The sequence below is a fragment of the Brachypodium distachyon genome, chromosome 3, assembly GCF_000005505.3.
Source record: "Brachypodium distachyon strain Bd21 chromosome 3, Brachypodium_distachyon_v3.0, whole genome shotgun sequence".
NCBI lineage: Eukaryota > Viridiplantae > Streptophyta > Magnoliopsida > Poales > Poaceae > Brachypodium > Brachypodium distachyon.
Window position 1 is genome coordinate 33,872,760 of NC_016133.3, and position 60,948 is coordinate 33,933,707.

Below are 60,948 nucleotides of genomic sequence, written 5' to 3' on the forward strand. Positions count from 1 at the left end.
TATCAATGCCTTGATGAAAGGATGAAGAAGTATATTGAAGAAGTTCGCAAGATGGAACGGTACTACCTAGGCATGGAGGCGCGACGCATCCCACGAGGAGAAAATCACCTCGCCGACAGATTGGCTTGAACGGCCGATTCCAAGGAACTGCTGCCACCCGGCACATTCTTCGAGGTGATCCGTGCCCCATCCATAGAAGAAGAAGCCGATGCCTCTTACAAAACTTCAAAGAACAGCATGGTCATCGACAATCCACTCTCTGGGATGACGCCGATTATCCGCGCCTTGAAAGGAGAGGTGGATGAGGAGGCGGAAGGCCCAAGCGCCAAAACTTTTCTTGCAAAAGCAAAGATGTACGTCCTTCTCGACGGCATCCTTTGCAAGAAGGGTGCGGCCGCGCTACTCAAGTGCATAACCCCCGACAAGGGGGCTGAGCTCCTCCTAGAGATCCACTCCGGAGTGTGCGGCCATCATCTTGCGCCAAGAGCCACCACGGTGAAGGCTTTACGACAGGGATTCTATTGGCCCATCATGGTGCAAGACGCAGTCACCATATTGCGAAGATGCGAAGCTTGCCAAAAAATGGCTAAGTCAATTCACGCGCCGGTGACAGCCCTGAAAAATATCCCAATAACTTGGCCATTTGCACGTTGAGGAATGGACCTTCTCGGGCCTTTCCCCGCATGCATTGGGGGCTGCAAGTACCTCGTGGTGACGATTGATTACTTCTCCAAATGGATAGAAGCTACGCCACCCGGCAAGATCACGTCACAGGCCATCCGGAATTTTTTCTGGGAAAACATCATATGTCGATATGGTGTCCCACGAGAGCTAACCGTGGACAACGGCAAACAGTTCGACTATGCGGAAATTATCAAATTCTGTGAATGCCTCAAGATCAAGCTGAGCTTCGCATTCATGGCCAGCCCCAAGAGCAACGGCGCATGCGAAAGAGCCAATGAACTAATCCTCCAAGGACTCCGCCGAAGGGTAGAACACACGGCCAGCAAGGCAAGGGGAGCATGGGGGACGAACTCGCCAGCGTGGTTTGGGGGCATACGCAGCTCCGTAAGCCGTTCCACGGGCCAAACATGATTCTCTTTGGTGTATGGCGCCAAAACAGTTCTTCTCGCTGAGGTAGAGTTCCGCTCACCTCGGGTCGAAAGACTCCAAGAAGCTACTCCACTCGCCTTCATCGAAAATGAAGAGCATCACAGGACGGCCGTCGATCTTGTGGAAGAAGCTCGTGACAAAGCCCTCACGAGGCACACCGTCTACGAGCAGAGCACCGCACAATTCTACAACACGAGGGTGCGGGAACGAGCTTTCTCCCAAGGAGATCTCGTGCTGAAAAAGAACGTCGACCCAAAACTCCGGCGCAAGCTCGACCCTAAATGGGAAGGACCATACCGCATCGCCGCGGTATTGGGCAATGGTGTGCATACCACCTCGAGAACATGGAAGGCAAAAACCTCATCCATGCTTGGAACGGCGACAAACTCCGGCGTTTCTACGCTTAAGGGGGAACCTCAAGGACGACCCTCGCCGCTCCCAAAAGAAGACTATCAGCGCCCAACTGGCCACTTTCCTACGAAACTTCGGGGGATCGTAAACGCCAACGAGGCCACGTCTGCATAAGGCTTGTAAGTGCCCATCGGGCCATACCTTAAGACAAGCAAGCGAGGGATCAATAAAACGAGTCGTTGATAAGAGTGGCGCAACACGAGACACTCATACGACCCACCATCGTAAAGAGGAGAACCCTGTCGAGCGGCAATGTCGCGAAGGGACGATCCCCAAAACCGAGTCGCTCCCCAGTGCCGCTCACTGAGGGACGCCGAAAGGCCTACGTTCGCCCAAGCGTCACCTAAAAATGTTTTCGGACATAAGTCGCTGCCAGCGACCTGTTCCTTGGTGGATCCTAGCGTCCCTCGAGGCCATCCGCCAAGTAGAACCAAGTCTCCTGAGGGCCGGAAGCTCCTTAAAACACATTTAAGGAAAACCACAAATAAGCGAGTTATGCATGAGCTTACTTACCTCGGAGAACCATGCTACCCGCATGCGAGACGTCGCGCACGGGCCCTGCATGATAATAACCGAGTTAAGGCTCCATAATAATCGCGGGAAAGCATAGCTTCCTGGAGTCCGAAGAGGCTAGAACATGCAAGTCATGAGGCTATGTCATAAGTGGATATGCAACATCGCATAAGTAAGCAGCTGTGGTACCTTGTCGCCTCGAAGGGCCACAAGACTCAAGCCCCACCGTCGCTCTCCTGAAGAGCGGGCTCAAGGCAACGCACGAAGCGTCGAGCCAGAGCGCGAAGAGGAGCTCCCTGGTCCGCTAGAAAAATCTTTGTCCCGTGAGTCATCTCACCCTCAAGTCCACTCGTCCCGGCACCGCCGTCCAGGACAGCCGCGACGGCTGACGAAACAAGTCGAGCACCCGTACTCAGAAGGCACCTCTTCACGGCGGGCTCAAGGAGCTCCAGCTGTGAAGTAAGCACCCTACTCGCTTCGTCCGTCGTACGACACGGGGGAAGATCCGGCTGAGGAGAGCCCTTCAAACAGAGTACCATCTCTCGCATCTCCGAAGCCTGGGCAAGCAGGAGCGAGACCACCTCCGGACGGCTATCCGAGGGGGCGCGAGCACGAGGGGCGAACACCGGTCCGAACCCGGCATCCTCCGACTCCGCCTTGAGGGAGGCGACCTCCGCTCGAACGTGCTCCACGTTGAGGCTGGCCACCACCAAGTCCTCCTCGGCATGACGGGTCTTCGTGATCGCATCGTTCTGTCCCTCCTCGGCAAGGTGATCCCTCGCCTCCATGGCTGCAAGCTCCGCCGACATCCGAGAAAGCTCAGTCTCAACGGCCTCCCGTCGCGCCTTCTCTGAAGCCAACTCACTCAGGGCAAGGGTAGCCTTCGAGGTCTCGGCGTCCAAGGCCGCCGAAAGCACCCCAACCTGAGCCTTGAGAGCAGGAAGAGTGCCCACGGCCTCGACAAGGCCTCTCACCTGGCAAAGGAAAAGAAATCATAAGCGCTGACCGACAAAATGGATCTAGCAAGAAGGGAGACGAGGAAAGCGGACTCACAAGCTCCAACGCCTCGAGCGGATCTCTCACTCTGGAATCGGGGGCTCGGCCTCGGGAGCATCAGGCGTCGTAGGCCCCGTACCTGAAACAAGACAAGAAAACCCCGTGAGAACATTCCCGAAAGGGAATTAAAGCGCTTAGCACACACGCACTCACCGGTGGCAGGAAGCTCCTCCTCGACAGGCCCACGAGCCAAAGAGAACACAGGAACACCCGCGCCGCTGGCTTCCGAGGAGGTATCCACCATAAGCTGAAGCCCGGTCCTCTGGGCAAAAACCGCACGCTCGTGAGGCGACGGATGTAGGATCTTCTCAATGTCGGTCTTCCCGGCTAGGTGCATGTCCATGGACTCTCTCAAGGGAGACCTCGACTCAGCCACGTCGGCAAGGTCAGGAGAAGGAGCCTTCCTCTTGCGTGAACTCGAAGGACGAGGGATCTTGGGCATTGGGGCCACCGGCACACCCAACCCAAGTACGACATGAGGTTTCACCTTCCCACAAGTATCTCTAAGGTGAGAACCAACGGCGATCATCGACGGAGTCGCAAGACGAGAGTACCGCTCTCCGGCCTTGATGAGCTTCCCGTGAAGGGGAACGTAGGCAGAAATTTAAAATTTTCCTACGAACGAACCAACCAAGATCAATATGGGGATGCGATAGATTGATCACGTACCAACAACCGTAGCGGAAGTACATTGTCGTTGAAGCTTGTAGCAGATTCCCGCAGCTCGGTTATACCTCCCAGCCGCGAGAATATTCCTCGCACGATCTGCTGCACCTGAAAGCTTGAAGTAGACGAACAGCGATCCGCCCGCAATATCGAAGTGGTCGATCTCTCCACACGTATCCACACGTCCCGAAGGAATAGTTCAGCAGCACTTCGACGTCCAGTACGAAGAACCGCCGGAAGAAACTAGATCGGAAAGTAGACGATCTACTAATTAGACGTCTAAACTCTAAAGTTTTGAGGAGAGAGCTCGGACTTGACGGGCAAAGGACAACTAGCGAGAGTGCTCCTATAGCCGGCCACCCCTCCCCTCTTTATTAGAGGTAGGACTCCTACCTCTAATAATAGGAATAAATATGGACTCCTAATAGGGGTCTTATATCCCCTTCTCCAAACCAAGTTGGCCGGCCCCCATGGTCAACCTTTGACCAGGGTTTGACTCACCTTTGACTTTTGACCTTTTGTCATGCGACCTTCCGGAATTTCCATCGGATCCTTCTAGAGGCTTCTAAAACCTTCCGAAAGCACTCGTGATTACTCCGAACATTTATGTAACTCCTAAATCACATTTAGGACCTCCAGAAAATATGTCTCGTCATTCTGAACAACTTCGGTATTCAACTCTCGACCAAATTCCAAACTCTAGACCTTCAAACAACCATTCGTCGTTAAGCGTGTGACCGCGTAGGTTCGGAAATGTGTAGCTATGACCCAGTCAATAATTATTTAAAGAGCCTGGACACTCTCAATAATTACTACACATCCACGAAGACTTTCGAGTGAACCATTTGTTACTAAAAACCATTTCCCTTTGCTTCGCGATACGTTTACAAAACCCAGGGTGAGACTTCCGGTACGCCCGTGAACCAACCCTTGTTCCACTTGTACCTAGTTATCCCCGTTACCGGTTTTGTACTTTTAACTCGTTCCGTACTCCGATATCTCAATAATCATACCATTCTTGTGTCTGGCCAGACGGTGATAGATATCGTCGTACCGAGTGGGCCCTAAGTGTATCTCTCCACCGATAGAGGAGCAAATCCCAATCTTGAACTATCGAGTCAATTCATACTTTCCGGAGTACCCGGAAATCACCGTCATGATAACCCTATTATGGGAAACAATAGGTAACACCAAAGTATCCTTTCGATATAAATATCATACGATATTCTCATTATTTAAGGATAATGATAATTACAACAATAACAATAACATCGATAACAAGTAATCGATGTGATCTCTCCGTATATTATTAGTTGGGTCAATCCAACACCATTGTTCAACCAACAATGTGCTCTCATATATAACTAGCATCATATGCTCATGATCAGGAAAATAGAATCATCAATTATATATAAGCTAGTCAAAGAGGCGTGACTAGGGACCTTTAAATTAGGGTTTATGTTTCCACACATGCAAATGAGTTTTCCTCCGAATCTCACATTCAAGAACCATTGCAATTATAGCATAGAAATATAAACATCAATTACAAACTTGGAAATATAATAATACAATATTATTGCCTCTAGAGCATATTCCCTTCATCCCGTACTTTGGATCCGGTCGCATTGGTACCGAGTCGTCGAAACACGCAGCAACGACGTTGTGACACCCTCCCTCGTTGATGGTATCAACGTAGGCCCGATGCACCACCGAGTTGTACGGCCCGACTATCTGGGAAGCCCACTCGGCCGCCTGCTCTCGAGAGAAAGCCGCTGAAAAACAAGCACAAGCACTAGCCAGGGTTAGTGTTAAGCAAACAAGAATACTTGAAGAAACGACTCAAGTGTCATGAAAACTCACGCCTAGCCGCGCGGCGTGGGTGACAAAAAGCCAAGGGGGTCCCCAGCTCCGCCTGTGGTCGTGCCCTCATCATGAAGCGGCCCGCCATCACCATCTCCTCCAGAAGGTCGCGGAAGCTACGCTCCGAGCGAGCCGACTTGATCCCGGCAAGCTCCCACTCCTCGACCACGGACGTGCCCCTGGGACGGACAACATCCCGAAGCCCCCTAGGCCCAGAGTGTTGAGGGAGCCTACTGGAGTGACGCAAGCTCGTCTCCGAAACATCAAGGAAGAACCACTGCGAGTCCCACCCGTTGAACGGACGCACCGCGCTCTTGGCCGGCATCAGGGGGAACTCGTCATGGAAGCCGGGACGAAGTCTCACGGCGACCGACCCAAAGGCACTCCAAGTACTCTCGTCGGGGGTGCGGCGCTCCTCCACGTGAACGGTGAACAGCAACAAGAACAACCTCATAGTCGGAGGCTCCCGCAAGGCAGTCTCACAAAGCCATCTGAACACGTTCAGACGCAGGATCGCCGAAGGAAGCAACTGCGCCAACTCGATACCATAGGTATCCAGGAACTCCAGCAGGAACGGGTGTACGGGTAGGCACAGTGCGGCGTGAAACCAGCTGGTGAACACGACGATGTGCCCTCGACGCCTCTGCGGCTCCAATCGAAGGTCACCCTCGTCAGGAAGCGAGGCAAGGCCCTTGCGGAAGTAGCCCGCCTCCACAAGGTCCGACAAGTCCTTCTCGGTCGTCACGGACGCTGGAAGAATGTCGGGAACCCGTCCCGGCAAGGCCGGATACGGCTCAGGCCGAGGTCCTCTCTCCGGGCGTGTGACCTTTTTCGATCTCCGTGGCTTGCCCCCCGACGTCCGCGCCTCGGCCCCGCTCCTATGGGAGGCCTCCCACTCGACGTTCCCGCTGGCGCCATCGTGACGCTCCACGTCGGATCCCGCCATCTCACCTACAAGAAGACAAGAAGGAGATTAGTACAAGTTGCAAGAAATTTCCAAGGGAATCAACTATGGAAAATCCACAACCGGCAAACGTCGCCTGCTGCAACCAAGTTTCAAAAAGAAAAAGAAAAAAGAGAGGCAGGGCGCCACGCCCTCCCACGGCCTGGCTCCTCTTCGGCCCGCTCGTACAAAGGAAAGCGGGCCCGTGGCCGCGCTCTCAACCGCCGGCCCACGAGGGAAAGGAAGGAACAGGGGAAGCCCAGTCCCCTGCCTACTCGCACCCCGTTGGCCCAAGGATGAGACCCAAGGCCCTTGACTCTACCGACAGCGCACCTTACAGGTAAAAAAAAAAGGAGGAAGCCAGGCAGCGGCACACGGGGTGCTCGACCAAATGACCGGCATCCCGAGCTTGCCCTGGCTGCGCTCCGCGGACGTCGACGCCCTAGCTGTGCCCGACGTATCCCGAGCTCTATCACCCCGCGCCTCGCGCGTCCTCGCCGAGCCCGCCCGACGCCCTGTGCGATGTGCGCATCGCGCCCTTGCCGCGCCCACGACAGTCCCCGCACCATTGCATCCTGCACTCGTCACGACCGCGGGCGCGCGCGTCGCGTCTTCACCCTCGCCGTTCCGGGAACGTGCCCCCGGGACGGCGCTCGCGGTGCCCTGGCCACGTGCTCATGCCGCTCGGGTCGCACCCGCCAGGTGTTCGACGGAATGACCGAGGCCATTGGCTCCCTACTACTCAACCCGCGACGCGGCAAGCCTCGCTCTAACGGCATCCCCCGACAACAAGAAGGGACACTCGGCTGCGGCTCACCTCGACAGGGACACGGGAACACTTGAGCACCACCACGATTGGGCTCAAACCGCAAGCAACGCCAGCAACGCTCGAAGCCCGGCGCCCGGCGGAATCTTGACCCCCACGAAGCTTTAACAATCTTCAGTACCCGCGGCAAGCTAGGCGACCTCTTGGACGAGCTACGCGCTCCCAAGGAGCTCCTAGTCGCCACCGGTCTCGTCCCGTCCTTCGGGTGCCGCCGAGCTCGTCTTCGGCACCGGAAGGGGAGGAAACGAGAGTGCGCGTGGTCTCCCGAGCCTCCCACGGCTCCGTTTTATAGGCCAATGGCCCCCCTCGGCGTCCGGGTCCCACCACCCGAAAATCGACACGTCGCCGGCTTGGGGACAGGCACTGTGCCAAGCCAAGACAAAAGCAAGGGAGAAAAGGGGAAAAGAAGCAAAAGGGAAGGACGGGAGATGGCCGTTTGGCCGACCGGGACCGGTCCGCGCTGTCCTGGCCGAGCCCCATGGCCGCTGGCGTCATCCCTGGCACCGGTGCCCCCTACGAAAGAAGAAGGGAGGACGGCCTCCTTTTTCGTCCCGTACGAAGGAAGAAGAAGGCCACAGGCTGTTGGATCTAGGGCGCCGGCGCAACCACGACCGTTCGATCGCTTCACTTAAATCAGCGAACCGTTAGGCGGGCCAAGTGGCAAAGTGGGCCTCGGCCCAATAACTAGCGCAAAAAAAAGAAAAAAAAAGAAGAGGAAGCCTCCCCGGCCCGGTCGGGCGCAACCTGCACGCCCGGGAGGCCCATGAGGCCAAGCACGGCGCAGGAGCGCGCCCGGGCGCAATGGGCGGCCCAGAGTGAGGGCTTTTCTCAGCGTTGAAGTTGACCCGAAGGCATTCCCAATGCCTCCGACTCAAGGAGTCAACGAGTCAAGCCTCTCATGCCATGGTCAAAGAAGAAGAAGAGCTTGAGTAGTGGCCAAGAAAGGTGTAGGGATGAGTTTATGACTTTGCTCTCAATTTCCCTCCCCCTCAAGGTAGCCATGGTCTTTTGTTATGGATTCCTAGGCTATAAATACCCCTCATGGGGGCATGTATCATTCACTCTCCATTGGAATAAGATCAAACAGGAGAGGGCTAGAGCAACCTAAGGAGCCCGCTCTCGAGTGCTTGGGTCGAGCCTAATCTCGACTCGACCTCGGGGACGCGACTTAGGAAGCCTAGTTTCGAGGTTCCGGGCCGTCTAATACGACCTTGACTCGAAGTAGAGGGATCGGGTTAGAGTCTCGAGGGTATTCCAACCTCGCTACTTGGGAAGACAAATTCGACCAAAGTCCGAGACGGCCCCGAGAGATCTCTCGCCATAGGTGATTTAGAAAGACGAGTTCGGTCCAAACACCCGGCTAATGACTCCCTCGAAACCTGTCCTAACATAGGACCAAGTCGTGCCCGCAGGGTCGACTGAACCTGTTCAAAAAATATCGACGTGTCAACTTGTCCAAATGTACAGCGACCTTCGCTATAAAGCCAGCGTACACACCATACGTACAATTCTCGCACTTGTGTCATCGAGCATTTTCTAAAACAACAAGAAGTTTCGTTATTTTTTGGCATAGCTACTTTGAACATTAGCCAAGCATATTTTTTTGTTTGTTTGCTCGTGGTGAAATAAAGGCCTGACCATTCATTAACGGTATTTAAATACGTTTAGAAACATTTCCTCGCAATTACGTTGTATATCGTCTTGCATCTCAAAAAGTTAACGTTGATAGCTAACCATAAAATATTGCACTTACAGAAGAATCCTTATTATAAATTCCTATAAGATCGTCTTGCATCTAAAAAGTTAACGGAAATTTGAAATTTAGGAATTCTGTTTCGGAAACAAAATTTGGTACTGTACTACTAGTACACTATTTCTCTCAAATTATTGATTTTTTTCTTGAATTAAAGCCCTTACAATTTTCGTTTCGTCGAGGTCCACGCAGCCGCGAACAGACCCGACCCGACTGCCATCTCGCCGGGCCGCCGCTTACGGCTCACGTCCTCTGCCTCTATCGCGACTTGGAGAGCGTCCGACCGGCAGTCCGGCACCCTCGCCTCCTCCCCACCACCAAACCACCGCCGCCTCTCTCGCCCCCGCGGGGCTCTCTTCCTACCTCACCGAAGCAAGTCTGGCCAGATCCCTGCGTCCGGATCGCCGGGACGGCGTCCCCCCCCCCCCCCCTCCCCCACCCCCCAAGCTCGTCACCAGCGGGCTCTCGCTCCCCAGCTGATCACTCTAGGAATCGGTAGCGGTAAGACCGAAGGATTCCGTTTAATCCCTCCCTCCCCCCTTCTATCCAGCTTGGTACCAAGTCCTAAATTGTTTTTCTCGATTGTTCTAAGAGTCTCGTGTTCGTTGCTGCGAGCAACCACCATAACCTCATTACTCCTGAGATGTGTAAATGCATCCAGTTAGTTGTGGATTCGATCCGATTTGGTCTAATATCAGCTTGTTTTCCCAATACTATGGGGGTTCAACTGAGTTAGGGTTTAGGTTACTTGCGCGATATTCTTCTCGACTTTTGGTTTGTGCCTGGCGTTTGCAGGTTGCATTCGCGTCTCTCTGTGCTGTATGCGTACGAGGGGCGTGTCTGCCTGGGGCTAGCGGGGAGCTGGGAACTTGAGTTCTCATATTTATGTGTTCTTTTGTTTTTTGCATTTTAACGTTTGAAGTGCTGGATTCTGATGCCCTGGTGATGGTTGTATGCTAGTGTCCAGATGAGTTCAAAGAAAGTCCCATTCAACCGCCATAAGGAGAATGAGGAAGCGAGGAAGAAGGTAAGGCCGTAAGGGGTTTCCCTTTAACGTCTTTCTTAAACACACATTTTTTTGTTGCACTAAAATTTCGTTCATACCTTATTTTAACTACTTTTGGTATCTTAAGAGGGAAGAAGATGAAGCGGCACGCGTGTATGCTGAGTTTGTTGAATCATTCAAGGGTGAAAGCACGTCTGGGTCAAAGTTTGTCCGGGGAGGTGTGATTGATCCTAATGCCAAGATGAGAACTGATTCTGAAGGTTAGTGGCATGGGTTTCATTTCCCTTTACTTTGTCATAGGCCTTCACAGTTTGCTGTTTCAGTATCAATCATGATGGATATATGCACTATTTCTTTTATTGCTCAAATTATTCAAGAGGCCGTCCTTTTTATTCATTCGGCAATGACAGGTGGAAAGTCCAAAGATGGGGGGTCTGTTCCAAAGAAGGGCAGTAGGTAAACTGAAAAAAATACTTGAGTTCTAGAAGATGGTTTCCTGTGGCACCACAGCTACATCTTTAGACAGTCATGTGCCAGTATAACCAGAATTGCGAATCCGGAGACCAAGCATGAGCAATTTTTTAACACTTGATGCTATGTAAATGGCACATAATTTACTATACGTTACAATTATGATTCATGCGTTATACATTCATCTATCTTTTATTGCCAAGTGTTGAATGCATTTACAATATGAATTGTCTGTAGGCCTTATGAAAATTGCAAAGCCATGCAATCTCGTTTCATCACACTTGCACATATGCTGTAGCGCTGACTATAGTTGTGCCTTGATCATGAAAATTGCAAAGCCATGCAATCTCGTTTCATCAGACTTGCACATATGCTGTAGCGCTGACTATAGTTGTGCCTTGATCATGAGAATGCTACAGAACTTATGAATACCATTTCTGTAGTACACTTGTACTGTGACCATGACATTGTAGAGTCGCGGACCAAGAAAAGAATGGATATGTTGCTCCTTGTAAAGTGTAATGAATCACAGGATGGCTGTAATTTACAGAACATATTTGAATAATAATACAATGATGGCTCATGTCAATTTTCGTGGATTGCTGTCACTACTATCAACAGCATTAGACTTGTGTGGAAGTAGTTTCCACTTTCCAATGTCAACGACGCTGATTGTCTTTTGCTCCAACTACAAAATCCTATGATTAACATCTGTTGCTGTCGAGAACAACTAGTGTATGAGCAGGGTTTTATTTTTTGATCGTAATAATGATTTGGGAGTACTGCTACTATCCTAATATGACCATGTAACTTCTGTTATTAGGTTTAGCTAACCAGAAATCAAATGATTCTAAGTTTCTAACACTGTTCTCACTTCCAGTAAAATTAATGTTTTGCATACGTCATGATCAAGGCATCTATGACAATATACCATGTTGTGAGGTCGTATCTCGTTTCTCACGATGCAGAACCATTTTCAGCTTACATGAACTTTTGGATGTAGGCATCATTGAGAACAAACTCCCATAATTTTTCAAAAACAAGCCAATTAGGTTAGCAACGATAGTCTAGATTTAGGGCCAGTTTGTGGCTGCTGCACCATTTTGGTTACGGTAAATGTGACTAATTCTGATATGATTTTACTATCATGGCTCCAAATATGATGGTGTCAACGATATATTATTTTGTCCAAAAGCGCAAGCATGTAGGTGTTTGTGATTTTTGTAAAGTCACTGTAATGCCAGATGGAGCTTTACTCATTTGATTTATGATAGTCCACTGTTTACACTAAATTATTGAAGAGTAGCCTGAAAGTGTAAGCTTTAGGATTAACTATACCTCTTAGTTCTTGTGTAAACTAGAACGATTTCAAACTTGTGGGGAAATTAACACATTATCAGTATATGTTGTATTGACATGATTTTAATAGAGAACATACGTGCCAAATTCTCCTTATTTCAATGATAATATACAAGATATCCCTGCAGTAGGTACCTTTTCTTGTTGCATTGCTCCTATCCATTTGTTGGATCCATAGCCCCATGACATTAGTTGTATAAATGATATGTTGCACAATCTAACTTACAAGCTTAATATGTACCTTATACATAGCATATTTTTATCCAGGTACGTTCCGTCCTTTTTGCCGCCATCATTTGGGAGAGAGCCAGAGAAAAAGGTAGAAGCACTTTTTTATATTCTTATGGTTGCCTCTGTGGTTAGTATGGTTCTTTGGTTGAGCATTATCTGTACTTGCAGAAGGAAGATGAGCGGCCAAAGGAAAAGGAAAAAGGAAAGCCGCGAGCAATAGATAAGTTCATGGAGGAACTCAAGCTTGAGCAAGAGCTTCGAGAAAGACGTAATCAAGAACGTGACGGTCGACACGGTGACACTTCCGCGGTAGGTATTAGTATGTGTTAGGGTGGACCTTTTGGTTCTTTCTAGTAGAATTTAGAAACGAATCTTGTCTGTCAACTCTGAAACTGTTTCATAATAGGTTTCCAGATGATAGGATAGATTTGCAATTGTTCCCATTTTTCTCTCTCAGAGTTTTGCAGTTTGTCCTTGTATTTGGTATACTGACGCTTAAAGCCTTTTCCTGCAGCCCTCTAGCCGTTTTGATGAACTACCAGATGAATTTGATCCTGGTAGATTACCAGGATCATTTGATGACGGGGATCCGCAGACCACAAACTTATATGTTGGCAATCTCTCTCCGAAGGTTGATTTCGCCCACCATACATGTTCTGTCTAGTAACAATTCCAAGTACATAGGCATCACGGTTAGCTTAACTTCCATTATATACCCTATGATGTTAGGTGGATGAGAATTTTCTTTTGAGGACATTTGGTCGGTTTGGACCTATTGCTAGCGTCAAGATTATGTGGCCCCGAACAGAAGAAGAACGGAGAAGGCAAAGGAACTGTGGTTTTGTCGCATTCATGAATAGAGCAGAAGGACAGGCAGCTAAGGATGAAATGCAAGGTTACACTACACTTCCATTTAGTGGGGATCATGTTATATAGGACCTTGAAATAGTCATGTATTCGTACTTTCAAAATCCCACTTCTTTTGCTGCTTTCGGTTCAACTAAACTATTTATCTCAGGTGTTGTTGTGTACGACTATGAGCTCAAGATAGGGTGGGGTAAATCTGTTGCACTTCCATCCCAAGCACTGCCTGCTCCTCCTCCAGGACATATGGCCATCAGAAATAAGGAGGTTGCTTCTTTCATCCCAAAGTTTGTTTGTGCAGCTAACTCTTATAATTTGTTTTGAAGCTTTAAGTATATGAAATGTTTTTGGTGTTTTCCTGTGTCTTTTTTTCTTTTGCAGGGAGTTAATTATCGTTCATGACCTCTTTTTTTCTATGTTATATATATACAGGGTGGCACTGTCATCATATCTGGTCCTGGAGGTCCACCTGTTGCATCTGTTACACCACAAACCTCAGAGCTGGTTGGTGACTTATTACATGTGTATCTGTTATTCTGTCCTTGTGTGCGTGGTGGTCTTGATATCCATGTTATCATAACCACAAAAGCATGCTAGTTTTGCCTCGATGAGGATGATTGCACGTTAGCTTTTGTGCTAAATTTTCCTCTAATTTTACTTTGTGGATTCATTTAACAGGTCCTTACTCCAAACGTTCCTGATATAGTCGTTGCTCCCCCAGATGATTCACATCTTAGGCATGTGATTGACACAATGGCTCTGCATGTGCTTGATGGTGGATGTGCTTTTGAACAAGCTATTATGGAGAGAGGACGAGGAAATGCTTTGTTTACCTTCTTGTTTGATCTTAAATCAAAAGAGCACACATACTATGTTTGGAGGTTGTACTCCTTTGCTCAGGTATCTACTGTTGTCCGTGTCTACATTTTCTATGCTATCTCTGATCTAGCAATAGGAGATTGTTTGTATATGCTTATCTGGTCAAATTTCTGTTCTTCTTGCATGTGGTGATAGTAAAGCTGTGTGTGTATGCTATCTTTGATTGCAAAACAAACACACATTTTTAGTGACCTCTATGCCATTTGTCCAGTGTATATGTTTTGCAAAGTGAGAGCCCTGTAATCGGTGGAACTGAATACTTTTTAGTTTAGTGAAATAGATATCATTTGACTTTCTGTGTTCTGTTCAGCTGTTCCTGTTCTCTATAATTTGGTAGTCTACTAATGCGTAGTTGGAAAAGAAGTTACTTTTGGTAACCAGACACTTATGTTCTTACATACACAAACCACATGTATGAGCTAGTTACATGTGAATTACTGTACTGATATGATCCTAATATTTGACTCCTTATGGTATTGGAACGCAGGGCGATACTTTACAACGATGGAGAACAGAACCATTTATCATGATTACAGGAAGTGGAAGGTAATAGGGGTACACAATGATTTTCTATTATGTGTTGGTCCTGTGCTGTTTGACTATTTGGTGACAATGTTGTATTAATTATGCTATTTTAGATGGGTTCCACCTGCTTTGCCATCCAGCAGAAGCCCAGATCATGAAAAAGAATCCACCTTTGCAGCTGGTAGAAGCAGGGTAAGGTTTCGTTGGACCTTGGCAGAGTCCTTTTTTTTTACCTTCCCTCTTAGATGGTGCAAATGCTTTTGTCCAATCACAAGATTAATTTGGGTTTCATTCTGCAGCGTGTTGAAGTGGAGCGTACATTGACTGATTCACAGCGTGATGAATTTGAGGACATGCTACGTGCATTGACATTAGAGCGGAGTCAGATAAAGGAGGCTATGGGATTTGCGCTGGATAATGCTGATGCTGCTGGAGAGGTAATGCGTACCAAGTACATTTCACCTTGTCAGCTATATTCTCTGTATTTTTTTCCTTGAACGTAAGGTTATGAACTTGTTCTGGTTTAGAATCATTGTAGGTTGATTCTGTTTCATGTGTCCGGCCATTTCCCCTTTTTTCTCAATTAGTAACGCGGAAAAGTGACTTATAACCATTCTGAGATCAGCTAATAGTTTGATCATGGAGTCAAACCTTGTGGTCATGGGATTCATGCGGTTTTACTTCGCATGAACTATCTGCTTAAAGCATGTGCTGATGCTGTCTTTTGATGAGATCTGTTGTGTGTGTATGAAGAGTAAAAAATGAAACTTTTGTCAAATTTATATCATGTTGAGTAGTACATTTGACTATCGGGACCATCAGGTCGTAGACTAGTATAACTACACATGTCATTCGTTTGTCATACTTCAATTATATTTTATAGTTCACATTTGAGGAAACTCATTGATTCTTGCCTTGTATAGATTGTCGAAGTTCTTGCAGAATCATTGACACTCAAGGAGACACCCATCCCAACCAAGGTTGCAAGACTTATGCTAGTATCAGACATCCTTCACAATAGTAGTGCTCCTGTGAAGAATGCTTCTGCATTTCGAACCAAGTTCGAGGCTGCTATACCAGATGTCATGGAAAGTTTCAATGACTTGTACCGCAGTATCACAGGAAGGATTACTGCTGAAGCTCTGAAGGTGAGCTCTATGTGCTGAGTAGTAGAGTTCTTTTTTCTCCGTGTGATTTTACATGATACATTCATCTATTACTTTTTTGCAGGAGAGGGTTTTGAAAGTTCTACAAGTATGGGCAGACTGGTTCTTGTTTTCTGATGCATATCTGAATGGGCTAAAAGCTACCTTTCTTAGATCAGGCAACTCTGGGGTCACCCAGTTCCACTCTTTATGTGGTGATGCACCTGAAATTGAAAAGAAAACTAGCTCTGAGGATGGTAATAATGGATTTAGGCTTGATGAAGATGGCGCCCTGGCCACAGGAAAGGCAGCAGCAACGAAGGAGCTGTTAGGGCTTCCGCTTGCTGAACTTGAACGCCGTTGTAGACATAATGGCCTGTCACTATGCGGTGGTAAAGAGACGATGGTTGCCAGGTTGCTCAGCTTGGAGGAGGCTGAGAAGGAGCGAGTATATCAGAAAGATGTTGACGTAAAATATGGACAAGGCGAACCTCATAGGACTGGAAGAGATGATATTGGTTTGAACACTCGTAGTGCTTCAAGATTTGGAGAAGGTACTGTTGCTGATGAATTGGATATGCCGGGGCTCTCTCGTTATACAAGTCAAAGACACTCTGGGGAGCCTGCATCTGCTGAACCTGAACAAGTTCCAAGCAAGAAGCAGAAAGCTGATCCCATCTTGCCAGATTCTAAATGGAATCGAGATGATGATGTCAGTGATGATGAAAATAGGAAAGGCGGTCAAGGATTGGGATTAAGTTATTCATCTGGAAGTGATATTGCTGGCGAACCTGGGAAAGGTGACACATCAGAAATTAGATCTGATCACACAAGTCACCATCAAGACACAATTGTTGATGAAGAGCATAGGTACCCCCCCTCCATTTCAAATGTTTGATCCTGTCGCTATTTCATTGTTGTTTCACATTCTTTTGTACTTAGTCACAGCACCTTCTGATCTGCAGGCAGAAGCTGAGGCAGATTGAGATTGCTGTTATGCAGTATCGTGAATCTCTCGAGGAGAATGGTTTGCGCAACACGGAGGAGATTGAGAGGAAGATTGCCAGCCACCGTAGGCATCTTCAGTCTGAATATGGTTTGACTTCTCAAATGGATGGTGCAAACAACATCCGATCTTCTGGTATGTAAGAAGGCAGGAAGGAAATACCCTGTTTATTTGATAATGGTGTTCCTGTTTCTTTGGCACCTCTCCACCTTCGATATTTGTTGTTATTTCACAATAACATGGGCCATGCTGTAGCCCTCAACTTAATTTTTGTGTGTGTGTATTTTACATCATCTTCTATCTTGCAGAAAGAACACCATTGGAGCGGAAAGAAAGGTACGGTAATGTGCATGATTCTTCCAGGAAGCGGCCTCGCAGTCCGAATAGGAGTCGTAGTCCTTCAAGGAAGTCATCATCACTAGATAGAGATCGAGAGCACAGTCGCAGCAGAGACAAGTTGCATGGTAATGATGTTGGAAGAGATAGGGTTCGCGAGAAAAGTGCAAACCGAGGGAAGGATGATCACTATGATAGGAGCCGAGACAGGGAAAAGGACAGGAGAAAGGGAAGGTGATTGGTACTTGAAAATCTTCTATTGTGAGCTTACCTTGCCTTAACAGGGGTCTTGGAGCAAGGTTAAATTTTAGCTTGTTTGCATCAGTTGATACATGCCTCATCTCAATGTGTATGCATGTCCTGCTCCATGCCTTGAAGAACCTGTTCGTAGTGGCCAGTGCTGAGAATGGAGTTGGTTCTCCTCATAGAGGACCCATTTTGTAGTTTCAAAGAAGAAGTAGCGTTGTGGCAAAATCAAATATTTAGTAAGCACATTTTTTAAGTAGCAACACTGAATGAAATGCTGCCTGCCCATTCTGGTCATGGACTGCTGCTAATGAACTTGGATGGCAGGCTGCAGTATGGATTTCTCTGTTATGATTCCTTAATGCTGTAGGATTCAGATTAGAACTAGCACTGATCATTTTGAGCTCGCAATAGAATTTGTTGCCTCAATTGGACTCAACAGTTTTTAATCTTGATGTGGAGGTTAAAGTTGCTTTGTCGTTCAACTTGCTGGTGCATTCTTCCGCCATGGATAATCTGAGGCCGGGCTGTATCATCTGTTGATTGATGGTGTAAATTCAGGTGCTTGTAATTTTCTGTGCGCCAGTATCTTTTACTTGGTCCAACTGGAGGAAAAAAATTCCTCAACATATTAAGCCAAATGGAACCTGTTCAGTTTGACAATGTGAAGCGTACCATGGTTGACCGGATGTTGATCCGATAGATTACAACTATGCACTGGATGATGAGGATTCAGAAACAAGTTTGTTTGCAAAATAGGTTTTTGTCTGTGATTTTCCACGCCATACGACGACCTTCTACCATGTATCTGATGCACAAGGACCAAGGACCATTCTTTCTTGCATAACCTCACTCCTGTAGTCACAAGACATCCGCTGGGTGATTGATCATACTCAAAGCCAGTACTTGTATCTCGTCAGGCCAGTGGTCTACTCACTTTTTTCGTCCCGCATGTTGATGTCAACCTTTTCATGCAGGATTCTTTACTACACTGCCGTGGTAGTTCCTGTCTTCAGACATTGCTTCCTCCTTGCTGTAAATGGTAATCTCTCAACGTTGAATTAACCATCCAGAAATGAATTCAACTCCTAACAGTTCCCTTCCCATGCAGACACGGCTGTGCCATTCCGTCCATGGGTCGGGTACCCCCGCTGGTGCAGCGGTGCTGCTGCTGCTCACCAGTCTCCCCGTGCCTCCTTCCTACGGTGGCCGGAAGCCCGCAAGTGGCCTACGTAGGGGGGGTCCAAATTGTAATTCCTGGCTGGCTGCTCGCTTCCGTGCGTGTTCTTGTGCAGGTTCTTTGCGACTTGCTCCGGGGTCCGATTCGTGGGGATGGGTAGCGGGGTACTTGCATTAAATTACGAGGTTTCATCAGGGCCCATGTTACTCCCTCACTCCGTATTGAATTTCCGTCGGCCATCTGAACATTAGAGACTTCTTTCGTTCCACAAAATATGTCTCAAATTTGTCAAAATTTAAATGTATCTAGACATGACTTAGTGTATAGATTCATTCAAATTTAGTTAAAGTTGAGACATTCTTTGTTGGACAGAGGGAGTATATTTTTTAAGTGTGGTGGGGAGTACATTTTTTACGTGTGGTGGAAGAGAACATCTTCTAACACCACCCGCGCACAACCTAAGCTAGTCGCTGAAACTGGCACGTGAGTTCAGAAGTCTAAGAGTAAGATCCATTCTTACTGAACCAAAATAGTTTCAGTTGTGATTTCTCCGTTTCTAAATACTTATCGATGTTTTAGTGCAAGTTTGTTTATCAAGATGGGAAACAATAAAAAACACAAGAGAAGATTACTGAGTAACTCGAGCACTATTCTTCGGTTTGATTCATTCTGTTCTTCAGTCAACTGCGGAAGTTCATCTAGCCGGGGGCAGTGCAATCTTTATTGCCATGAAGAACCGATCGAGTCGAATGCCACTAGTTGAACGTTGCTACTAGTAGACCAAGGTAGTACAAGGGCAGGGAATGGCTTTATTATGCCGCGAGTGCTTGTCGGGGCCCATGCATGCAATGCAAGGTCATGAGGACGTGACGCGGACGCGCCATTTATTGGCGCCATTGTGATAGCTGTCTGGCTGCAGACCAGTATGTGTGTGACATCGTGGCTATGCTTCCTCTGAATATTTTGCAGGCGCCGTTGAATTTTTGTACTCTCGTGGAGTCCAAATTGGGCTCAACCAGTCCGATCGCTTCATGGGAATGGAGCGAGACTGCATGGAATTGAATATTTTCACTGTATATTTCGGTCTGAAACTTTGGACCCCCTGTCTTTGTGTCTGAACATGCATGGTATGCATTCTCGGTCTGAAACTTGGGAGTTGGCACTCCTTATCTTCGTACCTGAGCGTGGTATGCATTTTAGAGAAGGAGAATGAGACGTCAATACGGAAGAACCGAAATTGTGCCAGAAAGGATAGGAGCACACTGGCTACGAACTTAACGGATATGATCATGTCAAGCTCTGTTTCAACAAGATTACAACCGGAATGACCCATGACTTATCACGTAATTATACACAGTACCAGCAGGCAAGATTTTTTCTCAGCCTTCAATGTGAAAACTCGAGAAGAAGAAAAAATAGGTTAAATAAACCAAGATTCAAGGTAATCTTCTTCACATTTCTCAAGACCTTGCTTGCTTGCCCCCCTTGTGCTTTCTGCCGCATTCGCAAATGTGGTTGTTCGCCGCAAACATGCATGCAGCCTTGAGCCTTCTTCCTCGACCAAAGACACAGATTTTGCTTGTTAATCCGAGGTGCCATTCCCACACCCCTGATCCTGCTCTTCACCCTAAGAATTGCACACCGATGATCTGATTTGATCTGAAAGTGTCTCAGGGCCGTTTGGTGTCCCAGATCTCCTCCAGCTCCCTGGCGAGCTCCTTCTGGCGTCGGACAACGATGGTGACGTGGTCCCTGCCGTCGACGACCTTAACGACGGCGCGCGGGATCCTGGACTGCACCGCGTAGCTGCAGGACACGGGAAGGAGCTCGTCGTCCCCGCCGTGGTAGATGGTGACGCCGCAGGTGAGCTGGTCCCGGACAACCTCCAGGCACTGGTCGATCTTGCTGGCGCTGCCGCAGATGATGTTGTGGAGGGTGTGCCAGGAGGCGATGTGGGTGTGGCAGAAGAAGCCGTCCATCAGGTATGTCCTGACCCTGCAAATGAAAAATTATATAGATGTCAATGGACCTTTTTTTTAGTTAACTAGCAAGGTGGGAATCGTCTTTATAACTTTTTTATGTTTTTGTCGCATATACATATTGCTTTATTATTTTAAAAACACTCATCAATGATACTCCCTCCGTCCCGAAATAAGTGACGTGGATTTGTATCCACCTCACTTATTTTGGGACGGAGGTAATAGATGTTAGTCAGTCATATGTGAAATCACATGCATATCATGCATGCAGTTCGTCGAACTCTTCACCATATGTTGTTGACATGACGTCTTGTCTGAGGTTTTCATAACTCATCAAAATAAAAAAAGGTACCTATCTCCTGAAACCCTAGCCGCTTCCATTCCAAAAAAGCATTTTCGCTCTACCGCTTCTTGCAGGCGCTGCGAAGGTCCCCTCTTACCCCGTTTGCCGCTATGGCATGATGGGTGGGACACCGACCTGCGTTGAAGGGTGGTAGTTTGGTTTCTTAAAGTTAGGTTAGGTTCCTCGACTACGAGGCTATGATGGATATGGCGGAGCCGTGCGGTTTAGGAATATGGTTTCTCGACTAATGATCCACCTCATTGGTGACGTTCTCGTTGGCGGTGACTCTTTTGAAATAGTTGATTTGGTTATGTGTATTCGTGTTTTCAACATACTCGTGCATGTGTGCATTTTCTCTAATCGGCGAGGTTTGGCCAACTTCGACTTCGCCTCGAAGCTAGCAAGGTTAGGTCTCGAAAGATCAGTCTGGCCGAATCTACGATGGTCATCCAATCCTTGCCCTCGCCTTTTGGGACGATAGTCTTCTTAGATCAATATCACGCATGCATCTTCTGGCTCAGACCGGTTACTTCCTGGCCGATTCATTCAAGAAATCCCTCCGACATGGTTTGGAAGTCCAAAGTTTTTCCTTAAGGAGTTGTATAATTTTATTTTTGTTTAATTGAATATAGTACTATAAGAGTTGTTTGCTTTAAATATGCCTTTCGCAAACAAAAAAACGGTTGCCAGAACTCACGTAGAATGAATTTGTATCAATGATTCGTTATCTGTTACACCAAAAAGTTGTTTTCGCTACTGCGAAACTTTGTTTCTGTTAGTGTCAAGAAAATATGCTTTTATTGATCAAGCAGAACATTTCCTTTTATCAGTCAAGCAGAATGTTTCCGTGGCACAAATCATTGTCCCATCATGAAAAAAATGCACGCGTCTTTAAAACACAAATTGTTATTGATTTGGTATAACTTTTTTTTCAGAAACGTATTTATCAAAATTGTTTTCAAAAATGTTATCTTGGAAATCATGTCAGACGTGATTCACGTTAGCATATAGCTCCAATTACAAATTTGTTCGGCAACTACCTTGCACCCGTTTCTTAATTCGTAATGGCCATATGCAAAGTTTATTTCTAGCCCATGAATGAAATCAAATATGTCATCGCGTGAGGTTTATTTCTAGCACATCCATCAAATCAAATATGCCATCCTCATTAAATCTTGACCAGGATTCCATCTTCGTCAGTTCCTCTCGTCTCCGATAGTCTATTGGACGTCTGAAGGTGAGGGAAACCACGTATCAACGTCTGACCATTGTATTAGTGCCTTCTTGGTAAGGTTTCGTGTGTCCTTCACGGCGGCGGCCTGACGGTGGAGCAACGATGCATGGATTAAGGGTCTTTTGACTCCATCGCCGTGATATGGATATCATGGTCTACTCCATGGAGTTTGTGGATCTCACAGCTTGTTATTTTGGCCATCTTCCTCATCAGTCCGACGATGATTCAACAGTTTGACAATCTTTCTTGCGAGGGATGGTGTCGGCCACCGCGTGCTCAACGATTTCAAGTTCTCACCCCACTGGGGTGGGCGGCTCAAGCGGCTTAGTAAAACCTAAAAGGGTAGTCCAGCTTATACATGTTTTGTCTATATTTCGTTACCAGGTATTTGAAGAAATATCAAGATTGAAATGGCGCAGATAGAGAAGTTGCCTTCAAATATTTTTGATGTAATTTTCGGTTTTTCCGAAACCATTGTTGTCATTTTAGTTGTTTGGATCAATTTTGTTTGTTGATTAAATGAGATAAAGCTTTTAAATAAAAACATTGCTTGTTAGTTAGTGGCAGCGAGGAAAAGATTATACCCCATCTACTGATTTGTGAGACGCATGGTCGTTCTGATCTTGAAACCCATATAAAGGATTCAACGATCTCAACGATCTTTTTTGCGAGGGATGGTCTCGGCCACCGCGCGCTCAACGATTTCTAGTTCTCACACGCTGGGGTGGGCGGCTCATGCGGCTTAGTAAAACCTAAAAGGGTAGTCCAGCTTATAAAGATTTGGTCTTCTAATATTTCGTTACCAGGTATTTGGAGAAATATAAAGATTGAAATGGCGCAGATAGAAAAGTTGGCTTCAAATATTTTTGATGTAATTTTCGGTTTATCCGAAATCATTGTTGTCATTTTAGTTGTTTTGATATTTTTTTATTATTAAATGAGATAAAGCTTTTAAAGAAAAAACATAGCTTGTTAGTTAGTGGCAGCGAGAAAAACATTATATCCCATCTACTGATTTGTGAGACGCGGGTCGTTCTGATATTGAAACCCATATAAAGAACATGATGTCACATGTTTCTTTACATAAAGCCAAAAGCTATATAAAGGACCTAATGTCACATGTTTCTTTACGTAAAGCCAAAAGCTAAGGTATTCGGTTCCTGGACGTACGTAATTTGGTTTCGGTTCTACTATCTCGCAGCTAACGGTCCGTTTCTTTCTAGGATCAAATCTTGTTTTTACCAACAAAAGCTAACGTAGCATGCTTGGACTCTTGGGTTCGGTTCCCTTTTTAGCAACCACGTGACATTACCGAGCAGCGTAACAGTTCGGTTCCGTTTTAGAGTTTTTTTTTGCCAACGTGATAATGATAACATGTTTGGACGTAAACAGCGTAACATATGTAAGGTTCTCTACCCTCAGATCTCATATCCAATGGTCAAAATAATAAGGGTGATGTTGATCAACGCGGAGCCTCCTCTCGATATCTCTCATATTGCTTTTAGTATATAATAGATTGCACCACTGGACCAACAATTTGAGAGATGAGAGCAGTTTAGTCCAACAAATTGCAAAATGAGCAAAACTAATTAAGTTGAGATTCGGATTACTTAGAGGTCCAAACCAATCAGGCGTTGACACGTGTCCTTCTTATTTATTTTTGCTGAAAACCCCTGCGGTTATTGCGCATCCCACTCCCATCCTGAGAGTTGGCAACAGGTCCAGAGAAGGCGGGCCAGTGAGGTGGACGACGTTGGGTGACTTCTGGGCAAAGTAGGCCCGTGCGGCAGATCCAGTAGAGGAAGAGGCCGACGATTCCCGGCCAAAAATCAGGGAGATCGATTCCTCATCGGCGCGCTCCCCTCCTCCGCCCCCTACAACGCCATGCTCCAGGAGCTCTCCCTCGCCGCCAAATCCTTCACCGGCGCCCTCACTGCCACACTCTTCAGCCTCGCGGGCCTCCAAAAGCTCTCCTTCATCTCCAATGGCCTCACCAGGCGGCGGGTGTACAAATTGTTCCTGTCCGAGTTTTTTTTTGCAAAATTTCCACGGCCCGACGGGACACCATCTAGCTGCCATGTGTCCAATTCGGACTAATTGAACTAAAATGCTCCCGGACCTAAATTTCTGGGACTAGTTTTGCTCATTTTGCAACTTGTTGACTAAACTGCTCCCACATCTCAAGTTGGTTGGGCAGTGGTGCAATTGCCTCTCTTTTTTTGTACTAAGTATCAATGGATGAAACTTTTTTCAAGGAACAAATCAATGTGAGTTTCAACTTTCCTAATTCCCAATCGACTGAGAACTGGTTAGATCTTAGTGGACTCATTTGAGCATTTGTTAAGCCTAAAGTATGCATAATTTGTGAGCAGAAAGAATAAAGTATGCATAATTCTGTCCAACTTTAGGCTTTGAGTTTTGCAATTTGAGTAGACTGGAGATACAGTGCTACAACATCCGTGTGATGGTGTGAGGAGTTTCCTGAGATCAAGAGCCAAGGGCTTCTGCGGCTGCAAGCTCCTTAGTGTTTTTTCTTGTTGGTTGGATTAAAATTTTACTCTTCCTTTTTTGTACGGATTTGTTGAGATGTGTGCATCTTGTTATGCAGAGGCCGGGTGCGAACTTGTTTGATGTATCTCCTTGATGCGACTTTTAAGTTCAATAGAAGCTCCCTTTATCGAAAAAAAAGAGCCAAGGGCCAGCCTCGTCCGTTGAGATTAATTCCTCGTTTTTTAGCAACCGGATCGAGGTCCAATCCACCCTATACCTGCCCTACTTTGACACACCCACACCAACGGTTTCAAATTAAGTTAAACATATGTTCTAGACACCATTGAAATTTCTGAATATAATGGCTGAAACTTTCACTTGAACTTTTAATAATTCTAACCAAAGTTTTAGGTTTCTTTTTACAAAAGTTTGAACTTGTCTTGAATTTATGGGTCATCAAAATGTTTGGACCGAGAAGCCAATGTTTAGGTGCCTATTGGAAATTTAAATTTTCATTTCAGTTGAAACTTGAAAGAAATAATCATGCCCATAACAGCCAAATATGCCCTCCTGAGACCACTGCGGTGCTACTGCCGCTTCCCATGAAGTGTGGGTGGGTGAGATGATAAAATTCTCGGATTTTTGGTAAAAGTTAATGGACTAGTTTTATATCTGAAAACTTTCCATAAAGCATGTTTTATGTCTATTCATCATTAGTTCGTCTTGATTTTTTCCTTAAATCTCTATCACATTTCAAACGTTTCAACAACCGACCATCTCAGCTTCAAATCGCTAAAACATTGCACTAAGAGCATCTCTAGCAGATCCCTTATATAAGATCGACAGTAAATATTTTGAATTTTGCGGAGAAAAAAAATGCTCTGAACAAACCCCTTAAAACTGTAGGGCCTATAAAAAGTTTAGAGAATCACCATAAAATTTTCCGCCCGCAGGCTACATCTAGGTTTTTGACAGCTCCTGTGCCAACGCCTAATATGCTCTACCTCCACCGTGCGTCCACCGCCACCGAATCCGGTCAAATCACCACGTGCAATGCCTTTAAATTATACTGCTAGTCTAGGGAAGGGATCTGTTTCGCCCGAGGTAAATCGATACCTTAAACACTTTTTAGGTGTACCTTAGTTTTTTAGGGTCAGCTTTTTACGGACCTGCTGGAATGCTGTAACATTTTCACTGGAATGCTATTGATTAATGAGATTTTTCAAAAGTTTCAAGATTGTCTGGTCGTTGTTTCGTGGAATGGTATTGATTACGCGACTGGGATAATTGGATAAAGCAGATGGTGCAAATCAGGTGGTCCATGACTATGTGCAGTGAGCAGCGAAACAGTAGATGGTAGCCAAGTACCGTTGTTGACCGGGGTCAAACTCAGTTCATATGTCGCTTATTAACTCCCACCGATCACATCACCATGCAGCGGCGACGCAGACGCGGGGCATCAATAAATGCTCCCACTGACGGGATCTCAATTGACGATCGGACAACGATGAATTCATCCTCTATACGATCGAGGTTGCTTAAATTCCATTGGCCTACACGTACTTACGCTACCTATATCCATCCAATCCCAGTGGAAGAAAGAAACTGTGAAGTCGCATGCCGTTGAGCTACTAAAATTCTTACCACACACCCCGGGCCGGATGGCGAAATGAAATGGTTTAATTAGTTACGTTTACTACAAGCTTTAGCTAGCTTACCTGTACAAGGTGAAGACGCGGAAGGCGAGCTCCCAGAGCCTGTGGTGCTTGCAGAGCACGATGCTGACGGTGCGGCTGAGGTGCTCGTACCAGCACGCCACCGACGCCCCGAACGCGATCGCCGGCCACACCCTCCTCGGCGCCACCGCCCGGAGCACCCTCTGCGAGCTCCCCCACGCCGCCACCTCCCCCGTCTCCCCCGGCGCCGGCGGCGGGAAGTAGGGCGGCGAGACCAGGGTGATCGACCGGACGGCGGCGGGGTACTTGGCGGCGAGCGCCAGGGCCAGGATGGACCCCAGCGAGTGCGCCACGATGTGGAAGGAGCCGACGCCGTGGCGCTGGATGACGGAGCGCTCGATCATCTCCACGTGCTCCCGCAGCGTGTACAGCGAGTCCGCCGGCTTGGGGCTCCGCCCGAACCCCAGGAGGTCCACGGCCAGCAGCCGCCGCCGCCGGCTCACGTGCGGGAGCACCGTCTCCGTCCAGAACCCCGACGACGATATGAACCCGTGGATGAACAGCACGTCCTCCTCCACCACCCCACCGCCTTAAATCAATCCAGCAATGCGGCGAGACGTGAGAATTAATTGGGAAATCTTTAATGTTTGTGGAGCTCGTGTTAGTTAATGGAGGAGGCTGTGTTGTGTACCTTGCGGGGGCTGGACGTGGACGAAGAGGCGGTCGGAGTCGGCCGGGTTGCAGTTGGCGCAGTGGCAGTCGGACCAGCGCGGGGAGGGGTACGGCTTGTACGGCTCGCCGTCCCCGGCGCCGTCCTTGCCGCGCAGGATCTGCACGATGGCAGAGTGCACGGTGACCTTGCCGGCCGCCGACACGTTGTTCTCCCGGCGCCGGAAGGATGCCGACGACGAAGACGACGAGGCGGCCGCGGCAGCGAGGACGGAGGGGCGGGTGTAGAGGGTGTCGGAGATGTCCTCGAGGTGGAGCTTGGTGGAGGACAGCAAGCTGACGACCTTGGACCCGCCGCGCTCCGACACGACGATCTTGCTGTTCCCCGACGCCGCCATGGCCGACGAGGAGCAGTAGCAGGGACGCCACGCGCCCTCGGCCACGTAGTCGGCAACCTTGTAGGCCACGCAGAGGAGCAGCTCCAGGGCGTCCAGCAGCGCGAACACCACCAGGCTCACCGCCACGTTCAGAGCACGGCCGGCCGACGCCAATGCCGACCGCGCCGCGGCCATCTGTACTTGAGCCACACACGGTCGACGCCGGCCAAGAGATCGAGATGGGCAGCGATGATGGGAGGCAGTCAAGTACTGCTACCGGAGAGAAGGGAGGAGAGGTGGTAAAGCTCTAGCTAGCGCGCGGTAGAAGAGGCAGCTGAGCTGCGCGGCGCGTGAGACGGTGACAAGTGAGTGAATTGATGGGCGAATTAAAGCGCAGGGGTTGGTGGTTGGTGAACCCCCTCTGGGCTAACACCACTGACACCGGCCAACTGGGGCCGCTCCGGTTGGGTCTTTCACCCAGCAGCCCGAGAAAGTTTGCAAGCACATCTGCACCGCACTGCGCTGCTTCTTCAAAGGCATGGACCATATATACACAGATATACGCTGGGAGTGTTTAATATGTAACAAGCCCCCAGCTTATTTCTAGTTTAATTATGGTTTTCACTGTAAGTTGGAGGCCAGCCTCGGACAAGATGGTGAAAGCACAGGCACGCGAAATTATTGTTTTCTCTTCTTAGGAAAAACGCAAAAGAGTTGCTTCTCGTTCACAGACGAAAATATATAATTGCCATTGTTTGCATCGACCGCCATTGGAATCGGAGCGATAGTTACAATGTGCGAATTATGAACATTCGCCGCTTCGCGCATATTCGTCTCTCTGAGAGCAAACGAAAGATTCTGCTAGACACGGAGTAGTGCTGTGTATTTTCCACTCCCGTGTACTTGTAAATGCTCGGTGCTCCCAACCACAGCTCCTCTATGTTCCACCGGAAGAAAACTCTCGTGCAACGCAACCCTTGGTAGTTCTCGAAAACGGAAAGTGCGACCTCTCGATCAGCTGCCTGCCGCAGAAATTACTAGTGTGAACAGGCGAGGAAGCTGGCTTGGATGACTTCCAAGTTTCAGCTCAAGTTAGAAATCTGCATGCACGAACGTCATTTCTCTGCTAACACGGCACAGGCACGTGGCCAAAGATAAATGCGTCTCCCGTTTGGATCGTTCTACGTACTCGAGCTAGCTAGTGGACGTGCTATACGAGGCAGCTGCATGACGGACATGACCGACCTAGCACGTTCTTCGTACGTACACTGGCACTCTAGTCAGCGCCCCTGCGTGATCCAGCAACCCGTACGTACGTACGTACGTAAACCCCTCTGCACAAAGTCATCTGGTAGTATTCGGTACTACTATCCGAGATCATTTTTTGTGTAGCAGTACATCAGCGCACCAAAGCATAAAACATTTTCGTCAAACATGCACAAGCCGGAAAATCAACTATTCTATCACGTACAATACAGGGACACCAAAATAATCAGTCAGGTGTCGAGCAAACAGGGTAATTACCGGCTGGTGCATCAGTGCATGCGGCAACGGGAGCCGTGCGTCGGGCGATCTGGTCGCGTAGGTGAGCTGAGCCGGGAGGAAAGCTGGGACGGGCAGCTCGTGTAGGTGAGCGAGCGGCGGAATACGGAGCTCCCGGCCGTGTGTACTACTCTCTCCGGGCAAAGCTCGAACCGGCGTCGGATTATTGTTCCTGGATTTAGGTGGCGATCGATGTTGGCCTCTTTTGGCGCCACCTGGCGAAACGTTTACTTGAAACAGATGGCGAACTGAACTGACTGACCCCCGAGACTGGGAGGGATTACTATAATTTTTACATGTTTGTTGGCTAATCTATGGGTGAAAGTGAAGCGAGTCTAGATCGCGGTTGCATGTGTATGTTGCGTGCAAGAAAGCAGAATTTGTTAGGGTCACGATTTGACAATTGACGTTCGTGCGCACTTGAGCATGCCACTATGCCAGAGTCCAATCAATATACGGAAAGGACCTTCAGGTTTTGCCTATGTAAATATTTTCAACTCTAATAAACCAAATAAACAAATCACTGGTTTGGTAACGTTTGTTTCAAGAAAAAATGTGTTCATCACTTGGTCTCATAAAAATGAACATGCTGAGTACTGAACCACATATTAATTTCAAGGACGCGGCTATTTCTCATTTACTGATTTTTAAGCAAAAGGTGTTAAATATAAGTTTACAAATCAGATCCTTTGGATTAAAATTTGAGGTCATCCGCACTCTTTCCTCTCTCACATCATATTATTGGATTAAGATCTCGGTCCAGAACGTCAACTCATATCAAGAGCAAAACCTTAATTTCAATCCTTTACTGACTGCAGTGAGACTGAGGCGGTCTTGACTCTTGGCCGTGGAACGTGCTGCGAGTGTCAATGCGTTGACAGCATTTTTGTTTTTTTCTTAGGGGCGGACAGGTTGACAGCAAATGAATCTACCAAGTCCGGCCGAAACTGAGAGGCCCAAATCAAAAGAAAGCCTGCTGAGCGGGCCGGCGGCAAACGGGCGCTGTCCCATTCAGCCCTTTGGCCAACAGAATTTTGGTGTGATAAAGCTGGGCCGTGGTGAACGCCACCCGCCATTCTATTTTAGCTGGGCTAGTCAGGGATTCAAGTTTCTTCTGGTTGGCAGGACCTATAACCCGTAAAAGGCAGGGCCTATAACCACCCACCAGGCCCACTTGACGGATATTTATGCTCCCGAAATATTTCATGTCATGGACGACGACGACGGAAGTTATTAAAGCTGGTTTGGCACCGATCATTTAGACATGGAATCGTATAATTTATTTTGAATTTTAAAAAATAAGTTATTTGGTTGGCGCGGAATTAGCCACATGAATTTAATCTCAAATTTTATGAAATCAATTCCTCTCTAAAACCATCATTTCTGTAGAATTGTCTCACTCTTCAATTTCATGTGATAGACAAACATGATTTTTCAACCCGGAATTCAAATTCAACCAAAAAAAATCTTATCAAAAACTAGATTTCATTTTATTTTGATCAAATGAAATGAATTCTTGGTTGCCAAACGAGCTGTTATCGAAATCCCGTAGAGCCCGGAGGTTTCACGCGAGAACAATTTTCAGCTGACCTGGCAGCATAGAAGAAAGAAAAGCGAATCCGGAACACGCCAGTGATGAGCATTGTGTTTGTGTAGCAGTAGCATGTACAGCCCCGGGGTACGTCTTTGAACGCACTGTTGGAAACGGACAAGGATATATGATCGAACAGATGCCGAGTTGGAGACATCGATCCCAACAGAAGACACGATCTCTCAAGTAGTCGCGCGCACTAATTATTCGCACGTAGGTTGGTTTGAGTCCGGATTCTGAAACCCTGTCATTGCTAGTACTACTAGCTAGCTGTAGGATCTAAACAGATTTTCTTCAGATAATTTCGCCCATCAGGCTGCGCATCCTCTTCTTTCTTTCCGTTTTACGGAGGCGGCCGCGCATCTTCCATCATGTGCTTAGCACTACTAGCATCCAAAGCTTTTTACGGGTCTGAAACAAAACGTCGCGGTCATCCGACTCACGGGCGCACAGAACTTCGAGGCAAGAGGACAAACTGTTTCGGTTAAAACATTCCCGATGGCCGTCATTGCGCAGCGCCTTACGTACGCTCCATTCGTTCCGGGATGCAATTTGTTAATGTGTCCAAGAAAAATCCGACTTGGCAACCCTCTGGACTCTGGTCTTTTCCAAGTTGCAATGGACACTACAGAACTTCGCCAATCGCCTGTTATTCAGAACAGCTGATATCATGGATCTTTGTCGCTTCCCGTGGAAAGAAGCAGTTGAGCCTCCTCCGTGTGGCTTGTGGCGGCCGGGGAGCAATGAGAATTTGGCTCCAAATGGGATGAGTGCTACATGGAGCATAAATTAGGTCACGGATAGGATAGTGTAGTCTAATGCTACTTGGACGTTATGATTTTTTACTGGATCAATCCTAGAAACTCCTAAATTTGCAATGGTGAGTATGCTTATCCACACGAGTGAGTTGTCACGATCCATACTCAATAGTATCGACTAGGTTAGGCATGCCATTTGTTCCTAAATACACATCCTTGTTGTTTTCTTTGTCTAGATTACCAGCTGACATTCTGCTATCATGTCATAGTCTATTTATTTATTTGAAAAGGGGGAATGCCCCGTATGTCATGTTATGTCATGGTCATAGCTCTTTCTTCGTTGGCATTTTAAAATGAGTAAAATACACCGCTAATACATGAACTCGGCAAAAATAACACTTTAGTCCACGAATTCGGAAAACGCACATTTAAACCCCCTAAACTAGGACTATTATGTCACTTTAGTCCTACAACAGTCCGGCGAGGCTTAAACACGCCATGTGGCCGTCACGTCGGCTTCGGTCAGGACCGCGGGCTGCTACTAAATTTTCTTAGAATTTATTTTTGCAAAATCACCATGCCCGAGCCGCCCGCAAGGGGCAAGGCGGCCGCGACCCGACATGGATCCTGGGGCCTTGAGAACCACGCCGTTGCCGCCTCGCCTAAGGTTGCTATTAAGTCCACAACGCTCAATTTTGACGAGAGGACACAGGTGAAGAGGTCGCCGAAGCTGACGTGGCGGCCACGTGACGTGTTTAAGCCTCGCCGAATCGTTTTTGAACTAAAGTGACACAGTAGTCCTACTTTAGGGGTTTAAGTGTGCGTTTTTTTAGGAGTAAATTTCACACAACCACGGGTTTAGAGGCAGACTTCTCAACAAGCACTGATTGATGCTAATTTATCCGCAAAACCACACGTTTTGTGTCCAACCGTCTCACTCCACCCAAAACACTGGTTTAAGCGTTGCTGACGGTAGTTCTTATAGGTGGGGCCCGCATGTCAGGTGCCACGTCTTTTTCACTAGACCCCTTGTCTTTTTTGTTTTTTTCTCATCCCCTCATCTTCTTCTGCCTTGAGCTGGGGATACTCCTCGCCGTCGTAGCAGAATTTGCAGCACCCGCACGGCGGCCACGGCATCGCTGGGGCGCCGGTGCCTCACATTTGTGCCTCGCCACCAGCAGCGCGCCGCCATCTCCTCCGGCGCCGAGTAGGTCCCACGCGCAGAGCCGACTGGCCTCCCAGGGCGCGGCCGAGATGCCGAACCAGAGGCCGTGCTCCGGGGCATACTCGGCGCACCCCTCGAACGGCAGCAGCCAGTCCCCCGCCTTGCTCCACGCGCCACTCGCCGTGTCCAGCGCGTACGTGCCGCCACAGCCGCCCTACGTCGGCGACACCCAGACGCTCGACTCGCCGACGGCCACGTAGGCACGGATCCGGCGAGCCTCGTCCTCGTCGTGGTTAGGGATCCCGTGCGGGCCTAGCTTCCTCTCCACGTGCGGTGGTGGCGGGGGGAGCGCGCGCCACAAGTACCTCCAACACTTCCTGGGGTCGTCCCAGACGAGCACCTCCATGGATCTCATGATGCGGAGGCCGTCGGCCATGTCCTCCCGCGGGCACTCCTCCAGGACGTAGAGCCCGTCGCCGAGGGCCACGGAGAGAGGCTCGATCCTCTGGGCGACCGGCAGGCTTCAGGGAAGGGCGTGGAAGGATCCCCCCACGGCGTCGTCGTAGATGGCGCCGTGGCCATCCTTGTCGCCGAGGATGAGGATCTTGTCCTTGTTCCGGCCCAGGAACATGAGGTGTTGCACGTAGTAATCGCCGTGGTGGGAGAAGAAGGTCATGGCGGGCAAGGCAGCTTGCGAGCGCATAATGGGCGCACGCAGTCCCCAGCTCAAGGCAGAAGAACAAGGTAGAAAAAGATGAGGGGATGAGATAAAAACGAAAAAGACAAGGGGTCTGATGAAAAAGACGCGGCACCTAACATTGCGGGCCCCACCTGTAAGAAATACCATCAACAGTGCTTAAAACAGTGTTTTGGGTGGAGTGAGACAGTTGGACACAAAACGCGTGGTTTTGCGGACAAATTAGCATCTATCAGTGCTTGTTGAGAAGTTTGTTTCAAAACCTGTGGTTCCGTGAAATTTACTTTTTTTTAGTTCGTGGACTAAAGTGTTCATTTTTGCCGAATTCATGTACTAGCAGTGTATTTTACTTTTTTAAAATTCTAGTCTCCACTCTCCAATTGTAGGATATCGTACATATACCATGACCTAGTAAATTCTTTGCAGGATTCCCCAACGCGAGTATCATTCTTAATCTGAATACGTAGTTTTTTAAGGGAATAATGTACGTACATACATATGAGTATATGACAAAACCAAAAATTGCAGTCACACATCATTACAGTTATATTTATCCCATATACTGTAGCAAAGTTTCACCATGCATGTCCACCGATCCACCCTGATCATACCGTCATACGTGAGACTCCGGCGACGCACACGCCGCAACAGAACCAGATAGCTGCTGGCGGCTTCTTTTTCTATGTCACGAACATATATTGAGCTCTTGATTAGCAGATGGTGCAGGAGTTGGGGTTCTCCTCCATGCTCTGCACGACGTAGTGGGTGTTCATGTACGGATTGTAATAAGCCGATCTGTACTGGTTCATGAGCTCGGCCACGAGCTGCTGCTGCTGCTCCGCCGTCATCGGCGCAGGCTTCTTCTCACCGTCGCCGTCCTTCTTGTCCTCGCCTTCCTTCTCGGGCTCCTTGGCCGGGCCGACGGAGTCGATGGACGCCGCCCACGCCTTGCGCAGCTTGCTCACCACCTCCACCGGATTCACCATGCCCACCACCGTCATCTTTCGAGCCGCCATGTCCATGGACAGCGCGTCGATGCCTGCACGCACAACACAGCATCGATTATACTGTATGATTAGCTTCTTCTTCTTCTTTTCCATGTACCATGATCCAAATCGATCGGCAAGTTGCTCGATCGTACGTACCGACGAGCGCCGACACGGCCTTCAAGGCCTTCTGCTTGTCCTTGTTGTCGTGCAACTCCAGCTTCACCACGATTTTCTGCACCAAAATCGAAGCCCGATCGGGATAGGTGATGAGCAAAGAGCAAAAGGCAGAGTATAAAAGGAGGTGGAGAAAAATGGGATCGTTGTTGGATTCTAAAGCAATTAAGATCGATCCATGACTAGATAGATCGAGAACCACATGCCCCCTGGAAAGGCGACCGGCTTTGCACGAGCACGACAGAGTACTAAATCCAAGCACGAACCTTCGACATGTCCCCGAGGTGCGAGCAGAGCAGAGTAGAGAAGAGCACCACACGCCAGCCGGCGGCTAGCTAGCTTCGCACGCAGTAAGAGCTCGGCGAGTGGAGTGAAGTGGAAGGAGGGAATGATGGCGCCGAGGAGGAGGAGGTGAAAGCGGGATTAGAATGGCCGGAAAAGCAACTGTGGACGAGATGCTGTAAATAAAGGCCCGTTGTAGTCTTGTAGAATGGCACGTCATCTGACAGCGAGACAAAGGTGAAGTTGGTAAGACCAAATAATAGTTGTTCTGTTTCTCTGTTCTTCTTCTCCTTCTCCTTCTCCGGCAAAATATATATATATATATATATATATATATATATATATACACACGAACTTTTTGCCGGTCTCTGTCCCTTTGGTTTAGACGGTCCAGTTTTCTTTTCCCCACGTACGTGGCATGATTTCCTACGTACGGCGAGGTGGAGATAGAGATGAGGGATTGGCTGCACTGGTTCGTGCCTTTGTGCGTTCATTCGATCATCCCCTACGGGGCCCGCACAAAAGGCCAGTTAGAACATCAGATTATCTTTCTTTTTTTTGCGAACAGATTATCGTCTCCGCTTGTACGTGCACGTTTGCGTCAGGCGACGAAGAATAACGAAATAATTTAATCGGTTCTCTGGGTAAAAAGATCAGTCGGATTTGAAAGAAAAAAAAAAGTAGAATATCGGATTTGCCTCTCCGCACAAGTTGCACTAATCTTATAGGTTTAGAATAGTCGTACTAGCCATTCATCCGAAACTGCACGAACATAAGATCATTGAACTTTCTTCGCAAAAAAAAATACTTGAACTTATTGTGGGCGAGGACACACCCACACCCCTTGCATGGTGCAACGGGCTTCAAACCGCTAATTCACCACCAGCGAGAAAGAAGATTTCAAAGATAAAAGTAAAACCATGAGGTCCACTAGCACCACATAGTAGGACATGATAACTACGATGGGGATGCGATTTAGTCGGCAGACTACTATTTCATAAGTCATCGCCTCCACTGCCTGGCGGCGGCCGCCATGTTGAATCGACGGTCAAAGACCAGGGAAAACACTAACATCGCAACTAAAGGGAGCACTCTCGAGGCCTCTTAGTGTGACACGCATGGTGCTCCGAGGAGATCATGTAAAGTCGACTTGAAATTTAAAATGCAATGACTTTTGAACAGACCATCGAAATCATAATACAGTTTCAAATGAATTTCTCGCCGCAAGAGTTTTAAAACTCAATCATTTATGATATGTGTCTTTGAATTATTTTGACAGCACATTTTGTCCTATGTCCCAAAAAAGATGTCTTGTGTATTTATCTTGTGTCGTGTCTCGTGGTCGTCTTGCTTTTTTTTTGTTATGTAATTGTCGTGCTTGCGCCACGTGGTGTTTTGCCTTATGTCTTACTATGATAGTGTTGACTTGCGTCATGTGGAGTACATCTCAACGAAACTCATGTGCTATTGGGTTACGTTCTTGTTCTGTGTCATGTTATACGCATAGTTGTCCTGTTTTAGATATCACATTTTTTAGTAACAAGACATGGCTATTGTAGCAATCAAAAATATACAAGAAAATGTTTTTTAAGCCATATAAATAAGTGTTCTAGGTTCAGGAAGCACGTTTGCCACGCCGTGGAGGACATCTCCCCCTCTTCCTTCAAAGAAATGAGCGGAAGTACCTCTGTGTACAACAAAATGATATAACAAGATGAGATGGTTTTTAATGTATTTTCCTGCCTAAATTCCAGACCCAAAATGTGGACTAGATCAAAATATACTCCGTGCAAGAAAATGTATTATTTTTCGGCTCAAGAAGATTACGATCACCAAGGGAGTAAATTACAAAAAAAACACCACATTATGGATTTTCACATAGGTACCGGTATACGTTTTATTTACTAAAACCCACCGGATTTGCTTAATAGTTCGGTTGCTAGCGAATAACCCCGAAACCGATAGGGAGGGCCCACTGGTCAGGCCAGCGTGGCTCGCCACCGTGGCAACTGACCGAATCTCTCTTTCGTATTTCTCTGTTCTGCTCTGAGTGCTTGCCACCGTGGCACCGACGACGGCCGAGCACCGCCGCCGCTTGATCTCCTCCTACGGAGATTCCCGAACTCCAGCGTCCACTCCCTCTGCTCCTCGTCGATGTTCTGAACCTTCTGGTGCTCCTCATCTTCTCCCTAGAGCCCCGAGCTGCCTTGGCCTCGGAGCCCTGTTCCAGCCGCTGCTGCGGCCGTTGAGGCCGTCGTCCCCAAGTTTCACCACCACGCGCTGCACCAAGCTGCTCTGCTCAGTAGTCCTTGTTGCGCTCCTCTTCGTCCCCTATCTCCCCGTGCGCCCGCACAGGCCGCGCTTCCACGTGGTGGCCTTCTCTGTCTCCGGCATCATGGAGGGCGGAGCGTGTCGGGAACACGAGTGGCATCAGCGTCCGTGACACAGGGTAAGTTGAGGCGCACGTACTCATCGCGAAGCCAGAACGCGGTGCGGTCGTAGGCGAGTGCGAAGCCCACGGCGCCGATTCCGCCATGCGAGAAGCACGGGCCAAAGCCTCGTAGGAGAAGGCCATGGCCGCATCTACATCTCCATCTCCATGGCCATGGCCGCCACCACACAGCTCTCCTTCCCCTTCCTGCTCCTCCTCCCGCTGCTCACCATCACCGTCGCCTCCTCCGCCCCGCTCCCATTCCTCGGCCTCCTCGCCCTCAAATCCTCCCTCCACGACCCCACCCGCTGCTCCCTGCCATGGTGCTCCTGGCCGGGCGTCTCTTGCTCCGTCGCCATAGTCGGGGTGGAGCTCTCCCGCCGCAACCTCTCCGGCGTGCTCTGGCGGGCCGACGTGGGCCGTGGCGTGCTCCGACTACCCGGGTCCCTTGGCTTGAGCATGGAAGACCACGGGCGACGGGGCCAGGAAGGAGAAACAGGAAAAAATATATTGTTTTTCGGTTTGCCCCTTGCCATATAGTTATATTAGCGGGAGGGTTCGGCTTCTACCACGTTGGCGCCACGCTGGCAAGACACGCTGGCGAGCGAGGGGTTAAATAAATCCGATGATTTTTAGCAACTACAACGTAAACTGATACCTATGAAGCCGTAGCCCTTATATAGTGTTGGCTTGCGCCATGTGGTGTACATCTCAATGAAACTCATGTGCAATTGGGATACGTTCTTGTTCCGTGTCATGTTATATGCATAGTTGTCCTGTTTTAGATATCACATTTTTTAGTAACAAGACATGTCTATTGTAGCAATCAAAAATATACAAGAAAATGTTTTTAAGCCATATAAATAAGTGTTCTAGGTTCAGAAAGCACGTTTGCGCTCTCACGCCGTGGAGGACATCTCCCCATCTTCCTTCAAAGAAATGAGCGGAAGTAATTGTCAAAAAAAAATGAGCGGAAGTACCTCTGTGTACGACAAAACGATATGACAAGATGAGATGGTTTTTAATGTATTTTTCCTGTCTAAAGTCCAGACCAAAATGTGACTAGATCAAAAATATACTCCGGACAAGAAAATGAATTGTTTTTCGGCTCGAGAAGATTACGATCGCCGAAGGCTCTGGAACAGCCCATTTACCAGGGCTCAAGCGTGGACGATACAAGTCACCGTGGCCCAACTCATACGTGTATAAGAATGGGCTGCTGGACTAATTTATCCGCAACTGATTCTCTGGTTTATTTGGGCCGCGTTCTTTTCTCCTTTCGCTTCAGTTCTGCGCTGCAGCCAATGGGCGCAAACATTTTCCCTGACCGAGTGCAGTGCGCGCACGGAGGGAAAAGGCAAAGCCTGCGTTGCCGGCCGGGGCGGAAATTAATGGAAAGCGTCGCCTGTGCCGGGGAAAAGCGCAGCAGCCGTGCGCCGTCCAAATGGCGAGGAAAGCAAAGGCGTCGCCCGAGCCGAACCAGGGGACAAATGATGGGTGTCGGGCTCTTGCGCGGTCGGACGCCTCACGTCCACCCGCGGCTGCTACGTACGGGGACGCCTTGCCTCCTTGGTCACGTCCAAATGGAAGCAAAGCAACGGAGAGTAGACGTACTACCACCCACCCGTGTACCATATTTGTATGCGATGTGATCCGAGGTGACACAATTAACTTTCCCTTCTTCTTCTTTTCTTCTTGCTGTTTGATAATTAATTGGTTCAGTTTTGGGCGAGCTCGATGGATCACGCCAGGCCACTTGATTAGACGGGCGACATGATTTCCAGACGTAAAATATGTGTGCACTTGCCTCAATCAATTAAGCTCGCTAGCTCTCTTCCAAAAATTAATCATCCATGTCTTGTGATAGATAAAACAAGGCTAAACCATAAACAATTACTAGTAGCTAGCTAGGCCCGTGCATATGAATTTTCCTAGATTAATTTAGCGGTTGCCCGCATTGAGATTTGACGTTCAAACTTAATTAATTTGTAGTGCGCGCGATCAAATATGATGACGAATCTCCGTAATCAGTAAACAGAACAAACTAAGCATGCAGACACACGTAGCGGCATTATCTGCCGCATATTTAGGGATATCTATCTGTTCATGCAACGTTAAACATCTAAACAGAATGAAGGGACGTTAATGAAGTAATATTGGTTTCAATCAACGACGACACCTTTCAAACGCCTCTGTGTACAGCCGGACATCCTACCTAGAGCGATGGAAATGTGTCAACCACAAACCACAGATGCAATGGGACAAAAACTAGCCATCGATCCTAAACGTAGACGTAGTACGTCTACTAAGTTCTTTTTCAATTTCTAATTTCCAAAAGGCACCTCCCATCGTTGTTCTTAGATAGGATCATCATCGATCAGATTAAAACGAGATGGATTAGTGCGTTGGCCATTCCACGGCTTCCTTATCAATTGTTGCCATTAGACCTAGCTAGCATTTTCTACTTGCTCGTCCATTTAGTCGTCTCAGCTCTGATATTGTACTCACTTCTCCATTAAGTTGCATAGACGCAAAAATTTAAGAAACGTCAACTTTGTGTGGCGTTGCTCATCCCGATGTGGTAACAAACGTGGATGGTAGGCCGGCCGCTCCCAATGACTTGTCGTCTTGTCCCCCTCACTCAGTTGATCTTCAAATGCCATATGTACGAGGGAGCTAGCACAGGATTTTATCTTGTTTGTTTTTCAAAATATAATGCGTATAAGTTTTGTCGACCGACAAATTTTCTGAACGTTGACCAACCACATAACAAAAAAAATTCAACATCCATGATGCCAAACAAGTATCGTTAGATATATTGTCAGAGATATTTTCATAACATTTTGGCTCGACATTGTACATGTTGATACTTTTTTCGATAAGCTTGTTCTGTCAACAAAAGTTTTGAACCCTGCATTTTAGAATGGAGGGAATATGTACTGGTACACTCTGCGTTTTCTTTTACAACACGTATATTATTTTTATACTTCCTCCGTTCCTTAATACAGTTCTCATACATTTGTGCATTTGGAAGAAAACAATTCCCATTTCTCTATATCAGCCCGGGGTGGGAGCCAACAGAATAAGGAATAAATAGGAAAAATGTGCTTTATAAGGGAATGGATGGAGTATTTGTTCCTTCATATAGCTTGCTTTACGGAGTATAAGTGAATGGATGGAGTTGTTCCTTCATATACTCAGCTTGTTTATCATTGTTTTTCGCTCCCAGCCAATAACTGTCTGCATCTATTTACTCTTAAACCAACGTGGTTGACCAAACACTGGAATCAAGAGTTCGTCTTAGTTGAAGTGCACAAATTTACATGAATTGTATTAAGGATCAAAGGGAGTAAATGTTATGTAAACATTTCATAAAATATTTTTTAAACTATTTTTCACGACAACCTAATGGTATGAGTTAAGTTATACTAACAAATTAAGTAGTTTTTTGTTTATGGGTTGTCCAAGATGGAAGGAGGTAATAGCACTGAAAATTTTGTGTGATTTAGTCCACACGACATTAACCTTTGCATGCAAGCTTATAAAAAAAAGTTTAGACATCCACACTTGAGTAGTCGCAGTCTGGTCTTAAATTTATAGGAAAAATGCATACGTGTAATGCAAGATAAACCATTTTCTGTCGAATCGACTTGCACGGTGAAATGTTGCGGACAAACATTTAAAGCTTATTACTAAATTCAACCAAGCATAATATAGTGAAAAATAATTGTCGTTAGAAACTAATCACGGAGTAGCAGATAAGTTTGTGCTTAGTTTTCATTTGAACGAGAAGTTCTCATCTGACCGTTTTCGCCGACACCTGATTTCCTTCAACTCAAAAACTAACTAGTATAGCCGTTTGACTTTGCAAGGCGGCCGGGGAAGCTGCCTCCTTTTAAAGGAACCATGGCTTCTTCCCACTTTCTCTCCGCTCGAGTACACCAGCACGCCACCAGCTCTTAACACGAGCACACGGCCTTCTCGATCGCCCCGCGCGCCCCCAGCCCCCAGGAGAACCTCGATGAAGGCGACGATACTGCGCCGCCGCGGCGGGCTGCGCCTCAAGAGCAAGGCCGCCGGGGGCCGCGGCTTCATGTGCGGCTGCGGCGGCTCCAAGGCCGTCTCCGTCATCTCCGACGGCTCCTCCGACAACCAGCACTTGTCCCCCATGGCCACCCCGCCCACCACCAACTCCTCGACCGCCACCACCGCATCCACGGCCACCACGACGACGGCCACGAAGAGCAAGACGGCGGCGTCGACGCTCTCCACGGCCGCCGCGGCGCCCTCATCCTCGTTCTCCCCCTCCTCCTCCACGGACGACGCCAGCGCGTCGAGCACGCCGAGCGTGGCGGCGCTGCTGCGGCAGCTCGGCGAGCTCGAGCAAACCGTCCGCTCCCTCACCCTGCATCAGGGCGCCGGCCCCGGCGGGCGGCCCCGGCACAGGCGGAGCGCGAGCGAGGGGAGGGTGGAGGCGGAGAGCGTGGCGGTGGTGAAGGAGTCGGCGGACCCGCTGGCGGACTTCCGGCGGTCGATGCTGCAGATGATCGTGGAGAAGGAGATCGTGGGCGGCGACGAGCTGCGGGGCCTCCTCCACTGCTTCCTCTCCCTCAACTCGCCGTGCCACCACCACCTCATCCTCAGGGCGTTCGCCGAGATCTGGGAGGAGCTCTTCTCCGGCGCCGGCCACCAGCTGCAGCGGCGGCGCACCACGGACTTCCTCCTCGCCGACGACCGCAAGAAGAAGAACAAGGCCAAGCACGCACAGCCCACGATCTACACCGGCCGTTGATTTTTATTTTCTTTTTGTTGATCGGGACGAGGTTTTTAGCGGGGGTTTGGTGAGTTGTGTGTGTTTCTCGCTGCATTGCGTTTTTTCTCTTTTCTCATGGACTTTACGTGATCTGTACAAACGATTGGAAGGGACGAGGCAGGAACACTTTTCAGGTTCCGCAAGTCCATGATTTGAAATGTTGCTTTGGTTGATTTGAAAATGTTGCTTTGGTTTCCCGTAATATCAGCGCTCTGCTGGTCCGGTTCTCCGGACGTGTCGGTTTTAGCCGTTGGTGCACGCGCAAAGGGCGGGATCCGATAGGTACGGGCAAATTAAGCTTGGTGAGGAGGCCCCCGTGATTCCCGCGGTGCGTGTTCTCGTTGGTTGCTAGTGGGTTTGTTAGGGTAGTACGGTATACGATAGTGTTACAGCAGAAACGGCGTGCGCTGGCCTAGCGAGCTGATGATGTAAAGCTTGTGTCGGTAGGGAACGGCAGCCACGCGCGGACTGAACGAAGATGTATGTGTGTGTGTGTGTTTGCCGTCGTTGCTCGCGCGTCGACGTCGTCTTGCTAGGTGAAGAGGAGCATCGATCGATCGGCCGGGTCGAAGCGACTGCTTTGGGGTGATCGATCCGGCCGCTGTTTCGTACAATGGTCGATCCGTTTCCAACGAGTCTAACTAACAGGAAGCGAGAATGGCGGTTGTACTACTCCCATCCTTGCCAACGGGCCACGGCTAGCTGTTCCTGAAATGTTATGGTCACACGCACTTCCCGCGATCTTCTTTCTCCTGACAAACTTGCGCGTGATCATAAGGAGAGTACGAGACCATGGACTTGACTGTATGAGCTTCTGCCCTCTGTCTGCCCACGCAGTTCCTGCCAACAGAACACGAGCACGCATTGCAGTTTTGCAGAGAGCTCTTAAGAGATCGGAGGCGCAGAAGCAATGATCAGTTCGGTGGAAGACTGAAGGCCCATAAAAAGGCATTCAGGTGCCCGCATGACGCTTGGTGCAATAATCACTGCCAACCGATCATCACGTTCTAAAGCATTGGGGGAAATTCGAATCTGAAAGGAATGCATCCGATGATCAGTGTCAATATATCTCAGCATGACCAGATCCTTGATGGTTTCTCGAAGCCGTAGAGTACACAGATCGGAGAACCGACGCAGTCTTTTCCAAGACTACTTGGTGCGGTGGTGCTCATGTTGAGTTTTATTGAGCAGCCAAACGGAATCCCTAAAGGAAAAAATCCGAAGTGGTATGATGATGGCTTGATGTAGGCTTAACCGCTTAAGCACCGTGTGGGTTGTCGTTTCACCCTTCCGATCCACCCCAGCTGAATCCTTCATCTTAGTGATGCCTCGTAGCTGTGATGAATTGCACAGGGGTTCACGGAAATGTCACCCTTTCTGAACAGAGCACCATTCCGATAATGTCACGCTCGCCAGAATAAAATGAACACTCATGTCAGGATCAAACGAGTGCAAGAAAAGAAGAAACCAGTCAGTCTGGAGGAAGTAAAGAAAGTTTGAGCAGATACCACTCTTGAAGTCTTGATGATGGATTGCCCTTTGTAGGGCTTTGTATTTTTTGCACTGATCGCTGAATGGAAGCATAAATAAGCTTCTGGAGTTCCCTTGACATCAGCAGCTCTCTCCAGCAGACCAGCACTGACCACAGATGTCACCCCTTTAAATTCTTGTTGCGATCTTGTATTCAAACCACGACAAGAATTTATGATCGGAGGGAGTACAAGATTTTGTATTCTTGATGTTTCTTTCTTCTTCCAGGTCTGGATTGTTTCACAAAGCCGTAGAGTAATCAGATCGAAAAAATAGTTTCGCCGCCACACATCGTGCTCGATATGGATTATGGAACCATAGGTCCCTGTTCGGCGAGTCTGGGGGGAACTCCAGGTCGCGGCGGAGGTCGTGTCTGGCAGCCAGCTGCACCCAACGGTGCCTAATCTCCTCACGGCAGGCGCGGCCAGAACCCGGCACCGGAACCCTCGCGCGGTTACAAGTGCCACCCCTCCGGGAGGTGCATCTCGACCCCCCCCCCCTAGTAGTGCTCCGATGTGACCACGTCGAAGTAGATGCGGTCCCACGCCCTCGTCGGGGCAATGCGGAACAGCGCAGGTGCTAACGACCGCGGGGGACACGGCATCGACGAGATCCAGCCTCGTGGTCATTCTTCGCCGGTGGCTTTGGGACCATGGACGGTGGTTTGGGGCGCGTGTTCTAGGGTTTTAGGTGGAATGGGAGGTGGGGGGGGGGGGGAGATGGTGACGAAGGAGTCCCCATTTAATGCGGACATGGGCGGACGCGGCGCCGGTCCTTTCCTGTCCGTGTGAACGCCCACCCGCTTAGATTTGGGCCCGTAATGCGTCTAAACAGACAGGAAAACAGATAGGGGGCGAAATGGGTCGCTGCGCTAGGCCAGCCTCTTATTCGCATGGACAGAAACGGAAGCGTTCAACCTAAATGAGTAGTCATGCTGGAGTCGGTCTTTGTTTGCTCCGCCCCTGCCTGCATGGTGCTTTCGATTGCTTCTCGTTAACTACTTCACAATTTTCAAGTGTTTGTTTAGGCTTGTGCTCTTGAATCCAAAAATACAAGCACAAACCCAAACAAACATGACGTTAGTCGTTCTAGCATAAGTTCGAATCATCCCTCGTCCTTTTAGGTATTGTAACTCTTTATTTAGATACAAATACCTACGTACTAAAATGTATTTAAATATCCCAAAAAATACATTTAGATAAATGCGTATTCGACAAAGTTATAAATTTTAATACTCCTTCGTTTCATATTAAGTGATTCAAGTTTATGACATATTAAGTGATTCAAGTTTAGAAAGACTGAGGGTGCAGTCGTCTGCTCTTTGATTTGGAAAAAGCAGCGTCCCGTGCACCGCACGCTGCACACACACGCCGTCGGCAAGTAAAACAACCCGTTCCAGTGCAGACCGTAGCAGTGCCCCCTGCTCCGCATTCCGATCCACAGAGACGCGACCGGCCCAAGCATGTTGCGCGGCCCGGCCCATCCCATGCCGGCGACCGCCGTAGCCGCGGCCGCCGGCGGGCAGCCGCTGGTGGTGACGCTCAACTGCCTCGAGGACCCGTCGGTGGAGCGGGACGCGCTGGCCGGCGGGGCGGCCGTGGAGCACGTGCCGCTCTCCACGCTCTCCTCGGGGCACGTCGAGGCCGCGGCCGCCGTGCTCCTTACCTCGCTCGCCTTCCTCCCGCGCGCCGCGCAGCGTCGCCTCCGGCCCTGGCAGCTACTGCTCTGCCTGGGATCCCCCGACCGCGCCGCGGACGCCGCCGCCGCGGCCGAGCTCGGCCTCCGCCTCGTCCACGTCGACGCCAACCGCGCCGATGAGGTCGCCGACACCGTCATGGCGCTCTTCCTCGGCCTGCTCCGCCGCACCCACCTGCTGTCCGGACACGCGTCCTCCTCCACACCGTCCGCCGGCTGGCTCGGCTCAGTCCAGCCGCTGTGCCGCGGCATGCGGCGCTGCCGGGGGCTCGTGCTTGGCATCGTCGGCGTCAACGCCGCTGCGCGGTGCCTCGCCTCCCGCAGCCTCGCCTTCAGCATGAGCGTGCTCTACTTCGATCCGCTCTACCAGGTGCTGGATCCGCTTCTTGTTCTCTCATACCCTGCGATCCGCACTTCTAGCTTTCTGCTCTTAGTTTTCTAGTTTTCTGTTGTGATCTAGGATTAGACTGCCTGTGTGCCTTGTGCGTTGCTGATTTAGGTCATTTTGTAACCTGCCTGTAACTAATTGTTCGCTAGTTTCCTGCATTCGTTTCATATTTATAGGCAATAAGATTATCCGCATCTAGTGTGATCTAGCTCCTGCTAGTTATGGCTTGTGACTTGTGAGTATCTTGCAAGAATATCGCTTTATCCTAAAATTAAATTATCGCACTCCTGTATAACCTCTGGGCCTATAGTATGGTATCAAATTAAGCATCTGTAAAGATGATAAGACAGTCCGAAAGATCTCGATATTCTGTATGCCCTTTTAAGTGGTGACTGATCTGATCTGAATCAGTAAAGTTGACAGGCGGGAGTATCTTTTTTTGTTGTTAAAATGATCACTGGAGAATAAATTTGTGTGTTCTTAGTTTTATTCCTTAACTAGCAACTATCTAAGCAATTTTGGTTGTCTTTGCTCAAGTTGGTACTTACACTAGAAATTTCATTAGCTTCAGGGCTCATTCGGTTTGCAGGATTCCTAAAGGATTTCTACAGGATTTCAACCCTTAGGATTTTTCCCTATGTGTAGCATTCGGTTCATAGGAATGGACATGCTAGATTCCTAAGGAATGTGTCCAAATTAGCCTAATTCCTAAGGATTCTAAGCATTAGGTGAGACCTCATTTTAAAATCCTATGGATTGCAATGTGCATGGCATTCCAATCCTCCACTTTTCCTATTCCTATGTTTTCAAAATCCTGCAAACCTTCCATTGTGCTTCTTAATCACATAATAGATTGTAACCTTGGTAACAGAGTTATAGAACCATGCTGATTTCTGACTGTTAAACATTTTGTGAAGGCTTCTGGCAAAACAAAGCGGCCTTCTATTGTACTTCCTTCTGATGCCAGAAGAATGGATACTCTCAATGATTTATTGGCAGCAAGTGACCTTGTTTCACTCCATTGTGCGTTAACAAGTGATACAACAAACATACTTAGCGCTGAGCGCCTGCAGCACATAAAACCTGGTAAACCTCTTTACTCGATACTCTCAATGATTTAATTTCTTTTTTTCTTCTTCTGGTTTCCTCTGTACTGTGCATTTCACATGTTTACTTGTTTTTGTACTTCATACTATGACCCAATCTGATTGACTATCTTTTGAGTCCTGCAGGGGCTTTTATAGTCAATACGAGTAGCTGCCAGCTGATAGATGACTGTGCACTGAAACAGCTTTTGCTTGATGGCACTATAGCTGGATGTGCATTGGATGGTGCTGAAGGTCCCCAATGGATGGAAGCATGGGTAAGGAACTTAGATCTAGGTACAATGAAATTTCATTCAAAGGACTGTTTATATTAAAATAGTCACCGAGTTCTGATTGATCTGTTCTTCCCAATGCGCCTTCATTGAAATTCGGTTTCTTTACCATAGCAAGATTTAGTTCTTCTAGCATTTTGTCACGACGTTATATGGCAAAGTTCCTAATTCACCTATTGTAGAAGGTACTCCCTGTTTATCATGATTAAATACCTCGGCGAGGATACGAAAAGGAATGCAAGTGATATATCTACAGGAAACTTGGTTCTTAAACTTTATGGAGTTTTCCACTTCATGAAGACATAAAGTGGTTTATGGACTATATGATCATCCTGTTACCTAGTCGACTTGCCTCTTGGTTCCAAAGATACACATCTGATGCAGTCTGTATGGGCTGTTTGGACGCGGTTATTCTTTTGGGAAGCTTTAGTTTGAACTAAATGCTAAAACTCTCCAGAGAAATAGCCCCCATCCAAACACCTAAACCGTAGACGCTGGCGGTGAAGAAGGCGGTGAGGGCACTTGCTTTGATTAGGCTTACTGTAAGTTTGTTTGAAGCTCCGTAGTCTAGTCTACCAATGGGTCCTATGGTGTGTCCTCCCCTCTAAGGTATCGCTTGGATAATTGACTTTTATGATCCGCACAGGAGAGGGTTTTTCCCATTCATGCCTCTCGGCTATTAAATAAAAGAATGGGCTCTTTGAAGCTAGGTATTAAGCACAGGAAGGTATGGGAATATAACTAGCACTTTCTTAAACTTAAACCAAGATATGAGACTACAAGAGGCAGGTAAAGTGGGAAGTGAGATTCATGATGCAAGCTTATGAAGAAAAAAGGAGATCTCATTAATGTGTAAAAAAATAGTAATAGCAATCCCTTGTCATCTGAACCAGAACAGGCCCTTAGTTTTCTTAGTCATACTATGCTCGCTATACTATTTGCTTCAGCATGATGATTATATCTTGAAGGGCATGTTTTGCTCCAAAGAAAATGATTTATCAACAGCACTAATAACTTTCATTGGTCACTAATAGGTACACGAAATGCCAAATGTATTAATTCTTCCTCGAAGTGCTGACTACAGTGAAGAGGTGTGGATGGAAATCAGAGAGAAAGCAATCGAGATCTTACAAGCCTTATTCTTTGAGGGCATTCCTCCAACCAATGCTATTTATGATGGAGATGAAGAAATAAGTGAAGTTGGATGTGAAGATGCAAATGAGCAGTCTTCTCAGGTCTTTGATGGTCAACAGCAGACAGATGAAAGCCAGTTAACTCCAGAATGTGACAAGAGAAGAGCAATCTCGCAGCCTGAAGAGCCTGAACCTTCAGGGCAATCTCAAAATATTGGCTCCAGGTCAGAAGGAAGGCGCAGTCGATCTGGAAAGAAAGGGAAAAAGAGACCTGCTCGCCGCAGATCAGAACAGAAAATGGACGAATTGTCAACTGTGGAGAGTGGAAGTAATTATTCCTCACGTAGAGATGATGATACTGCAATGAGTGGCAGGGATCAAGCGTTAAGTTCCAGTTCACGATTTGCTTCCCCCGAGGACTCCAAAAATAAGCACAAGTCTTCTACAGAATCTCCAATGGAAATAATTTCTGAAAATAAGTTGCCTGTGGGGCTTGGTAGCAAGCTTCCTGAGAAGCTGAAAGATGGCTTTGTTGTTGCACTAAGGACAAAAGATAATTCAGGGTTTCATGTTTCAAGAGAAAGGGTTGCTGGTGGTGGCTGGCATCTTGATGTTGTGTCAAATGCTACAAAGAGGGATCCTGGTGCTCAGTTCCTGGTCACTTTTAGAAACAAGGTGGTATTATTTCCTTTTGTTTTATTTTTAGCTTTCATGTTTCTTAACCCGTCAGGTAGTTCGTTTGGATATCATACACAAGTACACATTCAGAAACTGATGATAGGCCTTGCACTTTTCAGGATACTATGGGATTGCAATCTTTTGTTGCTGGGGGCAGACTACTGCAGGTATCACCATTTTCCATTAGTACCTTTGTTTACTGAAATTATAGTCAGAGCTGAATATAGTATTAGCAAAAGTAAAAATGATAGTAGCCATATCAATGTTGATGCTTTGATCTTTGCCCCATTGTCTCTCGGTCCCTATTTACCAACTTGATTCCATGCCATCCTTAAAACAAATCGTAGTGCTGCTCATCTGAATTAGAGGTAAATGCACCATCAGTCTATTAACTTGGCGCGTACGTGCATATTAGTCACCGTACTTGCGAAATGCTAAATTCGAGTGTTATAACTTGGCACGTATGAGCACGCGAGGTCAAAAATACGAATTTGTAGGTTTTGGCACTGACGTGGACAACCACGTGGACATGCCGCCATGTAATGTTTGCAAATAGCCCCTCCTCTTCTAGTCTCAACATGGACACATCCTCAAACACGTGGCTGTCCGTGGCCATGGCGGGCTCATCGGTGCTGCCGCCACCGAGCCATCGGGCGAGCATCTCCAGGAAGGCGTGCTGCAGCGACTTCGTCTTGAAGTTGGCGGTGAAGGAGAGGAGGTAGAGGTTCCAGAGCAGGTGGCCGGCATTCCGACGATGGGGCCCAACGCCGGCAACGAACTCGCTGAGCTTGCATTACTTGCGTCGGGAGATGTAGGCCAACACGATGCTGCGGAGTTAGTTGAACTTGAGGTCGACCCACTCAAGTGCCGCAGAGTTGGGAATCGCCGGCGAGATCGGGCCGGAGAGGTAGTTCGACCAAAGGAGGAGATACCGGAGGCTAAGGAGGTGGCACTTGTCGGCGTAGGGGATGTCGCCGACGAAGGAGTTGTTGGCGAGGTCCATGTACTGCAAGGCGGAGCAGTTGCAGAAAGAGCGTCACCGGGATGCCGCCGGTAGGCGGTTGGCAGAAAGGTCGAGGTAGTAGAGCTCCGGTAGGAGCCCGGTGCGGGCAAGTATCGCGCCGGACTGGTGCATTTACCTCTTTGAATTATTTTCAAGTGCTTATTCCATCATCTGTTCTTTAAATAATCTGCTTTGACTGGTTCTTATTTCATGATGCCTTCATAATTTTCGTCATGTCAAACTCGTTAAGTGAATGCTTTGTGTACATTGCTAATTTTCCAATGGTTAACTTGTCATCAGGTTAATAAGAAGATGGATCTCATTTTTGCCAGTCATGCTTTTGATGTTTGGGAGAGCTGGACCCTAGAAGGGTCCTTACTGGAGTGCTGCAAGCTGGTCAACCGCAGAAATCCTTTGGTATGCCCATTCGTCACCGTTTTATGCACATACTAGCAAGATTTAAGATCAAAATACATTATCGCCCACATCTGTGGTAGTGATCTCCAGTTTCGTCACAGAATAGGCTTTATTCTTATTCAGCCCTCAGGGAGTTCCACTGTTATGACTATCTGGAAAATAAGCATTTCCTCAACGCTACTTAGCTTTCTGATGTTACTGTTCTCTATTTAGGCTGTACTGGAGGTCTACATTGAGATCCTCGCAGCTGTGAGTGAAGAAGATGGCGTCACCAGGTGGCTGGATTGATCAATGATCCATCTATTTGAGGAGAACCGAATCAACTGACTCTGTGTTGTTTTGTGGCAAGTGTGTTGACATTTCTATTGCAGAGACCTTGCAGAGCCACACTGAACTGTTTCATGGTTTTGCTGCTGTAGCCTGTATCAGTATCAGTATTCAGTGTCAGTAACACGCTTACTATTTCCAATGGATAATCTAGTCTAGTGGAGTATTTGACACTCTGATCTGAAGATTTGTATCCACGCGCTTTCAAACTGACAGAGTTTCAGTTTGCAGCCATCTATGCCGTTGCAGTTATTTCTTCTCCTCCTTCTCGATCTCTTCCTTCCACAGCTCCGGCCAGTTGGTCCGGGCCTCGTCGATGCCGAGCAGGGAGCCTTCCTTGTCGGGGTCCCAGCTCGCGGAAAGCGTCCCGTAGGCGATCCCGAGCGCCGACGTGCCGAAGGCGACGAGGGTCGTGAGCAGCGGCACCCACTGCGGCACCTCCACCCCTCGCCCGCGCTTGAGCGCATCGTACACGCTGAGCAGCGCCACGCCTGTCGCCATGGGCACGCCCACCGTGAACAGGATCCGCCGCAGGATGCGGTCGAACACCGCCTGCGGCAGCTCGTCGTCGTCATCGTCTTCGCCGTCGCCGTCTTTGCCATTCCCCTCGCCGGCCGTCTCCGCGAACGCGGCCTTCAGCATCTTCTGCTGCTGCTCCTCCCGCTCCCGCAGACGCTGCTGCTGCCGCTGCTTCTCCTTGCGGCTCGTCTTCTCCTTGGAGCTGGCCGGCGCGTCCGTGCTCGCGCTGTCGCCGGCTGCGTGTAGCCGCCGGGCTGGGGCTTGCCGTCGTCTGGAGGTCGGTGGCGAGAGGATGGACGTGGCGGCTGCGGAGCCGTGCGTCGTCCATGGGTGATAGGGGTTTGCGGTGGGATGGGGTGGCTGGAGAGCCGCTTGGTGGAGTAAGGCGGCCATGCCGATGCGCGCCGCCGGTGACTTGGTAGGACTGTAGGAGACGACCACGACGACCTCTTCCGTGAATCCGTCGTATGGTCTTGTGCGTGGCCTTATCGCAGTGATCGAGTGGTGGCTCGCAGATGAGGCAGAGGAGATACGTTTTCGATGTGTTCCAGAGTTGGGAGCCACGGCCCACGTGGATCGGCCCAGAAAGAAATGTCTCCTCCGCCTTTTTTTTACTCCAGGACACAGGCAAACATTTCAAGAGTCGATCGATTGAAGGCCACATGGAACACCCCCTCCCGGTTTGCATGCAGAGACTAACGAAGAAAACCCTGGCAGCCACCGTCGTCGAAGATTGCTGTTCACCTCGCCTCTGGCCGCCGTCTTGGCGGCGAGGTGGGGAACCTCGATTTCTTTTAACAGTATCCACAAGTGTTTGCTTATATCAATTGTTTGGTTTTGATCGGCAACACAATGACGGAGACTGTGATGTCGTCTCAAATAAAGTTACTCAGGCTCTTATTCTGCTGTGGGGTTGTCGCGGAGCGAGAGAGTTTTAGTCATCATAGGTTCAGTGTACCCGATCTTACAGATTTTGGGTTTGTGTACTCGCAGATCTGTTTGTACGTATCTGTTGAGTTTTGTCAATGTGTTGTATTGCTTTTACTGGTTTTATTTTTTGTAATTTTGGAATCCTTCTCTAGCATTCTGGTGAAGATCTTGCGGTTCGATGACCTGTACTTTTAGGGCATCACCCCCGGCCCAAGTACGTTCAACGCTCATGACTTCTCATCTATTTGGATGAGCGATTGAAGGAGCTTTCTGAAACCTTTGAAGGTAGTCAAGCTCGTGCAGGAATACGAGTGGCTATGTTGCTGTTCCAGTTTGACTGCAGTCTCCATGCTGAAGCCTTGTCAGTATTTCATCTTGCAAAGAATGATACCAAGGAGAAAAGATGTGTAATGGTTTTCGAGTTTGAATAAAGTTACAAGTCATTATCAAAAAAAGTAGTCAACATTTCAAGAGTCCTCTAAAAAAAGGCAACATTTCAAGAGCTTCAGGGTATGGTGCACTTGTGCATACGTCCAGAAAGGAGCCATCAGAAGAAAAACCAAAAAAAACTAGGGTTTTGAGCCAGACTACGGCGCCGTCATCAGGATTCGTCGGTTCCCCTCGCTTCATGTTGCCATCTTGGCGCTGCGAGGTGGGGGAACCTCGGATCCTCATAGACGTTTCTAAAAGTATTTACTACTTTATGTTTTGTGGACTTCCTCGACAAAGCTATGGCAAAGAGTGTGATGCCCTCGAGAATAAACGTACTCTGGTTTTTTCACTGTTGTGGCGGTGTCTTATCAGGCAGTGTCACGGGACCAAAGAGTTTTATTCACAACATATTCGTTGTGTCCGATTTTGCGGACTTTTAGTTTATGTCCTCGCAAATCCGTTCGTATGGATTTGATGAGTGTTTCTCGGTGTGTCATAGTGCTTTTGTTGGTCTGATCTTTTGTGGTTTTGGAGTCTTTTTCTCCGCATTTTGCTGAATATCATGTGGTTCAACAACCTGCACCTTTAGGAGATCATGTGGTTCGCAAATCCCCGGCACAAGTTCGTTTTTGATGGGCGAATCAAGGGGCTTTTTGAAACCTTTGGAGGTAGTCAAGTTCGTTCAAGGATACGAGTGACGATGTTGTTTCTCCTGTCTGATTGCAGTCCTTTTGCTGAAACTTGGATAGTACTTCGTGTTGCAGAGATTAATACCACGGAGAATATGTTATCGATATATTTTATTGTAATTGTTACCCATAGGCGTTATTTTGTAATTTTTTGTGTTTACGATCTGAATATTGTACTATAATAGTTTTCGAGTTTGAATAAAAATACCGAGTTTGAATAAAGTTACGGGTATATAAAAAAAAGCAACATTTCAAGCGATCGATCTGTGAACATTAAGGGTCTGATCGGACTATCGGTGGGGGCGGCTAGAAATGATGGCGGCCACGCGGGCATTGAGCTGGAATTGAATGAGCTGCTTCGTACATAGAGGAGCAACAACTAAAGGAGCATAGACCAAACACCAGTAGTAATACTACCAAACAAGGACGTGACATCTCGCAAGGAGTTTGAAGCATAAACGTACTTCCTTTGTGTTGATCATATAAAGAACCTGTTATGTTTACTAAATATTGGCAGTGGGCGCAGCGTAGTGCCAGTGCTAATAGTCTTCGGCCGACCATTGCTTTGCTGCCCTGGAAATAAACACCAGCCGAAGAAGGAAAGAGGCTCGATCGACTTGTGCACGAACATTAATTAGCTCTTATTCGCAATCGCAACGAGCCGCTCGTCCTTCCGTCCGTCCGTCGCGTTCACTCCTCGCGCTCGTAGCTGCCCGACGACGACGCGTGAGGCGACAGATCCCTCGCAAGTTGGAGCTCCTGCATGCGCGTACATATACGATCCCAACAACCAACCAAAAACATCAGAACACAGCTAGCCATGGCCCATGCACATATATGCAAGAAATTAACCAACCAAAGACGTCACTTACGTCTCTGAATCTGATGTCGTCTTCGAGCATGTGCACGACGTGGCCCATGGTGGGCCGCTGGCCGCCGTCGGGGTCGACGCACCGGAGCGCGGCCAGGACGGCGCGCTTGAGCACCTTGGACGGCGGCCACGGCTCCGGCAGCTTCGGGTCCACCACCTCCTCCACCCTCCTCTCCGCCACCATCCGCTTCAGCCACTCCACCAGGTTCACCTCCGCGGTCGGCCTCGTGTAGTCTATCGGGGTCCTCCCGGTGATCATCTCCATGACCAGCACCCCGAAGCTGTACACGTCGCTCCGCTCGTTCAGCATCCCGGTCCTCGCGTACTCGGGCGCCACGTACCTGCGTGCAGCGCAACGCAACATAGCACACCAAATGCTAATTAAGCTATAGCTTGTTGGATCTTGGATGCAATGCAAAAGTACAGTGATCGAAAGGATCCAATCCATTGAGGAGAATCGATCGAGGCTGACCCGAAGGTCCCCATGACGCGGGTGGTGACGTAGGACCTCTCGGAGCAGAGGAGCTTGGCGAGCCCGAAGTCCGAGACCCTGGCGTTCCACTGCCCGTCCAGGAGGATGTTGCTGGACTTGACGTCGCGGTGCACGATCTTAGGCTCCAGCCCTTCGTGAAGGTAGGCCAACCTGAACAGGGACAACCGCACAAGTTGGGTGTTTATCAGTATACTTGTCGTACAAATGTTTCAGGCTTTCCAGTATTCGCCACATGTGCCGTTTAAGCAAAGCACTGGCGACGTTGCTTTCAGAATTCAGACAACACCTTGCCTAATCATGCTACTCCAGCGTGTTGTGACAGTAAAATTGACTGCCGTGCCTACATAATTTCAGTCCAGCCTTTGCAGAATAATCACGCATGTAAAATAAGTACTACTCCTACTCTCCTACTGATCAGTGATGAGTGATGACACGGAAGGAAGGATTCGTAATTACTCCGTACCCTTTAGCTGTTCCGAGAAGTATGTGCATCCTTGTATCCCAGTTCAGCTGGCTAACTTCGCTGTCGTCATGATGCAGCCACTTATCCAGGTTACTGTTCTCCATGTACTCATAAACAAGCATCCTGACAACAATACGATGTGTCAAAGTGTTGTGAATTCAGGATGCACAAAAAAGGTAACTCAAGTAATTAAATCTGGCATAAGAACATTGCAGTGCGCAATGCACATCTCAAGTAATTAAATCTGGGGTAAGAACATTGCAGTGCGCAATGCACATTACCTGCAGGCTCCCTCGCTGCAGTAGCCAAGCAAGCTGACGAGATTCTTGTGCCGAACTCGCCCGATCGTCGCGACCTCCACCCGGAAATCTTTCTCGGCCTGGCCCCTGAAATGACGCACGGAACAGTTGGTGATCGGTGTTTTGAAATTTGAACGTCTAGCGCGTCTGGGGTCCCCAGATTACCGCTGGTAGCAGTTATACGTGCGTGCTACTCGTGAACGGAAATTCAAATCTCACAACTCCGCCAGGTTGTTGCGCTCAACTAACGGGAAATGAATTGACTCTCCTCCTGATCACAAGAATATCGGGAATTTTGAGAATTTGCAGCGTGGGGTTGAGGAAATGGAGGAAAGCGAAACGGAGCAGACGATTAACACGCTTGTGGTGGGACTACTGCATTTGAAATCGATGCGCATTTTGAACCCCATCACGAATCCTTGGTAACTCGAATAACCCCGAAACGAATTCAGAAGGGAACATTGACTACGGAGTATTTCGCTTTTCTAATCCGAAAATCGAATCGAACGAACAATGTGCTGAAACTGAAGAGCTGTCGATAAATTCGAAATCCCAGTCGAAGTTTACCTGTTGTTGTGCAGATTCTTAATGGCGACGGCGGTGGAGTCCCGGAGCACGCCCTTGTAGACCACCCCGTAACCGCCCTCCCCGAGCACGTTGTAGGCGGCGAGCCCGTCGGTGGCCTCCTCCAGCTCCCGGCGCGTGTACCGCCGGCCCCATCCGCGCCGCGCCGCCTCGGGCTCCGCGTCGTCGCCGCCACAGCCGCCGCTGTCGGTGCTCCACTCGCGTGCGCTCCCGCCTCCGCTGCTACTCGCCGTCTCGCCGCTGGTCCTCGCGGACTCCACCGCAATCAGCGGCGCCTCCTGCTCCGCCTTGATGACCTCTATCGGAGGCTGGAACGGTGGCTGGAACGGCGGAGGCGGCGACGCTGGGTGCCAGCGAACGGGCGGCTCCTCGACGTCGGCGGCGGCATGTTCTTCCGCCATGGCCTGGCGCGCGCGGTGCTTGAGAGACCTCGCGCTGGTGTGGTGCAGGCTAGGGGCGACGCGGGGGCACCGGCGCCGGCGCCGGCGGCAGCGGCAGAGGCAGACGGCGAGCAGGAGGACGGCGAGGGCGACCGCGGCGCCTCCCGCGGCAACGAGGACCCAGGCGCGGAGGCCGAGCACGGGGGTGCGCTGCGAGAGCCGGGCGCTCATGGACCCGACGCTCCACGCGGAGGACGTCGTCGCGCGTCCCTGCTGCTTGTGCTGCTGCCCGTGGAGGTGCTGGCGCTGCGGCGGCGGCCGTGGCCGTGGATGAGGCGGGGGATGGGAGAGGCGGCGAGGGGGGCTTTTGGCCACGGGCCGCGGCCGTGAGGCGGGCGGCGACAACTTCCTGGATGGCGGCGGGGAGGCCATGGCTGCTTCTGCTGCCCGCGGACGCCGAGCCGTGTGAGTGGAGGCTTGTGGGTTTGGTCGATCTATTGGCGCATGCATGCAAATTCCGCAGAGCGGAGGAGGGAGACGGGGGGTGATGGCGGTGAAGTGCCGATGTCTGCTGATTTGGGAGGCTTCGTGTGAGGTCTATCTGTGCGGTGTGACGAATCCCGAGTGTTTTCTCTACTTCGCACCCTGAAAACATTTTTCATTCTCACTAGAAACTTGTAAAGTTGTGTGTTATTTTTATGTATTTATATTTTTTTTCTAATATATTTTGTATCCAATTTAGATGTATTGTATTTGGAATTGTTCAAGATTATTCTGAAAAAAATTATTTTTTATTTTTAACCTACCTTTTTTAGTTTTCACTTGTTTTATTGATATAGAAATATAGATCTCCTGAATGTTATGAATCCTGAGATTGGTTTAAATTTCTAACACATTATATGGTAGATTCGATGGTCGTTACATATTTTAGCAAGTGAGTTTTATTTTATTAACATTTGTGTGCAATACAAACGTGTTAAGCTTGCACATATGACATACGTGTTTATTTTTTCTTACATTTCTGATAAGATTGTACATGTAAAATATGTGTTTTTTTTCTGGCAATTTTTTTATTTTAGATATATTTGAAAGAAATCTTCTATAGATCATCCTTAATTATTATTTTGTACGGATGATGCGATAAGCATCGATTTTTATCCATCCCAATTTGTATTGTTAGGTCACCATCTGTTGCCCTATATGGGTTTTCTGATTATTTTTTAGTCGACGTTCAACACAAAATCTCCCTTATTTTGTTGTGTTGCTTCTGGTATTATTGATGCTTCTGACGGCAGGCAGCGAGAGCTGTTCATCTTCGCTTGTCCGATTTGCGGTCGTGGTAATGGATTTCGGTGCGCTTATGGTAGATCGGCTTCCGGCTGTCGTTTTCGTTGAGAGGGTGCTACTACTACTGGCATGAATTCAACAACGATGCATCTGGGGGTTTACGAAGCTTCCTAGCCATGTGTTTTCATCAAATACATAGAATCTACGCAATGTTAGTTTCTTTTCTATTTATTTTTATAATCAATCTTCTTTGGGTTATTGATTTGTTGTTTGCTCTATCTTCTCCGATTAACGTCAAGTAATTTACTGAACATTTCATATAGCTATGGTTGTGGCATGACAGGACGTCTCTTGCTATTGGAGTAGCTGGTTCCGACTTGCCTTTTTTTGTTCCAGCCTTAAGGTCTAAAATATCTGATAAATTTGCATCATTTGCATTTTTTTTCTTCGTAGATGATGTATGTACTATTTTAATTGGTTTATAGATTTGAAATTTGAGTTTGTTTTTAGCCTAAAAAGCTCGATTGATTCAATTCTGGTTTCTATCCCAATAACGTTTTTTGGGGGTTTCCATTCCGAGATTGATTTTAAATCGAGATTATTTTTTCTTCTGTACTTTCCATGCCTAGAGTTATTTTATACTGAGATTTTTTTTGTTTCCATACAAAACCGAGATTCATTTTATTTCCATATGGAGATTGATTTTAAACCGAGATTATTATTTTTGGAAATTTATTTTGAACCGATATTTAGATTGATTTTAATCTGAGATTTGTTACTGAGATTTATTTTCGCTTCCATATTTCCATACGGAGACTGATTTTTTAATCCAATATTTACTTTTTGTTCCCAAACCGAGATTTCTTTTCGGTTCCATATTTGCATACTGATATTGATTTTAATCCGACATTTATTTTGTGTTTTATTTTCGTTTCCACATTTGCATATGGATGTTGATTTTAATCCGAGATCATATTTTGTTTCCAAACCGAGCTCGATTTACTTTAACCGAAAGTGTCTTTTTTTTTCATACCGATATTTCCATACTATTGTGATAAAATCTGAGCCGTCCGGTAACTCTGACGTAACCTCCATCGTAGAAATTTTGCCACTTTAATTAGATATTAGATTAGCTTGTCCCAAATTGTATTCTTGAAGTGGTTGTTTCAGATCTGACATGAACGTTGTATTTCAAAATTGATTTCAAATATATCATGCCATGGAAAACTCATGTCAAATAACGTTCAAAAAATAAAACTCCACGGTGCCGAGAAACATTTTCGCTGCGAGTTCAGCCAGCGTCGATCGAACGACGGAGAAACGATCACGCCTTACGCCTTTGGAGGAAGTCGTATCCGGACCCCTTGCGAGGCACCAACGTAAACGCACACGACTCGGGAGCAAACGGCTCGCCAAATTGCTTGCGTAACTCATTTCTCCAGGATTCAGGTGGCCGCGCCCGTGTCTCGGCTCGAACCCGTTGGTGCGTAGCCAGAGGTCCATCGCTAACGACGTGCTGATCATAGCTATAGTGTCGGTGCACATCGACCTCCCATAAACTGGAAGGACGAATCATCGGTCTGATGCATCGCCTTAACAGCAGGAACGATCAATTTAGTTAGCTAGCCTTTACTTATCGCCATCTAGTCAATTAAACACCTGTTCAGAAATGAAGTCGATCGCAACCTGCATCCTTTGATCGCTCTTAATGAATTGCAGGGCAGGTGCTGGAGCTCGATCACGTATGATCAGCCGTTATAATTTCTCACTCACTTACTGTCCCTCTTCTTTTTCGACGTCAGGTCACCAGATCAACCGATAAGATTTAGTGATAAACTCGGCCGTGCATTTCCATCTGTTTAAAGCCCAATTAAACGGGCGAGTACATGCAAAGCTGTTAGCCCACCGTCTGATCGATCGACTGAACGGCCGTGCAATCTTGTCTTTAATCAATTCATTAGTTAATGACCCTTTTGACAAACTAGCTGCGACGTAAAAAAGAAGAAGGCAGTCTTCAAGCAGCATCGAGTACACTGGTTAATTAGCTCGTACTGCAACTGCAAGGCAACGGCGTCCTTTCCGTACGTGGACGCAGATCACCCGAGGCCGAGCTCTAGCCGACGACAAACAGAAATTGATGCTTGGGTCATGGTAGGTATCTCCCCATGCTGGATGAGCTAGTTGAAGTTGGATGCGGCGGCCATTGCGCGGTGCCGCGTATTCTTCCCCTTTGACGACCTCAGCTGGCTTCTTTGGTTTGTTTGGCAAAGCCTAAATCATTTGGTTCCCCGCGCGCGTAGTTTGGCGTGCCACTTACCCTAACAAGAGAGAAAATTATGATCGTGTGCATCAGTAGATGAAGAGCCGGGGTTATCCTTTTTATTAAAAAAAAGAGAAAATTAACAATCTTACAAAATAGCAACCTCGCAATAACAAGTGGTTTCTTCACATTGTTTCTAAAGTTATCATCCAATAGTCATTTTAGTTGTTTCTTAGCTCTCGGCACGCGTGTAGTATGAGTTTATTTAGCCATAAACCATTACTTACTCTCTTCTCTTTGCATTCACGTTATCAAATATTGACATATCATCGTTTAAGCAAGCTCACCTTGTTGGAGATGCTCTTACTCAAAATTACACAAAACGATAAGGGTTGGAGGCCTTCTAGTCTTAGCTTCATAAAGATCAAAGGATTCACGGTACATGTTCATTTTAAACTGGGATTCATAGGTTTTGTCTTAATTTACGAAATCTTCTTTATCTAAATATGAGGCCCCCACTATCTGATTCCTCCCAACATACAAGCATGGCATCCTCACTAGACCAATCACATTGCCATGTACTCCTTCAGTCCCATAATATGAGGCACGCACGCATACCTAGATCTTTAATTTGATTAATTAAATATGTATGTTTCTTAAAAAAGTACACCATTAGATTTTTTATCGACGAACTTTCAAATGATATAATTATTTAATTTATATTTAGTTAGCTAAATTAACATTCTAGAGATGCGTGCGTGCCTCCATGCATGTATCAATTTATGTTTTTTCATTATTCTATCGATTCAAAGTATGCCACGTCATCGATTCAATCAAGTTTTTTTCGAAAAGTTTTCTCTTTTTATACATCATTTTGTCACATATATGCATATAGGTTTTATTGTTCGGCTAATCTAAGGAGAAGACGTGCCCACCCGAGTCTTAACGTGCGCCGCGCGTCAAGATTCGGGGCGGGAGCGATCCGTCGCTTCGCCAACAACCTCCCACCAGAAACACCGCCGGATGGATCTCCTGCCTCGGGGCCGCACCGGAGGGGGCCTACGTCGCCTCGATCTCCTGCTCTGACGCCGCATCGGAGGGGAGCAGCGCCGCCTGGATCTTCCGCTCGAAAGCGGCAAAGCAGCGGCAACCGGCAGGTAGCGGCGGCGAAGCAGCCGCAGGAACGCCGAGCCGTCGCGCGGCGTCGACCGGGTACATCGGCGACGTCGACGATGCAGTCCGGCCTCCAGCGGCTCGAGAAGTCGAGAGCAGGGACACGACGTCGAGAAGAGGATGAACCGGCTATAGTCCTGATCATGTCGTGGCTCTCGAGAACCTGCGGAAGGCCCAGCGCCGGCCGAGGAACTCGAGCTCGGAAAAGCCGACGGCCAGACCCGAGCTCCAGGGGTGGCCCTGCTGCGCGCGTTGGGGACGGAGGTCATGAAGACGGTGACGCGCGCACCGCGGCGGCTGGCGATGAGACGCACCATGTCCATCACGGGTATCACGTACGTGGCCTTGCGCCAGGAGCGGCACCAGCACGAATAACGAATTGGAGCTGGCAGCCATGGTCGCGGTCTGATCTCCATTCA

At 48.2% G+C, this 60,948-nt stretch overlaps 7 protein-coding genes across 7 annotated transcripts; 3 read left to right on the forward strand and 4 right to left on the reverse strand.

Annotated features, from left to right (window-relative positions):
* Nucleotides 1-9,335: 9,335 nt before the first annotated feature.
* LOC100845412 (protein RRC1) lies at nucleotides 9,336-17,780 on the forward strand. The gene is made up of 18 exons (XM_003574196.4): nucleotides 9,336-9,642; nucleotides 10,102-10,168; nucleotides 10,275-10,407; nucleotides 10,558-10,603; nucleotides 12,245-12,296; nucleotides 12,377-12,517; nucleotides 12,723-12,839; nucleotides 12,938-13,103; nucleotides 13,227-13,339; nucleotides 13,505-13,576; nucleotides 13,751-13,972; nucleotides 14,439-14,497; nucleotides 14,590-14,668; nucleotides 14,776-14,913; nucleotides 15,400-15,624; nucleotides 15,707-16,491; nucleotides 16,587-16,762; nucleotides 16,936-17,780. Exons 2-18 carry the CDS (start codon nucleotides 10,109-10,111, stop codon nucleotides 17,199-17,201), a joined length of 2,850 nt encoding a protein of 949 aa, XP_003574244.1. The 5' UTR covers nucleotides 9,336-9,642; nucleotides 10,102-10,108; the 3' UTR covers nucleotides 17,202-17,780.
* Nucleotides 17,781-19,641: 1,861 nt separating this feature from the next.
* LOC100826872 (probable lysophospholipase BODYGUARD 3) lies at nucleotides 19,642-27,675 on the reverse strand. Its single transcript, XM_003571953.4, has 3 exons — nucleotides 26,803-27,675; nucleotides 26,154-26,700; nucleotides 19,642-20,384 (listed from the first exon to the last, which is right to left on the reverse strand). The coding sequence occupies exons 1-3, from the start codon at nucleotides 27,350-27,352 to the stop codon at nucleotides 20,060-20,062; spliced, it is 1,422 nt and encodes a 473-aa protein (XP_003572001.1). The 5' UTR covers nucleotides 27,353-27,675; the 3' UTR covers nucleotides 19,642-20,059.
* A 5,682-nt stretch (nucleotides 27,676-33,357) lies between these two features.
* On the reverse strand, nucleotides 33,358-34,526 carry LOC100827173 (heavy metal-associated isoprenylated plant protein 39). The gene is made up of 3 exons (XM_003571954.4): nucleotides 34,340-34,526; nucleotides 34,056-34,131; nucleotides 33,358-33,949 (listed from the first exon to the last, which is right to left on the reverse strand). Exons 1-3 carry the CDS (start codon nucleotides 34,346-34,348, stop codon nucleotides 33,621-33,623), a joined length of 414 nt encoding a protein of 137 aa, XP_003572002.1. The 5' UTR covers nucleotides 34,349-34,526; the 3' UTR covers nucleotides 33,358-33,620.
* A 6,111-nt stretch (nucleotides 34,527-40,637) lies between these two features.
* On the forward strand, nucleotides 40,638-41,801 carry LOC100827487 (transcription repressor OFP8). The gene has a single exon (XM_003571955.3). It carries the CDS (start codon nucleotides 40,808-40,810, stop codon nucleotides 41,576-41,578), a length of 771 nt encoding a protein of 256 aa, XP_003572003.1. The 5' UTR covers nucleotides 40,638-40,807; the 3' UTR covers nucleotides 41,579-41,801.
* Nucleotides 41,802-44,537: 2,736 nt separating this feature from the next.
* LOC100845711 (C-terminal binding protein AN) lies at nucleotides 44,538-50,329 on the forward strand. The gene is made up of 7 exons (XM_010236639.3): nucleotides 44,538-45,194; nucleotides 46,130-46,298; nucleotides 46,445-46,575; nucleotides 47,625-48,398; nucleotides 48,521-48,568; nucleotides 49,705-49,821; nucleotides 50,035-50,329. Exons 1-7 carry the CDS (start codon nucleotides 44,592-44,594, stop codon nucleotides 50,107-50,109), a joined length of 1,917 nt encoding a protein of 638 aa, XP_010234941.1. The 5' UTR covers nucleotides 44,538-44,591; the 3' UTR covers nucleotides 50,110-50,329.
* Nucleotides 50,125-51,194, reverse strand: LOC100846017 (uncharacterized protein PAM68-like). Its single transcript, XM_003574198.4, has one exon. It carries the CDS (start codon nucleotides 51,058-51,060, stop codon nucleotides 50,398-50,400), a length of 663 nt encoding a protein of 220 aa, XP_003574246.1. The 5' UTR covers nucleotides 51,061-51,194; the 3' UTR covers nucleotides 50,125-50,397.
* Nucleotides 51,195-53,031: 1,837 nt separating this feature from the next.
* On the reverse strand, nucleotides 53,032-56,429 carry LOC100827791 (probable serine/threonine-protein kinase At1g01540). The gene is made up of 6 exons (XM_003571956.4): nucleotides 55,412-56,429; nucleotides 54,827-54,931; nucleotides 54,546-54,668; nucleotides 54,062-54,232; nucleotides 53,591-53,930; nucleotides 53,032-53,477 (listed from the first exon to the last, which is right to left on the reverse strand). Exons 1-6 carry the CDS (start codon nucleotides 56,317-56,319, stop codon nucleotides 53,409-53,411), a joined length of 1,716 nt encoding a protein of 571 aa, XP_003572004.2. The 5' UTR covers nucleotides 56,320-56,429; the 3' UTR covers nucleotides 53,032-53,408.
* Nucleotides 56,430-60,948: the final 4,519 nt, after the last annotated feature.

What these genes read in the sequence shown, in the direction of transcription:
- LOC100845412 (XM_003574196.4), top strand. Translation starts at nt 10,109, where the DNA reads ATGAGTTCAAAGAAAGTCCCATTCAACCGCCATAAGGAGAATGAGGAA. An exon ending in TTGGCAATCTCTCTCCGAAG is followed by an intron (nt 12,840 to 12,937) that starts GTTGATTTCGCC and finishes CTATGATGTTAG; the next exon opens with GTGGATGAGAATTTTCTTTT. An exon ending in TGGCCATCAGAAATAAGGAG is followed by an intron (nt 13,340 to 13,504) that starts GTTGCTTCTTTC and finishes ATATATATACAG; the next exon opens with GGTGGCACTGTCATCATATC.
- LOC100826872 (XM_003571953.4), bottom strand. Translation starts at nt 27,352, where the DNA reads ATGGCCGCGGCGCGGTCGGCATTGGCGTCGGCCGGCCGTGCTCTGAAC. An exon ending in CCACGTCCAGCCCCCGCAAG is followed by an intron (nt 26,701 to 26,802) that starts GTACACAACACA and finishes GATTGATTTAAG; the next exon opens with GCGGTGGGGTGGTGGAGGAG. An exon ending in CGCGTCTTCACCTTGTACAG is followed by an intron (nt 20,385 to 26,153) that starts GTAAGCTAGCTA and finishes TTTCATTTGCAG; the next exon opens with GGTCAGGACATACCTGATGG.
- LOC100827173 (XM_003571954.4), bottom strand. An exon ending in GGCCGTGTCGGCGCTCGTCG is followed by an intron (nt 33,950 to 34,055) that starts GTACGTACGATC and finishes TTGTGCGTGCAG; the next exon opens with GCATCGACGCGCTGTCCATG.
- LOC100827487 (XM_003571955.3), top strand. Translation starts at nt 40,808, where the DNA reads ATGAAGGCGACGATACTGCGCCGCCGCGGCGGGCTGCGCCTCAAGAGC.
- LOC100845711 (XM_010236639.3), top strand. Translation starts at nt 44,592, where the DNA reads ATGTTGCGCGGCCCGGCCCATCCCATGCCGGCGACCGCCGTAGCCGCG. An exon ending in CCCAATGGATGGAAGCATGG is followed by an intron (nt 46,576 to 47,624) that starts GTAAGGAACTTA and finishes GGTCACTAATAG; the next exon opens with GTACACGAAATGCCAAATGT. An exon ending in CTGGGGGCAGACTACTGCAG is followed by an intron (nt 48,569 to 49,704) that starts GTATCACCATTT and finishes ACTTGTCATCAG; the next exon opens with GTTAATAAGAAGATGGATCT.
- LOC100846017 (XM_003574198.4), bottom strand. Translation starts at nt 51,060, where the DNA reads ATGGCCGCCTTACTCCACCAAGCGGCTCTCCAGCCACCCCATCCCACC.
- LOC100827791 (XM_003571956.4), bottom strand. Translation starts at nt 56,319, where the DNA reads ATGCATGCGCCAATAGATCGACCAAACCCACAAGCCTCCACTCACACG. An exon ending in CTTCTCGGAACAGCTAAAGG is followed by an intron (nt 54,233 to 54,545) that starts GTACGGAGTAAT and finishes GTCCCTGTTCAG; the next exon opens with GTTGGCCTACCTTCACGAAG. An exon ending in CGCGTCATGGGGACCTTCGG is followed by an intron (nt 53,931 to 54,061) that starts GTCAGCCTCGAT and finishes CGCTGCACGCAG; the next exon opens with GTACGTGGCGCCCGAGTACG.